A 72,089-nucleotide genomic window follows, 5' to 3' on the forward strand; every position below is an offset into this window, starting at 1 on the left:
TTTTCAGTGTAATGAAACGCATAAAAAAATCAAACCGTTATAACCTACAATCCAAACGCTATACTGATTTTTTATTTTATTTTCCTAAAATTTTCTGTCCTTTTGTTATATTGAAAATTCGAAACCAATTAGGGAAGAACAAATGCCGCCCAAGTGCCCATATTTCACCTTGTATACAATAAAACCCCAATAGCTAAGCCACCTACCTAGTGGATTTGACACTTGGCTCAGTTGGCGAAGTAGTACAAAATTCTTTATTTAAAATTTGCAAAGTATATTTTCCATCAAAATTTGAGGTTACTGACATTACAAAATTACTAGAAACTGTTAATTACATATGTTTGAATGTTTATAAACTTTATTATTTGATATAAAGTTGTTTGAATTATTTATGTTTTTTTTAATTTATGAAACTCCACCAACTGATGATTATATTGTGTTGATGTATTTTTTTCACATTTGCACCTATCTTGTTTTTCTCTGAACCATTTATTTTTTTTTTACAAACGAGAAGAGTTAACCCCCTATTCAATTATCCCTTTTTCCACACATTTGAATAATATGGGGACTAGATTACCCTATTTTAATTTGAGATGGACTGAATTGCTCGTGTCCTAACATTTTATTGACGTAAATAGTCAATTTCATCATTAATTGTCCTTTTTTGCACACTCTCTTATAGTACATGGACTAAATAGGTCTTGACTCTTTTGTACAAGGACCTCCTGTGTTATTTTTCCCTGCTAACTAAAAGAAGTAAAAGAGGAAGTATCATATACAGAAAACAAGAATAAAAGAACAAAACAAGCCGTGGGAAAGTTATGAACGAATTGGCTACTCAAATTAGGCATCCAAGGCACGAGTGGAAAGAGTACTCAAATCCCACAAAACAGAATGAGGAGGTTGAAGTAGAACAATTTCAATCTTCAACGAGGAGAGGCCTATACCAGTTCCACAATGGCCCTAGACAAAAGAGGGCGTTCGTTATCCTTAATAAAGTTTCTTTTCGCCACACATTGAAAAGGAATATTATTTTCTTCCAATAGTGTTCATTTAATTCTTATTTTTTGTTATGTTGTAATATTTGGAAAAAAAGGGTATTTCTAAGGTAACTAAATGAGTTTCGATTAATTGTATTACATTTTATTGTGTTCATCTTTATCATTAAAACATGTAGGACACTGTCTTTAAATTTGAAATTGCACTAGGCAACTTGTGACCAAAGATGTAGGGAAATGAAGTAGATGGGAAAAACAAACATTGGAAACATGCCGAATCTAATATAAAAGCGACAGTGAGTGATTTATTCCCAGTGGATATTTTTGTCCATGCAAAATATAGTAAGAAATGAATTGAGATAAAGGTAGAAAAATCGAGGGATACTAAAATCTAAAAATTCGTACATAACTAAGAACAATAGTAACAACTGGAAAAATAAGTTAGAAACTCTTATCACATTCTAAAAGTTCAAGCAGGGTTTGATGGTATTACATTTTAGATAAATTAATGATGTAATTTAAGCACAGGCAGGGGCTTGAAAGTCTCTGATGGTTACATAGACTATGGAATAAGCTGCAATAGAGATGGGCGTGGAAGCATTGACAAGCTTTGGTTCCATCGCCGGAATGTCGAATGTTTCTGTTGGAACCATTGGAACGTCATTTAGCAACAGATTTGACCTTGTATATTTCCAGCTAGCGCAGCCAAATGATACTCCTCTCTATCCTTGGAACCTCTAAACTCAAAATTAGGCTTCGCAACATCCTTGGAACCATGTTTGGATCATCACCTGCATATGCATCTATCGAATTAAGAAACTGACCCTACTAGTAATAAGTAAGCCTCTAAAAGCACTTCAACGAACACTGAATTGAGACATATTTGGATACCAGGTCCAAGATTATAGATATGGTGTGTAACTCCATCAACAACATCATGCCCTGAAACTTCTAGGAAGGAATTAAACCATTTCTCATCATAATAACCACTAGGACCTAAAACCTTTGGTTGAGTTTTGGGATCTGGGTGTAATTCTTTCACTAGATTCTTAAGTACTACTATGTCTTTTCCGTATTGTTCAGCCTCAACGCTTGCACCCATCCCAGCTCCGGAGAGTTGATTTCCTGAAATAATAAATTGATTAAAATATAATTTGAAAAGTATAATGAAAAATAATCTCATGCAGAGCTTCGGGAAAACAAATTTAGTTACCAAATTCATAAGAATCAACTTTGTATCCCCTGGAAATAGTATACTTCATGAAGTCCCTTGCATTGTGCGATTGCCAATCGCCAACCCAAAGACCCTTTTCGATTTGTGACTGATTTCTTCCGAGAAGAGCATTCAACCCGAACGTAACCTTTACTCTTAAAAATGTCATATTAATAAAGTCAATGTCTTTACTAAGAAAAAAAATGGAATGTTTAATTATTTTTTGGAATAAATAGAAATACCAACCCAGTTTGATTGAAAATTTTATTGGGTTCGTCCCATCTTTCCATTGGAAGGCATCCCTCAGAGAATCCAAATAAACTATCTTCATTTTTCATGAAATTGGGGCAATTCTTAACTCCTCCTACTCTGTACACCACTTGATCTTGCAACGACCCACCAACTTTGATTCTTAAAGGATTGAATACTGAAAGTAATTTCAAAAATTAGTCCGAAATTGTTCTTACCAGCTTTGAACCAAGTTTAGTCCAACTCGTTCACGCAACCACTCTTACGAGGTGGCTTTTAACAGTATCCGAATCGCAATATTTGCAATCTCTTTTGGACTACCATGGATGAATTAATGATAGGGACATGTAATATTATATACGTAGAACTCACCTTTTATTGCATTTATTAGACCCTTCTTTTTCAAATCCTACTGTTTAGCCTCAACGCTTGCACCCATCCCAGCTCTAGAGAGTTGATTTCCTGAAATAATAAATTGATTAAAATATAATTCGAAAAGTATAATGAAAAATAATCTCATGCAGAGCTTCGGGAAAACAAATTTAGTTACCAAATTCATAAGAATCTACTTTGTATCCCTTGGAAATAGTATACTTCATGAAATCCCTTGCATTTTGCGATTGCCAATCGCCAACCCAAAGACCCTTTTCGATTTGTGACCGATTTCTTCCAAGAACAGCATTCAACCCGAACGTAACCTTTACTATTCAAAATGTCATATCAATAAAGTCAATGTCTTTACTAAGAGAAAAAAAATGGAATGTTTAATTATTTTTCAGAATAAATAGAACTACCAACCCAGTTTGATTGAAAAATTTATTGAGTTCGTCCCATCTTTCCATGGGAAGGCATCCCTGAGAGAATCAGAATAAACTATCTTCATTTTCATGAAATTAGGGCAATTCTTAACTCCTTCTACTCCGTACACCACTTGATCTTGCAACGACCCACCAACTTTGATTCTTAAAGGATTGAATGCTGAAAGTAATTTCAAAAATTAGTTTGAAATTGTTCTTACCAGCTTTGAACCAAGTTTAGTCCAACTCGTTCACACAACCACTCTTACGAGGTAGCTTTTAACAGTATCCAAATTGCAATATTTGCAATCTCTTTTGGACTACCATGGATGAATTAATGATAGGGACATGTAATATTATATACGTAGAACTCACCTTTTATTGCATTTATCAGACCCTTTTTTTTCAAATCCAACAAAAAACATAACTACAAGAAAAGTCAAAATTTATGTAAAAGACATTGTTCATACACACACAATAAAATATTCTTACCAAATTTAATAGTCTAGCCTTTCCCCAAGGATATTGATTGTAGTTGCATTTTTCAGTAGGCCACCAATCCAATGTAGTGCATACAAAGTTATCATCTGTTTCACCAATTCATGTTGCTCCTTGAATCACAACGTTCACATTTTGCGTCGACGAAAGCGATATCTGGGAAACAAGGATTGCTAGGCTGAATATGCATTTCAAATCCATATTCACGATATCTAGATATTAGGAAAGAGCGGGAAGAATTGAGGGTAATGCAATTGTAATCATGCATGCGTTTATATATATTAGTGTATTAAAAGTTTGTTACAATTAGATACGAATTTAAAATTGGTTAGGAAATTTAATCGTGGTAAAGGCATCATCATCATTTTGTTTAAAAGTTACAGTTTTGCAGCTACAACTAATTCCTTTTCAACTACGGTCGAGATAATAATTCCAAGTCGTTAGTTGGCATGGAAATTTCAATTTAAAACCACTTTTGGGCCGTCTACCATTTAAATTCCAAATTAAAGGCTTGTATTGTTTCTTTAGCTTTTATGTCTTGTTGTCCGTATTGTCAATGGAATAGGAATGTGGGTTTTGTCATAAGGAAAATTGTATTTTGAATAATATTTTAACAAGTAAATATTGCATGTTAAGGAAGTATGCGGAGATTATATTATTGCAATAATTAAACCTGTCATTAAACTTGAAATGTTAGAAATTTCGTGTCGACAGTAGTAGCATATTTGAAAAAGTTTCCCACATTTTTTTCTTCGAAAATTTTCCGGAGAGGACCTATCTACTTTCGCTCCAAAACCCTAAACCTATTTCATGAATTTTCATAAACTCTATCGTATCTTAAAATATTTGCGTACATAAAAGAACTTTTAGAATTTTTTTAATTTACTCTATAATTGAAAGTAATATATATTTTAAATCAATTCTATCGTATATAGATTTCAGTAGAAAGTTTTTTTTCCCTTTGTTTCATAGAAATGATAGACCACTGGGTTTTTACAAGAGAGGGAATTGTTGGTTTTGAGAATTTTACTCCGGGCCTTTACAAAGCACATCTTAACGACGATGACATGAACTACCAAGACAAAGAAAGACTTGTTTTTGTTTTCACTGTAATGAAACGCATAAAAAAATCAAACCATTATAACATAAAATCCAAACCCTATAGGGATTTTTTATTTTATTTTCCTAAAATTTTTGTCCTTTTGTTATATTGAAAATTGAAACCAATTAGGGAAGAACAAATGCCATAAGTGCCCATATTTCACCTTGTATACAATAAAACCCCAATAGCTAAGCCACCTACCTAGTGGATTTGACACTTGGCTCGATTAGTAAGTAGTACAAAATTCTTTATTTAAAATTTGTAAAGTATATTTTCCATCGAAATTCGAGGTTACCGACATTGCAAAATTACTAAAACTATTAATTACATATGTTTGAATGTTTATAAACTTTATTATTTAATATAAAGTTGTTGGAATTATTTATGTTTTTTTAATTTATCAAACTCTACCAACTGAGGATTATATTGTGTATATGTATTTTTTTCACATTTGCACCTATCTTGTTTTTCTCTGAACCATTTATTTTTTTTTTTACAAACAAGGGAAGTTAACCCCCTATTCAATTATCCCTTTTTCCACACATTTGAATAATATCGGGACTAGATTACCTTATTTTAATTTGAGATGGACTGAATTGCTCGTGTCCTAACATTTTATTGACGTAAATAGTCAATTTCGTCATTAATTGTCCTTTTTTGCAAACTCTCTTATAGTACATGGACTAAATAGGTCTTGACACTTTTGTACAAGGACCTCCTGTGTTATTTTTCCCTACTAACTAAAAGAAGTAAAAGAGGAAGTATCATATATAGAAAACCAGAATAAAAGAACAAAAGAAACCATGGGAAAGTTATGAACGAATTGGCTACTCAAATTAGGCATCCAAGGCACGAGTGGAAAGAGTACTCAAATCCCACAAAATCAGAATGCGGAGGTTGAAGTAGAACAATTTCAATATTCAACGAGGATAGGTCTATACCAGTTCCACAACAGCCCCAGACAAAAGAGGGCGTTCGTTATCCTTAATAAAGTTTCTTTTCGCCCAACATTGAAAAGTAATATTATTTTCTTCCAATAGCATTCATTTAATTCTTATTTTTTGTTATGTTGCAATATTTGGAAAAAAAAGGTATTTCTAAGGTAACTAAATGAGTTTCGATTAATTGTATTACATTTTATTGTGTTCATCTTTATCATTAAAACATGTAGGATACTGTCTTTAAATTTAAAATTGCACTAGGCAACATTGGAAACATGCATAATCTAATATAAAAGCGACAGTGAGAGATTTATTCCCGGTGGATTTTTTTTTCCATGCAAAATATAGTAAGAAATGAATTGAGATAAAGGTAGAAAAATATAGGGATACTAAAATCTAAAATTTCGTACATAACTAAGAACAATAGTAACAACTGGAAAAATAAGTTAGAAACTCTTGTCTCATTCTAAAAGTTCAAGCAGGGTTTAAATGTATTACATTTTAGATAAAGTAATGATGTAATTTAAGCACAGGTAGGGGCTTGAAAGTCTCTGATGGTTACATAGACTATGGAATGAGCTGCAATAGAGATGGGCGTGGAAGCATTGACAAGCTTTGGTTCCATCGCCGGAATGTCAAATTAGGAAACTGACCCTACTAGTAATAAGTAAGCCTCTAAAAACTCTTCAATGAACACTGAATTGAGACATATTTGGATACTAGGTCCAAGATTATAGATATGGTGTGTAACTCCATCAACAACATCATATCTTGAAACTTCTAGGAAGGAATTAAACCATTTCTCATCATAATAGCCACTAGGACCTAAAACCTTTGGTTGAGTTTTGGGATCTGGGTGTAATTCTTTCACTAGATTCTTAAGTACTACTATGTCCTTTCCATATTGTTCAGCCTCAACGCTTGCACCCATCCCAGCTCCGGAGAGTTGATTTCCTGAAATAATAAATTGATTAAAATACAATTCGAAAAGTATAATGAAAAATAATCTCATGCGGAGCTTTGGGAAAACAAATTTAGTTACCAAATTCATAAGAATCAACTTTGTATCCCCTGGAAATAGTATACTTCATGAAATCCCTTGCATTTTGTGATTGCCAATTGCCAACCCAAAGACCCTTTTCGATTTGTGACTGATTTCTTCCGAGAATAGCATTCAACCCGAACGTAACCTTTACTCTTCAAAATGTCATATCAATAAAGTCAATGTCTTTACTAAGAAAAAAAAATGGAATGTTTAATTATTTTTCAGAATAAATTGAAATACCAACCCAGTTTGATTGAAAAATTTATTGAGTTCGTCCCATCTTTCCATGGGAAGGCATCTCTGAGAGAATTTGAATAAACTATCTTCGTTTTTCATGAAATTGGGGCAAGTCTTAACTCCTCCTACTCCGTACACCACTTGATCTTGCAACGACCCACCAACTTTGATTCTTAAAGGATTGAATACTGAAAGTAATTTCAAAAATGAGTGCGAAACCATCTTTGAGCCAGGTTTAGTCCAACTCGTTCACACAACCACTCTTACGAGGTGGCTTTTAACAGTATTCGAATCGAAATATTTGCAATCTCTTTTGGACTACCATGGATGAATTAATGATAGAGACATGTAATATTATATACGTAGAACTCACATTTTATTGCATTTATCTGACCCTTCTTTTTCAAATCCTACGAAAAACATAAAGTACAAGAAAAGTCAAAATTTATGTAAAAGAAATTGTTCATACACACACAATAAAATATTCTTACCAAATTTAAAAGTCCAGCCTTTCCCCAAGGACATTGATTGTAGTTGCATTTTTCAGTAGGCCACCAATATAATGTAGCGCATACAAAGTTATCATCTGTTTCACCAACTGATGTTGCTCCTTGAATCACAACGTTCACATTTTGCATCGACGAAAGAGATATCTGGGAAACAAGGATTGCTAGGCTGAATATGCATTTCAAATCCATATTCACGATATCTAGATATTCGGAAAGAGCGGGAAGAGTTGAATGTAATGCAATTGTAATCATGCATGCGTTTATATATATGCGTGCATTAAAAGTTTGTTACAATTAGGTACGAATTTAAAATTTGTTTGGAAATTTAATCATGGTAAAGGCATCATCATCATTTTGTTTATAATTTACAGTTTTACAGCTGCAACTAATTCCTTTTCAACTACGGTCAAGATAATAATTCCAACTCGTTAGTTGGCATGGAAATTTCATTTTAAAACCACTTTTGGGCGGTCTACCATTTAAATTCCAAATTAAAGGCTTGTATTGTTTCTTTAGCTTTTATGTCTTGCTGTCCGTATTGTCAATGGAATAGCGATGTGGGTTTTGTCACAAGGAAAATTGTATTTTGAATAATATTTTAACAAGGAAATATTGCATGTTAAAGAAGTATGCGGAGATTATATTATTGTAATAATTAAACCTATCATTAAACTTGAAATGTTAGAAATTCCATGTCAACAGTAGTAGCATATTAGAAAAAGTTTCCCACATTTGTGATAATACTCTAAAATGACGTGTTTTTATATATTAATCATGTGTTTATTTTGAGCTTGAGCCTACTAATTTGAGCTATTTATGTCTTTTTTATCTTTTAGGGATTAAATTGGAGGCGAAAAGTAAATTCAAGGGAAAAAGCGTCAATTTGGAGATTAAATGGGCCAATATGCAACGTGGGACAAATATGGTGCCAAAAGTGCGAACATGGAAGGCACAAGGGCTTAAAAGCAAATAGAAGAGATTTTATTTTGGAAGACTCAATTTTATTTTATTTTATTTTATTAGGATAATTAATATTAAGATAATTATTAGGATTATTCAAATTTAGGATTTTCTTTTAATTATCTTTGTTTATCTTTAATTAAATGTATTTATCTTTTTAGAATTTAAGTTCAATTAGACTATCTCCCTAGCACTATAAATAGGGGGTGAAGTGACTCTATTGCGGGAGCATCTTTTTCTGTAAACACTCTCCCCCTGAAAGTCTAGGATTTTGTTTCTTCATATTTTCTTTCAATAAAATTCCCTTTTCCATTTTTATATTTATTTTCTTCTCCACCATTATCATGAGCCACTAAAAACCCTTCTAGCCAAAAGTTGTCAATATTTCCCCAAAAAGGGTTCTTGAGGCTTAGAATCCGTACTTAGCCTTCTCGCCAAGTATTCATCGTTTCTCCGTACTATGGGCTGACGCTTCCGTCCATGGCCCTTAAGAAGTAAGCTTTTCAGCATATGCAAAGGCGGCCGCTTTGTATGTTTTGAAAGGATTGCATAGTCGGTTCGTTAACTTACTGCGTCAGAGGTTGGCGAGCCAAAGAGACAAAATGGCGTGGGATTCGCCATTTAGAAGCGTTGATCTAGCATAGATTACTGGCTAGAGTCAGGTTCCTTAAAAATCGTAAGTCTAATCTTTGGAGCTGGTGGTCGTAGGCGTCCTCTTCCACTATAACTGGCTTACTTGAGTCGAGAAGGATCATCCAAAAGCCAAGGATTGAGCCCAAGGCGGAATGAGACAACCGGAGGCTGGAACTTTCCCATAAGAATGCTGGAACTTTCCCATAAGAATTTATTTTCTCTAAAAACTCTCTTTATTATTTTTATTATATTCGTAATCATAATTCCAGTAAACTTTAAATTCTGTTTTTATTTTATTTTTTGCTTCCAAAATCAATTCTTAAATTCTGTTTTTTTTTATTTTTTTCCAAGAACGCAGGTTTTCTTGGGCACGATTCTACCAGGATTTCGAGAAACAAGCATTCGTATAATCCGGACCCTGAGGATTCGACCCTACTTCCCCTTTACTATTTCTTTTTCGTTATTTTACAGGAAATAGGATATTTTTGGTGCTCTCAACGACGTATCAATTTGTTTCTTCGACAATTTTCTGGAGAGGACCTATCTACTTTTGCTCCAAAATCCTAAACCTCTTTCATGAATTTTCATAAACTCTATTGTATCTTAAAATATTTGCGTACATAAAAGAACTTTTAGAGTTATTTTAATTTACTCGATAATTGAAAGTAATATATATTTTAAATCAATTCTTTCGTATATAGATTTCAGTAGAAAGTTTTTTTTTTCCTTTTGTTTTATAGAAATGATAGACCACTGGGTTTTTATAAGATAAGGAATTGTTGGTTTTGAGAATTTTACTCCGAGCCTTTACAAAGCACATCTTAACGACGATGGCATGAACTACCAAGACTAAGCAAGACTTGCTTTTGTTTTCGATGTAATCAAACGCATAAAAAATCAAACCGTTATAACATAAAATCCAAACCCTATAGGATTGTTTATTTTATTTTCCAAAAATTTTCTATCCTTTTTTTTATATTGCAAATTCGAAACCAATTAGGGAAGAACAAATGCCGCCCAAGTGCCCATATTTCACCTTGTATACAATAAAACCCCAATAACTAAGCCACCTACCTAGTGGATTTGACACTTGGCTCAGTTGGCGAAGTAGTACAAAATTCTTTATTTAAAATTTGCAAAGTATATTTTCCATCGAAATTCAGGGTTATTGACATTGCAAAATTACTAAAAACTATTAATTAGTTATGTTTGAATGTTTATAAACTTTATTATTTGATATAAAGTTGTTTGAATTATTTATGTTTTTTTAATTTATGAAACTCCACCAACTGATGATTATATTGTGTAGATGTATTTTTTTCACATTTGCACCTATCTTGTTTTTCTCTGAAACATTTAATTTTTCTTTTTACAAACGAGAGGAGTTAACCCCCTATTCAATTATTCCTTTTTCCACACATTTGAATAATATGGGGACTAGATTACCCTATTTTAATTTGAGATGGACTGAATTGCTCGTGTCCTAACATTTTATTGACGTAAATAGTCAATTTCATCATTAATTGTCCTTTTTTGCACACTCTCTTATAGTACATGGACTAAATAGGTCTTGACTCTTTTGTAGAAGGACCTCCTGTGTTATTTTTCCCTACTAACTAAAAGACGTAAAAGAGGAAGTATCATAAAAAGAAAACAAGAATAAAAGAACAAAACAAGTAGTGGGAAAGTTATGAACGAATTGGCTACTCAAATTAGGCATCCAAGGCACGAGTGGAAAGAGTACTCAAATCCCACAAAATCAGAATGAGGAGGCTGAAGTAGAACAATTTCAATCTTCAACGAGGAGAGGCCTATACCAGTTCCACAATGGCCCCCAGACAAAAGAGGGCGTTCATTATCCTTAATAAAGTTTCTTTTCGCCAAACATTAAAAAGGAATATTATTTTCTTCCAATAGCGTTCATTTAATTCTTATTTTTTGTTATGCTGTAATATTTGGAAAAACAAGGTATTTCTAAGGTAACTAAATGAGTTTCGATTAATTGTATTACATTTTATTGTGTTCATCTTTATCATTAAAACATGTAGGACACTGCCTTTAAATTTGAAATTGCACTAGGCAACTTGTGACTGAAGATGTAGGGAAATGAAGTAGATGGAAAAAACAAACATTGGAAACATGTCGAATCTAATATAAAAGCGACAGTGAGTGATTTTGTAACACCCCAAATCCTTATCCGTCGCTGAAATAGGGTTACAAAGTGTTACCAGTACATACGGAACATTTACAGATTAATCGAAACATTATTATTCACTTTCTAAGATCATATATATATAACGACCTTTATTTGGGCCCTCGAAGCCCAACATGAACGTTAAAATCAAGTCGGAACTTAACCGATTTCTAATAAAATTTTTCGCTTAATTTTTTAAAAAATTTTACTTGTGAACAGTACCCACATGCCCGTGTGATTAGGCCGTGTGGATTCCATACGCCCGTGTGGCTTGGGACACGCCCGTGTCCCTTGTCCATGGAGCTTTCTGTTTATGACATCATCATCAATTTAGGGGCACACGGCCACATCGCACACCTGTGTCCTAAAGTCATGTTCCATACACGGCTGAGACACACGGCCATGTCTCTGCCTGTGTGGTCAATACCTAAGCTATTTTCCAAGCCTTGGTCAACTTTAATCTCTTACACACTCATACAAAATCAAAAACATATAACATGGTATTCATTTAATAATTAAACATTCTCAATTAAACTACAAACATAGTATTTGTATGTCATCATACATGTATCTCTCATACTCATTTTACCTTGTCTATTATGGTACCACTTATACTTTTATACCGTGATTATCATCTTACCAAATATTTTTAGCTTAATCATCAAGCATTCATATTTAAAGCTAGATCATATCTTCATAAAATACCACATTTCAGATGCGCAGAATAAAATACTTACCTGAGACATTTCAATCCAACTTCATACCCAACAAGCATCATATTGAAACTAGTTATATAGATACATGTCATGATATGTATCATTCTCATACTGTTTTCTTATAAAAATATATAATTTATTTTCCTCCTCCTCCTCTCCATTCCACATCCTTAATGTATATAACATTCTTGTAAGTACTATTTCACAATTTACTTATTAATGCTCACATCAAGCTGTTCAGACGAGTCATAGTCACTCAATTATTTATAATTCGAGCTACAGAGCCCTAAATTAAGATCTGTAAATTTTCCCTAAAGATATACTCACATATAATTCCACCATAAAATTTTCAGAATTTTTTGTTTAGCAAATTAGTATAGTTTATTCATTTAAGTTTCCTCTATTTCACTATCCGACAGTTCTGACCTCTCTTAACTAAAAATTAATTATATCACAGAACAGAACTCGGATAATGTTCCCATTGATTTCTATTGAAAATAGACTCATTAAGGATTCAAAGAATATAAATTTGAGCCTCAAATAAATTTTCTCCATTTTTTTGTGATTTTCCAAAGTCAAAATAGTGGAACATGAATTCATTCTGACCTTGTCTTACAAAATTCATTATATCTCATAATTTACAATTCAACTGCTTACACCGTTTCTTCTATGAGAAACTAGACTCAATAAGATTTAATTAAATATTTTTTTAAAATTACTTTATAAAATCATCAAACAACAAAATCAAAGATTCAAATTCATTTTATTTCATCATAAAAAGCCAACACTTATCAATGGTAGCTTTCAATTTTGTCCATAAAATCAAAAAACTAATGAATTAAACACTTGGACCTAATTGTAAAAGTCACAAAAACATAAAAATCTCAAAGAAAAGGGCAAGAATTGAACTTACATATGTCAAAGTATGAAAAACCAGCAACTTTCAGACCTCCCATGGCGTTTTTGCTGAAGAAAAATGATGATATATCTAGATTTTTCAATTTTGTCTTGTTTTATATGATTAATTTGCAAAATTTCCCATTCTGCCCTTGTTTCTCCTTGTCTTTTTGCTGATTTTCTTGCCCAACAGTCCAGCCCATACAATTTGGGTCCAAATTCCTTTTAAATCCCTTATTTTTAATCACTTAAACTATTTAATCACAATTTAACAAATTTCGCGTAATTTTCAATTTAGTCCTTTTTAATTAATTGACTAACCAAACGTTAAAATTTTCTAACGAAACTTTAATACTAACTTAATAACACTCCATAAATATTTATAAAAATATTTATGGCTTGGTTTATGAATCCGAGGTCTCGATACCTCGTTTTCAACCCAATTTACCTGATTAATTCTTTTAAAATCGCAAAATTCACTAATTAAAAAAAATTCTTTTAAGTTAGCGCTTGGCCCATAATTATTATTTATTAAAATTTCTAAACTTACTCGTCGGATTTAGTGATCTTGAATCACTGTTTCTGACACCACTAAAAATTTGGCTGTTACAGATTTATTCCCGGTGGATTTTTTTTGTCCATGCAAAATATAGTAAGAAATGAATTGACATAAAGGTAGAAAAATCGAAGGATACTAAAATCTAAAAATTCGTACATAACTAAGAACAATAGTAACAACTGGAAAAATAAGTTAGAAACTCTTCTCACATTCTAAAAGTTCAAGCAGAGTTTAAAGGTATTACATTTTAGATAAAGTAATGATGTAATTTAAGCACAGGCAGGGGCTTGAAAGTCTCTGATGGTTACATAGACTATGGAATGAGCTGCAATAGAGATGGTCGTGGAAGCATTGATAAGCTTTGGTTCCATCGCCGGAATGTTGAATGTTTCTGTTGGAACCATTGGAACGTCATTTAGCAACATGATTTGACCTGGTATATTTCCAGCTAGCGCAGCCAAATGATACTCCTCTCTATCCTTGGAACCTCTAAATTAAAAATTAGGCTTCGTAACATTCGTGGATCTCAAATTACGACTCTGATGCTCGTAATTTGAAAGGGTGACGTTGAGCGAGCTATCTTTCGACAAGTTAATAAAAATGATAGAAATCCCAGGCTACAAGACAGAAAATGATGCTGATAACATTTAATAAAAATAAATAATTTGAAAAACGAAAAGTTCGCTCTATCAAAGTTGGCTTACCTTTTTCTTTGTACAGTGAGCATATACACGCAAATTTGGGTTAGGCTCTTGAGTTACGGAAAGTACAGTACTTCCCATAAGCCGGTGCCATAGAAGTGCACTAGAAACGAAATAAATTAATAAGATGAATTATGTTGGTTGCTATAGGGAAAAAAAAGAAAGGACAAGGCTCACACTATCTGTGTGAAGATACGGACCCGTAGTAATCTGGATTGGGAATAGATGTTGTAGTATTAAGTAAAGCATAATTTCCACCGATTAGAGTTTGCCTACAGAAGACCTTGTGATTGTAGTTTGAAGCCATTCCCAATGGATCAAGATACCTGTTAAGCGAGAAAAGTTCAACCGCGTGTTTTATTTTACACAAAGAAAAGGTAGAGGTAGAAGAAAAGGAGAGAAAAATATTACCAAAATCCATCAGAAAGGTTGGGGACAAATCTTTAGCACCGTAGTGAAGAACTCATGATTCGAAACCCAAGCTCCATTGCAGTTTAAACTTGTTGACAATATTCAAAACACCTTTATAGGTTTGGGCAACCTGATTTAAGTAAGATGGATCTTGAATCTTGGTAATCATGTTTGGATCATCACCTGCATATGCATCCATCGAATTAAGAAACTGACCCTACTAGTAATAAGTAAGCCTCTAAAAGTTTTTCAATAAACACTAAATTGAGACATATTTGGATACCAGGTCCAAAATTATAGATATGGTGTGTAACTCCATCAACAACATCATGTCCTGAAACTTCTAGGAAGGAATTAAACCATTTCTCATCATAATAGCCACTAGGACCTAAAACCTTTGGTTGAGTTTTGGGATCTGGGTGTAATTCTTTCACTAGATTCTTAAGTACTACTATGTCTTTTCCATATTGTTCAGCCTCAACGCTTGCACCCATCCCAGCTCAAGAGAGTTGATATCTTGAAATAATAAATTGATTAAAATACAATTGGAAAAGTATAATGAAAAATAATCTCATGCAGAGCTTCGGGAAAACAAATTTAGTTACCAAATTCATAAGAATCAACTTTGTATCCCTTGGAAATAGTATACTTCATGAAATCCCTTGCATTTTGTGATTGCCAATCGCCATCCCAAAGGCCTTTTTCGATTTGTGACCGATTTCTTCCAAGAAGAGCATTCAACCCGAACGTAACATTTACTCTTGAAAATGTCATATCAATAAAGTCAATGTCTTTACTAAGAAAAAAATGGAATGTTTAATTATTTTTCGGAATATTTCTAGTTTGATTGAAAAATTTATTGAGTTCGTCCCATCTTTCCATGGGAAGGCAGCCCTGAGAGAATCCGAATAAACTATCTTCATTTTTCATGAAATTGGGGCAATTCTTAACTCCTTCTACTCCGTACACCACTTGATCTTGCAACGACCCACCAACTTTGATTCTTAAAGGATTGAATGCTGAAAGTAATTTCAAAAATTAGTCTGAAATTGTTCTTACTAGGTTTGAACAAGGTTTAGTCCAACTCGTTCACACAACCACTATTACGAGGTGGCTTTTAACAGTATTCGAATCGCAATATTTGCAATCTCTTTTGGACTACCATGCATGAATTAATGATAGAGACATGTAATATTATATACGTAGAACTAACCTTTTATTGCATTTATCAGACCCTTCTTTTTCAAATCCTACGAAAAACATAAAGTACAAGAAAAGTCAAAATTTATGTAAAAGATATTGTTCATACACACACAATAAAATATTCTTACCAAATTTAATAGTCCATCCTTTCCCCAAGGACATTGGTTGTAGTTGCATTTTTCAGTGGGCCACCAATCCAATGTAGCGCATACAAAGTTATCATCTGTTTCACCAATTGTTGCTGCTCCTTGAATCACAACGTTCACATTTTGCGTCGACGAAAGCGATATCTGGGAAACAAGGATTGCTAGGCTGAATATGCATTTCAAATCCATATTCACGATATCTAGATATTAGGAAAGAGCGGGAAGAATTGAGCGTAATGCAATTGCAATCATGCCTGCGTTTATATATATGTGTGTTAGAATTAAGTGACCAAAATTCTTATTTAAATAAAATACGATGGAAAATAAAATAAAAGTAAAATCCATATAGAACTAGACTTCTTTTATTTTATTTTAGAATAAGGTTTTTAAACCTTATTAAACTCCATCTATTTTATATTGATTAGGATAAGGTGTTTCAATCCTACTATAATATGGCTTTGCAAGCCTATAAATAGACATAGTCTATTCCTCTTATATTTGAGTAAAAATTTTTCGACATAGTGAATTTTCTTCTCCTCCGCCTCGTGGTTTTTTTCCGAAAGGGTTTCACGTAAAATTTATGTGTTCTTTATTTTTATTTATTTTATTCTATTTTATTTTTCACAAAGTGGTATCAAAGCTTCCGAGTTATTCATCTCGATCACGGTAATGGCGTCTTTGAAGTATCAAATTCATTGTTGGATCGCAACACCGATTTGCGTTGTGGCAAATTAAGATGCAAGCGTTCTTGCAGATGGATCTAGAGGATGCCCTGCTAGGATAGATAAGATGCCTTCGACATTAACAGATGAAGAGAAGAAGCGTAAGGATCGAAGGCATTAACACAATTACATCGCATTTGTCCAACGAAATTTTGCAAGATGTGATGAAAGAGAAAAGCGCATTGCATTATGGAAGAGGCTAGAACAAATATGTATGTCGAAAACTCTAACAAGCAAGTTGCATATGAAGCGGCGTCTTTATGCTTATCGTTTGGAGGAAGGTGCGTCAGTACGAACACTTAACAAGTGTTTAAAGAAATTCTCTCAAACTTGGAGGCCATGGAGGTTCAAGATGATAAGGAAGATCTAGGGTTGATTCTACTTTGTTCGTTGCCCCTGTCTTATTCAACCTTTAGAGACACGATTTTATATAGCCGCGAGTCTCTCACGGTTGATGAGGTTTATGATTCTTTAACCTCGTATGATAAGATGAAGCATCTTGTGGTTAAACCCAACTCTCGGGAGAGGGTCTCATTGTTCGTGGGAGACAAGACCGGAATGTTGATGATGATCGTGGTAGAACACAGAGCGGAATCCTCGTGGTAAATCTAAGGGTAGATCGAAATCTTCAAGCAGAGGTAAAACTTGCAACTTCGCAAGAAGAAAGGGCACATTAAATCTGAAAGTGCTATAAGCTACAAAATAAGATTAAAAGGGAGGCTGCGAATCAAAAGGAAAACAGCCGAGAAAATTCGGTGAAGGCGATGTTGTAGAAGACTACAGCGATGGTGAACTTCTAGTTGCTTCATCAATGATTCTAAAGTGGCGAGGAGTGGATACTTGATTCAGTGCACCTTCCACATGAGTCCCAATCGGGATTGGTTTACAACTTATGAAGCGATTCTGAAGGTGTTGTTTTGATGGGAAATAATGCTTCATGTAAAATCGCGGTGTTGGAACAATTAAAGTTAAGATGTTTGATGGAGTTGTCGAACACTTAGTGACGTGCGGCATGTTCCGAATTGAAAAGAAATTTAATTTCGTTGAGTACTCTTGATTCAAAAGGTGCAGATACACATTTGAAAGTGGGGTTTTAAAGATTTCAAAGGGTCCTTGTTGTGATGAAAGGGCAAAGAAAGATTGCCAAGTTATATGTTTCTGTGGTTCTATCATTATTGGTGATGCATTGTCGCTTCCTCTTCCTTGTCGATGATGATATTACTAAACTTTGGCATATCGCCTAGGGCATATGAGTGAGAATGGCATGGCGTAATTAAGCAAAGAGGACTTCTTAATGGGCAAGGAATTTGCAAACCGAATTTCGTGAGCAACCGTGTGTTTTGGGAAGTAAAGAGAGTTCGATTCACTAGAGGAATCCATAACACGAAGGAAGCGTTGGAGTATATCCATTTCGATCGTGGGGGCCGTCGAGTGCCTTCGAGAGGTGGAGCTAATTATATGCTAACCTTTATTGATGAGTTTTCCGAGAAAAGTTTGGGCGTTCTTCCCGAAGCGAAAAGCGATGTGTTTTCCACATTTAAGTCTTGGAAAATTATGATTGAAAAGCAGACGGAAAAGCAGATAAAATACCTCCGTCATGCACAATGGCTTAGAGTTCGCTCGATGAGTTTAATAGATTGTGCAAGTCGAAGGGATCATGAGACACTTGACGATTCGTCATACTCCACAAAAAAGCGGCGTTGCGTAGCGAATGAACGAACGATCATGGAGAAGGTTCGATGTATGTTGTCAAATGCCAACTTATCAAGTCATTTTGGGCGAAGCGACCTCTCATTGCATGTTTTTGATCAACCGATCTCCATCCGTTGCCATTGAGAAAAGACTCCACAAGAGGTATGGTCCGTAATCCCGCTAATTATTTCGATTTAAAGATTTTTGGGTGTCCTGCGTATGCTCATGTTGATAATGGAAAATTGGAACCGAGATCCATTAAATGCGTTTTTCTTGGTTATAAAGTGGTGTAAAAGGCTATAAGTTATGGTGTCCTCGAAAATAGAAAAGTTGTGATTAGTAGAGATGTTGTTTTGATGAAAGCGCTATGCTACCTAACTTATCTCTTAAAGACTCTTCCAATAAAGAAAACCAAAAGCGGTGGAGCATCGATTAATCTGTAATCAACTCCTCAAGCCAAGACAAAATTGAGAATAGAGTTGCTTCTTCACCGCAATACTCTATCGCCAAAAACAGGACAAGAAGAGAAATTAAACCTCCAAAGAAGTATGCCGAGGTTGATCTAGTTGCTTATGCTTTAAATGTGGTGAAGATATAGATGCGAATCAAGAGCCATTTAATTATTATGAGGCGATTAGCTGTGAAGACTCAGAAAAGTGGATGTTTGCTATGCAAGAGGAGATGGAATCACTCCACAAAAACAGAACATGGGATCTTGTAAAACTTCCTAAAGGTAAAAAGGCTGTTCGTTGTAAATGGGTGTTTAAAAGAAAGAAGGGACTCAGGAGTTGAAGAACCCGGATATAAAACAAGGCTTGTTGCAAAGGGTTACTGATCAAATTCGAGTGGACTTCACAGATGTGTTCTCTCCGGTTGTTAAGCATAGTTCGATTCGAGCTTTGCTTGGTATTGTTGCCATGCATGATTTGGAGCTTGAGCGGTTAGATGTAAAACTGTATTTTGCATGGGGAACTTGAGGAAGATATTTACATGCAACAACCAGAGGGTTTTATAGTCTCAGAAAAAGAGGACTATGTTTGCTTGCTGAAAAAGTCCCTTTACGGTTTGAAACAGTCACCAAGACAGTGGTACAAGAGGTTTGATTCCTTTATGACTTCTCATGATTTCAAAAGAAGTAGTTTTGACAGTTGTGTCTACTTTAAGAAAAATGTTGATGGTTCTTTTGTGTATCTACTTCTTTATGTTGATGACATGTTGATAGCGAGAAAAGATAAAAGAGAGATAAGAAAGGTTAAAGCCCAACTAAGTGAAGAATTTGAGATGAAAGATTTAGGACCAACAAAGAAGATACTTGGTATGGAGATTCTCGAGATAGAAAAGCAAGTAAATTGTACCTAAGTCGAGAAGGGTTCATTGAGAAAGTTCTTTGCGGAGTTCAATATGCAGAGTGCTAAGCTGTTAGTACTCCTTTAGCAAAACCATTTCGGACTTTCATCGGCCTTATCTCCTCAATCGATAATGAGATTGAGTACATGTCACATGTTCCATACTCTAGTGCAGAGGATCTCTCATGTATGCTATGGTTTGTTCACGTCCGATTTATCATATGCAATCAGTGCAGTTAGCAGATACATGGCGAATCCTGGTAAAGAACACTGGAAAGCAGTTCGGTGGATTTTAAGATACTTACGAGGCACTACTAATGTTTGCTTACAGTTTGGAAGAACTAAAGATGGAGTTATAGGGTATGTTGATGCTGATTTTGCTGGAGACCTTGATAGAAGAAGATCTCTCACAGTTACGTCTTTACAATCGGAGGTTGTGCAATTAGTTGGAAAGCCACTTTGCAAACTACATCGCTTTGTCTACCACTGAAGGTGAGTACATGGCGATTCTTGAGGCTTGTAAAGAAGCTATTTGGTTGAAGGACTATTTAGTGAACTCAATGAAGACCTTCAAATCAGCACGATATTTTGTGACGGTCAGTGCCATCTTTCTTACAAAAGATCAAATGTTTCATGAGAGAACAAAACACATTGATATTCGGTATCATTTTGTTCGTGATATTATTGTTCGTGGTGATATTGTTGTGAGCAAAATTAGCACTCATGAAAATCCTGCAGATATGATGACTAAGTCACTTCCTATAACCAAGTTTGAGCATTGCTTAGACTTGGTTGGTGTTCATTGTTGAAGTTAAACCCTTAAGGGGTTTTTGGAAGAGGTGAAGAACTTGTTTATTGAAAGTTCGCGATGAAGAACTTGTTCATTGAGAATTTGTGTCAAGGTGGAGATTGTTAGAATTAAGTGACCCAAATTCTTATTTAAATAAAATACGATGGAAAATAAAATAAAAGTAAAATCCATATAGAACTAGACTTCTTTTATTTTATTTTAGAATAAGGTTTTAAACCTTATTAAACTCCATCTATTTTATATTGATTAGGATAAGGTGTTTCAATCCTACTAGAATATGGCTTTGCAAGCCTATAAATAGACATAGTCTATTCCTCTTGTATTTGAGTAAAAAATTTTTCGACATAGTGAATTTTCTTCTCCTCTGCCCGTGGTTTTTTTCCCGAAAGGGTTTCCACGTAAAATTTATGTGTTCTTTATTTTTATTTATTTTATTCTATTTTATTTTTCACAATGTGTGTATTAAAAGTTTGTTACAATTAGATACAAATTTAAAATTGGTTAGGAAATTTAATCGTGGTAAAGGCATCATCATCATTTTGTTTAAAAGTTATAGTTTTGCAGCTGCAACTAAATCCTTTTCAACTACGGTCGAGATAATAATTCCAACTTGTTAGTTGGCATGGAAATTTCATTTTAAAACCACTTTTTGGCCGTCTACCATTTAAATTCCAAATTAAAGGCTTGTATTGTTTCTTTAGCTTTTATGTCTTGTTGTCCGTATTGTCAATGGAATAGAAATGTGGGTTTTATCACAAGGAAAATTGTATTTTGAATAATATTTTAACAAGTAAATATTGCATGTTAAGGAAGTATGCGGAGATTATATTATTGCAATAATTAAACCTATCATTAAACTTGAAACTTTAGAAATTTCGTGTCGACAGTAGTAGCATATTTGAAAAAGTTTCCCACATTTTTTTCTTCGAAAATTTTCCGGAGAGGACCAATCTCCTTTCGCTCCAAAACCCTTAACCTCTTTCATGAATTTTCATAAACTCTGTCGTATCATAAAATATTTGCGTACGTAAAAGAACTTTCAGAATTATTTTAATTTACTCGATAATTGAAAGTAATATATATTTTAAATCAATTCTATCGTATATAGATTTCAGTAGAAAGTTTTTTTTCCCTTTATTTTATAGAAATGATAGACCACTAGGTTTTTATAAGAGAAGGAATTGTTGGTTTTGAGAATTTTACACCGGGCCTTTACAAAGCACATCTTAACGACGATGACATGAACTACCAAGACAAAGAAAGACTTGCTTTTGTTTTCAGTGTAATGAAACGCATAAAAAATCAAACCGTTATAACCTAAAATCCAAACCCTATAAGGATTTTTTATTTTATTTTCCTAAAATTTTCTGTCCTTTTGTTATATTGAAAATACGAAACCAATTAGGGAAGAACAAATGCCGCCCAAGTGCCCATATTTCACCTTTTATACAATAAAACCCCAATAGCTAAGCCACCTACCTAGTGGATTTGACACTTGGCTCAGTTGGCGAAGTAGTACAAAATTCTTTATTTAAAATTTGCAAAGTATATTTTCCATCGAAATTCGAGGTTACTGACATTGCAAAATTACTAAAAACTATTAATTACATATGTTTGAATGTTTATAAACTTTATTATTTGATATAAAGTTGTTTGAATTATTTAAGTTTTTTTAATTTATGAAACTCTACCAACTGATGATTAAATTGTGTAGATGTATTTTTTTCACATTTGCACCTATCTTGTTTTTCTCTGAACCATTTTTTTTTTACAAACGAGAGGAGTTAACCCCCTATTCAGTTATCACTTTTTCCACACATTTGAATAATATGGGGACTAGGTTACCCTATTTTAATTTGAGATGGACTGAATTGCTCATGTCCTAACATTTTATTGACGTAAATAGTCAATTTCGTCATTAATTGCCCTTTTTTGCACACTCTCTTATAGTACATGGACTAAATAGGTCTTGACTCTTTTGTACAAGGACCTCTGTGTTATTTTTCCCTACAAACTAAAAGAAGTAAAGAGGAAGTATCATATACAGAAAACAAGAATAAAAGAACAAAACAAGCCGTGGGAAAGTTATGAACGAATTGGCTACTCAAATTATGCATCCAAGGCATGAGTTGAAAGAGTACTCAAATCCTACAAAATCAGAATGAAGAGGTTGAAGTAGAACAATTTCAATCTTCAACAAGGATAGGCCTATACCAGTTCCACAACGGCCCTAGACAAAAGAGGGCATTTGTTACCCTTAATAAAGTTTCTTTTCTCCAAACATTGAAAAGGAATATTATTTTCTTCAAATAGCTTTCATTTAATTCTTATTTTTTGTTATGTTGTAATATTTGGAAAAAAAAAAGGTATCGATTAATTGTATTACATTTTATTGTGTTCATCTTTATCATTAACACATGTAAGACACTGTCTTTAGCAACACGATTTGACCTTGTATATTTCCAGCTAACGCAGCCAAATGATACTCCTCTCTATCCTTGGAACCTCTAAATTCAGGCTTCACAACATCTGTGGATCTCGAATTACGACTCTGGTGCTCGTAATTTGAAAGGGTGACGTTGAACGAGCTATCTTTCGACAAGTTAATAGAAAAGATAGAAATCCCAGGCTACAAGAGAGAAAATGATGCTAATAACATTTAATAAAAGTAAATAATTTGATGAACGAAAAGTTCATTCTATCAAAGTTGGCTTACCTTTTTCTTCGCACAGTGAGCATATACACGCAAATTTGGGTTAGACTCTTGAGTTACGGCAAGTACAGTAGTTCCCGTAAGCCGGTGCCATAGAAGTGCACTAGAAACGACACAAATTAATAAGATGAATTATGTTGGTTGCTGTAGGGGAAAAAAGAAATGATAAGGCTCACACTATCTGTGTAAAGATACGGACCCGTAGTAATCTGGATTGGGAATAGATGTTGTAGTATTAAGTAAAGCATAATTTCCACCGATTAGAGTTTGCCTGCAGAAGACCTTGTGATTGTAGGTTGAAGCCATTCCCAATTGATCAAGATACCTGTTAAGGGAGAAAAGTTCAACCTCGTGTTTTATTATACACAAAGAAAAGGTAGAGGTAGAAGAAAAGGAGAGAAAAATATTACCAAAATCCATCAGCAAAGGTTGGGGACAAATCTTTAGCACCGCCGTGAAGAGCTCCGCCAAATTCAGAAACCCAAGCTCCCGACTACGGTTTAAACTTGTTGACAATATTCAAAACACCTTTATAGGTTTGGGCAACCTGATTTAAGTAAGATGGATCTTGAATCTTGGTAATCATGTTTGGATCATCACCTGCATATGCATCCATCGAATTAAGAAACTGACCCTACTACTAATAAGTAAGCCTCTAAAAACTCTTCAATGAACATTGAATTGAGACATATTTGGATACCGGGTCCAAGATTATAGATATGGTGTGTAACTCCATCAACAACATCATGTCCTGAAACTTCTAGGAAGGAATTAAACCATTTCTCATCATAATAGCCACTAGGACCTAAAACCTTTGGTTGAGTTTTGGGATCTGGGTGTAATTCTTTCACTAGATTCTTAAGTACTACTATGTCTTTTCCATATTGTCCAGTCTCAACGCTTGCACCCATCCCAGCTCCGGAGAGTTGATTTCCCGAAATAATAAATTGATTAAAATACAATTCGAAAAGTATAATGAAAAATAATCTCATGCAGAGCTTCGGGAAAACAAATTTAGTTACCAAATTCATAAGAATCAACTTTGTATCCCTTGGAAATAGTATACTCCATGAAATCCCTTGCATTTTGCGATTTCCAATCGCCAACCCAAAGACCCTTTTCGATTTGTGACCGATTTCTTCCGAGAAGAGCATTCAACCCGAACGTAACCTTTACTCTTCAAAATGTCATATCAATAATGTCAATGTCTTTACTAATAAAAAAAATGGAATGTTTAATTATTTTTCAGAATAAATAGAAATACCAACCCAGTTTGATTGAAAATTTTATTGAGTTCGTCCCATCTTTTCATGGGAAGGCGTACGAGAGAATCCGAATAAACTATCTTCATTTTTCATGAAATTGGGGCAATTCTTAACTCCTCCTACTCCAGTACACCACTTGATCTTGCAACGACCCACCAACTTTGATTCTTAAAGGATTGAATGCTGAAAGTAATTTCAAAAATTAGTCTGAAATTGTTCTTACCAGCTTTGAACCAAGTTTAGTCCAAATCGTTCACACAACCACTCTTACGAGGTGGCTTTTAACAGTATTCGAATCGCAATATTTGCAATCTCAGTTGGATTACCATGCATGAATTAATGATAGAGACATGTAATATTATTGACGTAGAACTCACCTTTTATTGCATTTATCAGACCCTTCTTTTTCAAATCCTACGAAAAACATAAAGTACAAGAAAAGTCAAAATTTATGTAAAAGACATTGTTCATACACGCACAATAAAATATTCTTACCAAATTTAATAGTCTAGCCTTTCCCCAAGGACATTGATTGTAGTTGCATTTTTCAGTAGGCCACCAATCCAATGTAGCGCATAAAGTTATCATCTGTTTCACCAATTGATGTTGCTCCTTGAATCACAACGTTCACATTTTGCGTCGACGAAAGCGATATCTGGGAAACAAGGATTGCTAGGCTGAATATGCATTTCAAATCCATATTCACGATATCTAGATATTAGGAAAGAGCGGGAAGAATTGAGGGTAATGCAATTGTAATCATGCATGCGTTTATATATATGCGTGTATTAAAAGTTTGTTACAATTAGATACGAATTTAAAATTTGTTAGGAAATTTAATCGTGGTAAAGGCATCATCATCATTTTGTTTAAAAGTTACAGTTTTGCAGCTGCAACTAAATCCTTTTCAACTACGGTCGAGATAATAATTCCAACTTGTTAGTTGGCATGGAAATTTCATTTTAAAACCACTTTTTGGCCGTCTACCATTTAAATTCCAAATTAAAGGCTTGTATTGTTTCTTTAGCTTTTATGTCTTGTTGTCCGTATTGTCAATGGAATAGGAATGTGGGTTTTGTCACAAGGAAAATTGTATTTTGAATAATATTTTAACAAGTAAATAATGCATGTTAAGGAAGTATGCAGAGATTATATTATTGCAATAATTAAACCTATCATTAAACTTGAGACTTTAGAAATTCCGTGTCGACAGTAGTAGCATATTTGAAAAAGTTTCCCACATTTTTTTCTTCGAAAATTTTCCGGAGAGGACCTATCTCCTTTCGCTCCAAAACCCTAAACCTCTTTCATGAATTTTCATAAACTCTATCGTATCTTAAAATATTTGCATACGTAAAAGAACTTTCAGAGTTATTTTAATTTACTCGATAATTGAAAGTAGTATATATTTTAAATCAATTCTATCGTATATAGATTTCAGTAGAAAGTTTTTTTTTCCCTTTATTTTATAGAAATGATAGACCACTGGGTTTTTATAAGAGAAGGAATTGTTGGCTTTGAGAATTTTACACCGGGCCTTTACAAAGCACATCTTAACGACGATGACATGAACTACCAAGACAAAGAAAGACTTGCTTTTGTTTTCGATGTAATGAAACGCATAAAAATCAAATGTTATAACCTAAAATCCAAACCCTATAGGGATTTTTATTTTATTTTCCTAAACTTTTCTGTCCTTTTGTTATATTGAAAATACAAAACCAATTAGGGAAGAACAAATGCCGCCCAAGTGCCCATATTTCACCTTTTATACAATAAAACCCCAATAGCTAAGCCACCTACCTAGTGGATTTGACACTTGGCTCAGTTGGCGAAGTAGTACAAAATTCTTTATTTAAAATTTGCAAAGTATATTTTCCATCGAAATTCGAGGTTACTGACATTGCAAAATTACTAAAAACTATTAATTACATATGTTTGAATGTTTATAATCTTTATTATTTGATATAAAGTTGTTTGAATTATTTAAGTTTTTTTAATTTATGAAACTCTACCAACTGATGATTATATTGTGTAGATGTATTTTTTTCACATTTGCACCTATCTTGTTTTTCTCTGAACCATTTTTTTTACAAACGAGAGGAGTTAACCCCCTATTCAATTATCCATTTTTCCACACATTTGAATAATATGGGGACTAGGTTACCCTATTTTAATTTGAGATGGACTGAATTGCTCGCGTCCTAACATTTTATTGACGTAAATAGTCAATTTCGTCATTAATTGCCCTTTTTTGCACGCTCTCTTATAATACATGGACTAAATAGGTCTTGACTCTTTTGTACAAGGACCTCCTGTGTTATTTTTCCCTACTAACAAAAAGAGGTAAAAGAGGAAGTATCATATACAGAAAACAAGAATAAAAGAACAAAACAAGCCGTGGGAAAGTTATGAAAGAATTGGCTACTCAAATTAGGCATCCAAGGCACGAGTTGAAAGAGTACTCAAATCCCACAAAATCAGAATGAGGAGGTTGAAGTAGAACAATTTCAATCTTCAACAAGGATAGGCCTATACTAGTTCCACAACGGCCCCAGACAAAAGAGGGCGTTTGTTATCCTTAATAAAGTTTCTTTTCGCCAAACATTGAAAAGGAATATTATTTTCTTCAAATAGCTTTCATTTAATTCTTATTTTTTGTTATGTTGTAATATTTGGAAAAAAAAGGTATTTCTAAGGTAACTAAATGAGTTTCGATTAATTGTATTACATTTTATTGCGTTCATCTTTATCATTAACACATGTAAGACACTATCTTTAAATTTGAAATTGCACTAGGAAACTTGTGACAGAAGATGTAGGGAAATGATGTAGATGGAAAAAACAAACATTGGAAACATGCCGAATCTAATATAAAGGCGACAGTGAGTGATTTATTCCCGGTGGATTTTTTTGTCCATGCAAAATATAGTAAGAAATGAATTGAGATAAAGGTAGAAAAATCGAGGGATACTAAAATCTAAAAATTCGTACATAACTAAGAACAATAGTAACAACTGGAAAAATAAGTTAGAAACTCTTGTCACATTCTAAAAGTTCAAGCGGGGTTTAACGGTATTACATTTTAGATAAAGTAATGATGTAATTTAAGCACAGGCAGGGCTTGAAAGTCTCGATGGTTACATAGACTATGGAATGAGCTGCAATAGAGATGGGCGTGGAAGCATTGACAAGCTTTGGTTCCATCGTCGGAATGTCGAATGTTTGTTGGGACCATTGAACGTCATTTAGCAACACGATTTGACCTTGTATATTTCCATCTAGCGCAGCCAAATGATACTCCTCTCTATCCTTGGAACCTCTAAATTGGGCTTCGCAACATCCGTGGATCTCGAATTACGACTCGGTGCTCGTAATTTGAAAGGGTGACGTTGAACGAGCTATCTTCGACAAGTTAAAAAAATGATAGAAATCCTGTGCTACAAGAGAGAAAATGATGCTAATAACATTTAATAAAGTAAATAATTTGATAAACGAAAAGTTCGTTCTATCAAAGTTGGCTTACCTTTTCTTCGCGAGTGAGCATATACACGCAAATTTGGGTTAGACTCTTGAGTTACGGCAAGTCAAGATTACTTCCCATAAGCGGTGCCATAGAAGTACACTAGAAACGAAACAAATTAATAAGATGAATTATGTTGGTTCTTGTAGGGAAAAAAAAGCGATAAGGCTTACACTATCTGTGTGAAGATACGGACCCATAGTAATCTGGATTGGGAATAGATGTTGTAGTATTAAGTAAAGCATAATTTCCACCGATTAGAGTTTGCTGCAGAAGACCTTGTGATTGTAGGTTGAAGCCATTCCCAATTGATCAAGATACCGTTAAGGAGAAAAGTTCAACCTCGTGTTTTATTATACACAAAGAAAAGGTAGAGGTAGAAGAAAAGGAGAGAAAAATATTACCAAAATCCATCGGCAAAGGTTGGGGACAAATCTTTAGCACCGTCGTGAAGAGCTCGCCTTGATTCGTAAACCCAAGCTCCCATTGCGGTTTAAACTTGTTGACAATATTCAAAACACCTTTATAGGTTTGGGCAACCTGATTTAAGTAAGATGGATCTTGAATCTTGGTAATCATGTTTGGATCATCACCTGCATATGCATCCATCGAATTAAGAAACTGACCCTACTAGTAATAAGTAAGCCTCTAAAACTCTTCAATGAACACTGAATTGAGACATATTTGGATACCAGGTCCAAGATTATAGATATGGTGTGTAACTCCATCAACAACATCATGTCCTGAAACTTCTAGGAAGGAATTAAACCATTTCTCATCATAATAGCCACTAGGACCTAAAACCTTTGGTTGAGTTTTGGGATCTGGGTGTAATTCTTTCACTAGATTCTTAAGTACTACTATGTCTTTTCCATATTGTTCAGCCTCAACGCTTGCACCCATCCCAGCTCCGGAGAGTTGATTTCCTGAAATAATAAATTGATTAAAATACAATTCGAAAAGTATAATGAAAAATAATCTCATGCAGAGCTTCGGGAAAACAAATTTAGTTACCAAATTCATAAGAATCAACTTTGTATCCCTTGGAAATAGTATACTTCATGAAATCCCTTGCATTTTGCGATTTCCAATCGCCAACCCAAAGACCCTTTTCGATTTGTGACCGATTTCTTCCGAGAAGAGCATTCAACCCGAACGTAACCTTTACTCTTCAAAATGTCATATCAATAAAGTCAATGTCTTTACTAAGAAAAAAAATGGAATGTTTAATTATTTTTCGGAATAAATAGAAATACCAACCCAGTTTGATTGAAAATTTTATTGAGTTCGTCCCATCTTTCCATGGGAAGGCAGCCCTGAGAGAATCCGAATAAACTATCTTCATTTTTCATGAAATTGGGGCAATTCTTAACTCCTCCTACTCCGTACACCACTTGATCTTGCAACGACCCACCAACTTTGATTCTTAAAGGATTGAATGCTGAAAGTAATTTCAAAAATTAGTCTGAAATTGTTCTTACCAGCTTTGAACCAAGTTTAGTCCAACTCGTTCACACAACCACTCTTACGAGGTGGCTTTTAACAGTATTCAAATCGCAATATTTGCAATCTCATTTAGACTACCATGCATGAATTAATGATAGAGACATGTAATATTATTTACGTAGAACTCACCTTTTATTGCATTTATCAGACCCTTCTTTTTCAAATCCTACGAAAAACATAAAGTACAAGAAAAGTCAAAATTTATGTAAAAGACATTGTTCATACACGCACAATAAAATATTCTTACCAAATTTAATAGTCCAGCCTTTCCCCAAGGACATTGATTGTAGTTGCATTTTTCAGTAGGCCACCAATCTAATGTAGCGCATACAAAGTTATCATCTGTTTCACCAATTGATGTTGCTCCTTGAATCACAACGTTCACATTTTGCGTCGACGAAAGCGATATCCGGGAAACAAGGATTGCTAGGTGAATATGCATTTCAAATCCATATTCACGATATCTAGATATTAGGAAAGAGCGGGAAGAATTGAGGGTAATGCAATTGTAATCATGCATGCGTTTATATATATGCGTGTATTAAAAGTTTGTTACAATTAGATACGAATTTAAAATTGGTTAGGAAATTTAATCGTGGTAAAGGCATCATCATCATTTTGTTTAAAAGTTACAGTTTTGCAACTGCAACTAATTCCTTTTCAACTACGGTTGAGATAATAATTCCAACTTGTTAGTTGGCAAGGAAATTTCATTTTAAAACCACTTTTGGGCCGTCTACCATTTAAATTCCAAATTAAAGGCTTGTATTGTTTCTTTAGCTTTTATGTCTTGTTGTCCGTATTGTCAATGGAATAGGAATGTGGGTTTTGTCACAAGGAAAATTGTATTTTGAATAATATTTTAACAAGTAAATATTGCATGTTAAGGAAGTATCGGAGATTATATTATTGCAATAATTAAACCTATCATTAAACTTGAAACTTTAGAAATTCCGTGTCGATGTAGTAGCATATTTGAAAAAGTTTCCCACATTTTTTTCTTCGAAAATTTTCCGGAGAGGACCTATCTCCTTTCGCTCCAAAACCCTAAACCTCTTTCATGAATTTTCATAAACTCTATCGTATCTTAAAATATTTGCGTACGTAAAAGAACTTTCAGAGTTATTTTAATATACTCGATAATTGAAAGTAATATATATTTTAAATCAATTCTATTGTATATAGATTTCAAGAGAAAGTTTTTTCCTTTATTTTATAGAAATGATAGACCACTGGGTTTTTATAAGAGAAGGAATTGTTGGCTTTGAGAATTTTACACCGGGCCTTTACAAAGCACATCTTAACGACGATGACATGAACTACCAAGACAAAGAAAGACTTGCTTTTGTTTTCAGTGTAATGAAACGCATAAAAAATCAAACCGTTATAACCTAAAATCCAAACCCTATAGGGATTTTTATTTTATTTTCCTAAACTTTTTCGTCCTTTTGTTATATTGAAAATCTGAAACCAATTAGGGAAGAACAAATGCCGCCCAAGTGCCCATATTTCACCTTTTATACAATAAAACCCCAATAGCTAAGCCACCTACCTAGTGGATTTGACACTTGGCTCAGTTGGCGAAGTAGTACAAAATTCTTTATTTAAAATTTGAAAAGTATATTTTCCATCGAAATTCGAGGTTACTGACATTCCAAAATTACTAAAAACTATTAATTACATATGTTTGAATGTTTATAAACTTTATTATTTGATATAAATTTGTTTGAATTATTTAAGTTTTTTTAATTTATGAAACTCTACCAACTGATGATTATATTGTGTAGATGTATTTTTTACACATTTGCACCTATCTTGTTTTTCTATGAACCATTTTTTTTTACAAATGAGAGGAGTTAACCCCCTATTCAATTATCCGTTTTTCCACACATTTGAATAATATGGGGACTAGGTTACCCTATTTTAATTTGAGATGGACTGAATTGCTTGTGGCCTAACATTTTATTGACGTAAATAGTCAATTTCGTCATTAATTGCCCTTTTTTGCACACTCTCTTACAGTACATGGACTAAATAGGTCTTGACTCTTTTGTACAAGGACCTCCTGTGTTATTTTTCCCTACTAACTAAAAGAAGTAAAAGAGGAAGTATCATATACAGAAAACAAGAATAAAAGAACAAAACAAGCCGTGGGAAAGTTATGAACGAATTGGCTACTCAAATTAGGCATCCAAGGCGCGAGTGGAAAGAGTACTCAAATCCCACAAAATCAGAATGAGGAGGTTGAAGTAGAACAATTTCAATCTTCAACAAGGATAGGCCTATACCAGTTCCACAACGGCCCCAGACAAAAGAGGGCGTTTGTTATCCTTAATAAAGTTTCTTTTCGCCAAACATTGAAAAGGAATATTATTTTCTTCAAATAGCTTTCATTTAATTCTTATTTTTTGTTATGTTGTAATATTTGGAAAAAAAAAAGGTATTTCTAAGGTAACTAAATGAGTTTCGATTAATTGTATTACATTTTATTGTGTTCATCTTTATCATTAACACATGTAGGACACTGTCTTTAAATTTGAAATTGCACTAGGCAACTTGTGACAGAATATGTAGGGAAATGATGTAGATGGAAAAAACAAACATTGGAAACATGCCGAATCTAATATAAAAGCGACAGTGAGTGATTTATTCCCGGTGGATTTTTTTGTCCATGCAAAATATAGTAAGAAATGAATTGAGATACAGGTAGAAAAATCGAGGGATACTAAAATCTAAAAATTCGTACATAACTAAGAACAATAGTAACAACTGGAAAAATAAGTTAGAAACTCTTGTCACATTCTAAAAGTTCAAGCAGGGTTTAAAGGTATTACATTTTAGATAAAGTAATGATGTAATTTAAGCACGTGTGAGGGCTTGAAAGTCTCGATGGTTACATAGACTATGGAATGAGCTGCAATAGAGATGGGCGTGGAAGCATTGACAAGCTTTGGTTCCATCGTCGGAATGTCGAATGTTTCTGTTGGGACCATTGGAACGTCATTTAGCAACACGATTTGACCTTGTATATTTCCAGCTAGCGCAGCCAAATGATACTCCTCTCTATCCTTAGAACCTCTAAATTCAGGCTTCGCAACATCCGTGGATCTCGAATTATGACTCTGGTGCTCGTAATTTGAAAGGGTGACGTTGAACGAGCTATCTTTCGACAAGTTAATAAAAATGATAGAAATCCCAGGCTACAAGAGAGAAAATGATGCTAATAACATTTAATAAAGGTAAATAATTTGATAAACGAAAAGTTCGTTCTATCAAAGTTGGCTTACCTTTTTCTTCGCACAGTGAGCATATACACGCAAATTTGGGTTAGACTCTTGAGTTACGGCAAGTACAGTACTTCCCATAAGCTGGTGCCATAGAAGTGCACTAGAAACGAAACAAATTAATAAGATGAATTATGTTGGTTGCTGTAGGGAAAAAAAGAAACGATAAGGCTCACACTATCTGTGTGAAGATACGGACCCGTAGTAATCTGGATTGGGAATAGATGTTGTAGTATTAAGTAAAGCATAATTTCCACCGATTAGAGTTTGCCTGCAGAAGACCTTGTGATTGTAGGTTGAAGCCATTCCCAATTGATCAAGATACCTGTTAAGGGAGAAAAGTTCAACCTCGTGTTTTATTATACACAAAGAAAAGGTAGAGGTAGAAGAAAAGGAGAGAAAAATATTACCAAAATCCATCAGCAAAGGTTGGGGACAAATCTTTAGCACCACCGTGAAGAGCTCGCTTGATTCGAAACCCAAGCTCCCGACTGCGGTTTAAACTTGTTGACAATATTCAAAACACCTTTATAGGTTTGGGCAACCTGATTTAAGTAAGATGGATCTTGAATCTTGGTAATCATGTTTGGATCATCACCTGCATATGCATCCATCGAATTAAGAAACTGACCCTACTAGTAATAAGTAAGCCTCTAAAAACTCTTCAATGAACATCGAATTGAGACATATTTGGATACCAAGTCCAAGATTATAGATATGGTGTGTAACTCCATCAATAACATCATATCCTGAAACTTCTAGGAAGGAATTAAACCATTTCTCATCATAATAGCCACTAGGACCTAAAACCTTTGGTTGAGTTTTGGGATCCGGTGTAATTCTTTCACTAGATTCTTAAGTACTACTATGTCTTTTCCATATTGTTCAGCCTCAACGCTTGCACCCATCCCACTCAGGAGAGTTGATTTCTGAAATAATAAATTGATTAAAATACAATTGAAAAGTATAATGAAAAATAATCTCATGCGAGCTTCGAAAACAAATTTAGTTACCAAATTCATAAGAATCAACTTTGTATCCCTTGGAAATAGTATACTTCATGAAATCCCTTGCATTTTGCGGTTTCCAATCGCCAACCCAAAGACCCTTTTCGATTTGTGACCGATTTCTTCTGAGAAGAGCATTCAACCCGAACGTAACCTTTACTCTTCAAAATGTCATATCAATAAAGTCAATGTCTTTACTAAGAAAAAAAAATGGAATGTTTAATTATTTTTCGGAATAAATAGAAATACCAACCCAGTTTGATTGAAAATTTTATTGAGTTCGTCCCATCTTTCCATGGGAAGGCAGCCCTAAGAGAATCCGAATAAACTATCTTCATTTTTCATGAAATTGGGGCAATTCTTAACTCCTCCTACTCCGTACACCACTTGATCTTGCAACGACCCACCAAATTTGATTCTTAAAGGATTGAATGCTGAAAGTAATTTCAAAAATTAGTCTGAAATTGTTCTTACCAGCTTTGAACCAAGTTTAGTCCAACTCGTTCACACAACCACTCTTACGAGGTGGCTTTTAACAGTATTCGAATCGCAATATCTGCAATCTCATTTGGACTACCATGCATGAATTAATGATAGAGACATGTAATATTATTTACGTAGAACTCACCTTTTATTGCATTTATCAGACCCTTCTTTTTCAAATCCTACGAAAAACATAAAGTACAAGAAAAGTCAAAATTTATGTAAAAGACATTGTTCATACACGCACAATAAAATATTCTTACCAAATTTAATAGTCCAGCCTTTCCCCAAGGACATTGATTGTAGTTGCATTTTTCAGTAGGCCACCAATCCAATGTAGCGCATACAAAGTTATCATCTGTTTCACCAATTGATGTTGCTCCTTGAATCACAACATTCAGATTTTGCGTCGACGAAAGCGATATCTGGGAAACAAGGATTGCTAGGCTGAATATGCATTTCAAATCCATATTCACGATATCTAGATATTAGGAAAGAGGGGGAAGAATTGAGGGTAATGCAATTGTAATCATGCATGCGTTTATATATATGCGTGTATTAAAAGTTTGTTACAATTAGATACGAATTTAAAATTGGTTAGGAAATTTAATCGTGGTAAAGGCATCATCATCATTTTGTTTAAAAGTTACAGTTTTGCAGCTGCAACTAATTCCTTTTCAACTACGGTCGAGATAATAATTCCAACTTGTTAGTTGGCAAGGACATTTCATTTTATAACCACTTTTGGGCCGTCTACCATTTAAATTCCAAATTAAAGGCTTGTATTGTTTCTTTAGCTTTTATGTCTTGTTGTCCGTATTGTCAATGGAATAGGAATGTGGGTTTTGTCACAAGGAAAATTGTATTTTGAATAATATTTTAACAAGTAAATATTGCATGTTAAGGAAGTATGCGGAGATTATATTATTGCAATAATTAAACCTATCATTAAACTTGAAACTTTAGAAATTCCGTGTCGATAGTAGTAGCATATTTGAAAAAGTTTCCCACATTTTTTGCTTCTAAAATTTTCCGGAGAGGACCTATCTCCTTTCGCTCCAAAACCCTAAACCTCTTTTGTAACACCCAGAACCCGAGACCATCGCCGGTGTCGGACACGAGGGGTTAACGAGCCAAGTCCTCTTAAAGCGCCGACCAATTTGGCATTTCCAGACAGGCTGGAAAACTGCGTTACTGTCGTCTTAAAAATCATATCTCGAGTTTCAAAACTCAGAAACTGATTCTGTAAATTTTCCCTGAATTTAGACCCATATATCCTTCCATGGATTTATTTCTATAATTTTTGGTCAGGCCAATTGGTACAGTTTATTAGTTAAAGTCACCCATTTTACAGAGGTCGATGACACTGACCTTCGCGCGTTACAACTTGAATATCTATCTGTACAGGGCTTTAATACTGGTTCCGTTTCTTTCTAATGAAACTAGACTCAAAAAGGAATCTGCACATATAGGGCATGACTCCTAATTCATTCTGGATAATTTATAGTAAATTTTCAAAGTCGCGACAGGGGACCCAGAAACCGTTCTAGCCCTGTCTCACGAGAACTTTAATATCTCTCGGTATACTATTCATATGATCGTTTCGTTACTTTTACATGAAAATAGACTCGTAAAGGTTCGATCGCATAATTTATTCACTATTTAACACCATTCCTACAAATTTTGGTGATTTTTCACATCCACGTCACTGCAGCTGCCAGCCTCTGTTTTTAAGGTAGGCCTTACCTATATTGTAGTTCCCATGGACCAACTATAGTCTAGTCATACTTAGGTCCACATATGATCATATTTAGCCATTCCAATGGCTGATCATGTGACCAACTCTCTCATTCCAAACCATAATCACATCATGAAACCAAATATAATTACAAACCATATATGGTCAAATTCCATACTCCACTTTTACGAACCATTTTCGCATGGCCGCACACATATACATCACAAAGTACTTAAAAACAACCGAGGGTAGTCCTCTACATGCCATATCCAAAACTCAACTAAAGGAGTACCAAAAAGGGCTTTGATAGTGTGGTTGACTTCAACTTCTATGATCCCGAATCCGATTGCTAACGAGCAAAATCTATAAACAGAGAAACAAAGAAACGGAGTAAGCAATTTATGCTTAGTAAGTTTCGAGCCATAATATACACACAACCAAAGCATAGCATTCAAGTAGCTAAACAATAATTCATACACATCTTTGTTTCAATTTCATAACAAACTTTTGTGCACAATTCACTTAATAAGAAATATCATTTCGGCTCAATGGCCACATACAAGGGCACAATTTCAATTGCTTATTACTTCATCCAATCGAATAAAAATCTAAGTTCCGATACTCGAAAACTTACCTCGGATGTTGTCGAATGATTCCGATGGCTATTCGACTACTTTTTCCTTCCCTTTATCGGATTTGGTCCCTCTTTGCTCTTGAGCTTAATTTAACAATTAAATTGATTCAATCATTTGAGTATCAAAAAGAGGAACTCAAGGCACTTAGCCCACATATATTCACTAGACATTAAAGTCACATAAGTACAGAATTCATGAATCGACTCAACACACAAAGCCTTCAACATGCTTACTCATGGCCGAACAACACAACCTCTTAGGTACTCATTCATGGTCGATTATGCATGTTGATGTTGAGGCCAATTATGTGTTTAATACCACACATGAATGGCACACATTTTACTAGCTAATGCTTTACATATTGTAGCTCAATACACATCTATCATTTACTTCATAATCAAAACATAATCACATGAAAATACATACTTTGAGGTAGTATATATGTCATACCAATACATCATGTGCAAACATGTATACACATATAGGTGCAAGGCCGAATCTCAAGGGGTTCATACCCATCCAAACACAAATTTTTACCATTCGAGTAACAAGCATAAATCATGCTCATGAATGCACCATGGCGAATACATCACAACCATACCCTTTCAACTTCGGTCATGGTTAAACAAAGAATTCAATGTCCTACTCAAGAATACTAAAAGAAATTTCAAGAGTAGTCAATCCATCATTACATGCATCATCAACAAGCTTCACATTTAGCATGCAATGGCTTTAACACAATATCACCCTTGGCCAAATACCATTTTCATGGCATAACAAGGATTTGAACCATGGCTAACATGCACATCAAGTTAGCAACCAAAACAAGCATGAATCTCATGACACAACCTCAAACATACCTTAATCTTGATGCAAGTATAGCCAAATCTCCTTCTAGTTCTCTTCTAAACCAAGCATGAAGCAAAAATCCTTCCTTTTTCCTTAGTATTTTCGGCCAAAGAAGAGAAAAATGGATGAACAAATTTTTTTTCTTTCTTTCTCTACAACTCACGGCAATGGGGAGAAGATACCACACTCACACACAATTTTTTTTCATTCTTTTATCACCCATACACCATTGTTTATTATTTCTCCCTAATACACCAACAAAACATGTTTCATGACATGTTTAGCCCATACACCCTTGTCATGGCGGCCACTTCATGTTGGGGAAATTTGACATGCAAATCCTTATTTTTGCATGCATTATCAACTAGTCATCACACATTTCCCCATCATACTTTCAAAGTTTACTACTAGATCCTTTCTAGTGAAATTCACATTTATAACTCCAAATCGAAATATCAAAAATGTCACACATGAATTAACACATATTATAGGCATCAAAATAAATTTTAAATTATTTTTATGCCTTCGTTTTGTGGTCCTGAAACCACATCCCGACTAGGGTCAATTTTGGGCTGTCACATCTTTCATGAATTTTCATAAACTCTATCGTATCTTAAAATATTTGCGTACGTAAAAGAACTTTCAGAGTTATTTTAATTTACTCGATAATTGAAAGTAATATATATTTTAAATCAATTCTATCGTATATAGATTTCAGTAGAAAGTTTTTTTTTCCCTTTATTTTATAGAAATGATAGACCACTGGGTTTTTATAAGAGAAGGAATTGTTGGCTTTGAGAATTTTACACCGGGCCTTTACAAAGCACATCTTAACGACGATGACATGAACTACCAAGACAAAGAAAGACTTGCTTTTGTTTTCAGTGTAATGAAACGCATAAAAAATCAAACCGTTATAACCTAAAATCCAAACCCTATAGGGATTTTTTATTTTATTTTCCTAAACTTTTCTGTCCTTTTGTTATATTGAAAATACGAAACCAATTAGGGAAGAACAAATGCCGCCCAAGTGCCCATATTTCACCTTTTATACAATAAAACCCCAATAGCTAAGCCACCTACCTAGTGGATTTGACACTTGGCTCAGTTGGCGAAGTAGTACAAAATTCTTTATTTAAAATTTGAAAAGTATATTTTCCATCGAAATTCGAGGTTACTGACATTGCAAAATTACTAAAAACTATTAATTACATATGTTTGAATGTTTATAAACTTTATTATTTGATATAAATTTGTTTGAATTATTTAAGTTTTTTTAATTTATGAAACTCTACCAACTGATGATTATATTGTGTAGATGTATTTTTTTCACATTTGCACCTATCTTGTTTTTCTATGAACCATTTTTTTTTACAAACGAGAGGAGTTAACCCCCTATTCAATTATCCCTTCTTCCACACATTTGAATAATATGGGGACTAGGTTACCCTATTTTAATTTGAGATGGACTGAATTGCTTGTGTCCTAACATTTTATTGATGTAAATAGTCAATTTCGTCATTAATTGCCTTTTTTTGCACACTCTCTTATAGTACATGGACTAAATAGGTCTTGACTCTTTTGTACAAGGACCTCCTGTGTTATTTTTCCCTACTAACTAAAAGAAGTAAAAAAGGAAGTATCATATACAGAAAACAAGAATAAAAGAACAAAACAAGCCGTGGGAAAGTTATGAACAATTGGCTACTCAAATTAGGCATCCAAGGCGAGTGGAAAGAGTACTCAAATCCCACAAAATCGAATGAGGAGGTTGAAGTAGAACAATTTCAATCTTCAACAAGGATAGGCCTATACCAGTTCCACAACGGCCCCGGACAAAAGAGGGCATTTGTTATCCTTAATAAAGTTTCTTTTCGCCAAACATTGAAAAGGAATATTATTTTCTTCAAATAGCGTTCATTTAATTCTTATTTTTGTTATGTTGTAATATTTGGAAAAAAAAAGGTATTTCTAAGGTAACTAAATGAGTTTGATTAATTGTATTACATTTTATTGTGTTCATCTTTATCATTAACACATGTAGGACATTGTCTTTAAATTTGAAATTGCACTAGGCAACTTGTGATGAATATGTAGGAAATGATGTAGATGGAAAAACAAACATTGGAAACATGCGAATCTAATATAAAAGCGACGAGTGAGTGATTTATTCCGGTGGATTTTTTGTCCATGCAAAATATAGTAAGAAATGAATTGAGATACTGGTAGAAAAATCGGGGATACTAAAATCTAAAAATTCGTACATAACTAAGAACAATAGTAACAACTGGAAAAATAAGTTAGAAACTCTTGTCACATTCTAAAAGTTCAAGCAGGGTTTAAAGGTATTACATTTTAGATAAAGTAATGATGTAATTTAAGCACAGTGAGGGCTTGAAAGTCTCGATGGTTACATAGACTATGGAATGAGCTGCAATAGAGATGGGCGTGGAAGCATTGACAAGCTTTGGTTCCATCGTCGGAATGTCGAATGTTTCTGTTGGGACCATTGGAACGTCATTTAGCAACACGATTTGACCTTGTATATTTCCAGCTAGCGCAGCCAAATGATACTCCTCTCTATCCTTGGAACCTCTAAATTCGGGCTTCGCAACATCCGTGGATCTCGAATTACGACTCTGGTGCTCGTAATTTGAAAGGGTGACGTTGAACGAGCTATCTTTCGACAAGTTAATAAAAATGATAGAAATCCCAGGCTACAAGAGAGAAAATGATGCTAATAACATTTAATAAAAGTAAATAATTTGATAAGCGAAAAGTTTGTTCTATCAAAGTTGGCTTACCTTTTCTTCATACAGTGAGCATATACACGCAAATTTGGGTTAGGCTCTTGAGTTACAGCAAGTCTGATTACTTCCCATAAGTGGTGCCATAGAAGTGCACTAGAAACGAAACAAATTAATAAGATGAATTATGTTGGTTGCTGTAGGGAAAAAAAGAAACGATAAGGCTCACACTATCTGTGTGAAGATACGGACCCGTAGTAATCTGGATTGGGAATAGATGTTGTAGTATTAAGTAAAGCATAATTTCCACCGATTAGAGTTTGCTGCAGAAGACCTTGTGATTGTAGGTTGAAGCCATTCCCAATTGATCAAGATACTGTTAAGGAGAAAAGTTCAACCTCGTGTTTTATTATACACAAAGAAAAGGTAGAGGTAGAAGAAAAGGAGAGAAAATATTACCAAAATCCATCGGCAAAGGTTGGGGACAAATCTTTAGCACCACCGTGAAGAACTCATGATTCGAAACCCAAGCTCCCGATTGCGGTTTAACCTTGTTGACAATATTCAAAACACCTTTATAGGTTTGGGCAACCTGATTTAAGTAAGATGGATCTTGAATCTTGGTAATCATGTTTGGATCATCACCTGCATATGCATCCATCGAATTAAGAAACTGACCCTACTAGTAATAAGTAAGCCTCTAAAAACTCTTCAATGATCACTGAATTGAGACATATTTGGATACCAAGTCCAAGATTATAGATATGGTGTGTAACTCCATCAACAACATCATATCCTGAAACTTCTAGGAAGGAATTAAACCATTTCTCATCATAATAGCCACTAGGACCTAAAACCTTTGGTTGAGTTTTGGGATCTGGGTGTAATTCTTTCACTAGATTCTTAAGTACTACTATGTCTTTTCCATATTGTTCAGCCTCAATGCTTGCACCCATCCCAGCTCCGGAGAGTTGATTTCCTGAAATAATAAATTGATTAAAATACAATTCGAAAAGTATAATGAAAAATAATCTCATGCAGAGCTTCGGGAAAACAAATTTAGTTACCAAATTCATAAGAATCAACTTTGTATCCCTTGGAAATAGTATACTTCATGAAATCCCTTGCATTTTGCGATTTCCAATCGCCAACCCAAAGACCCTTTTCGATTTGTGACCGATTTCTTCCGAGAAGAGCATTCAACCCGAACTTAACCTTTACTCTTCAAAATGTCATATCAATAAAGTCAATGTCTTTACTAAGAAAAAAAAATGGAATGTTTAATTATTTTTCAGAATAAATAGAAATACCAACCCAGTTTGATTGAAAATTTTATTGAGTTCGTCCCATCTTTCCATGGGAAGGCAGCCCTAAGAGAATCCGAATAAACTATCTTCATTTTTCATGAAATTGGGGCAATTCTTAACTCCTCCTACTCCGTACACCACTTGATCTTGCAACGACCCACCAAATTTGATTCTTAAAGGATTGAATGCTGAAAGTAATTTCAAAAATTAGTCTAAAATTGTTCTTACCAGCTTTGAACCAAGTTTAGTCCAACTCGTTCGCATAACCACTCTTACGAGGTGGCTTTTAACAGTATTCGAATCGCAATATTTGCAATCTCATTTGGACTACCATGCATGAATTAATGATAGAGACATGTAATATTATTTACGTAGAACTCACCTTTTATTGCATTTATCAGACCCTTCTTTTTCAAATCCTACGAAAAACATAAAGTACAAGAAAAGTCAAAATTTATGTAAAAGACATTGTTCATACACGCACAATAAAATATTCTTACCAAATTTAATAGTCCAGCCTTTCCCCAAGGACATTGATTGTAGTTGCATTTTTCAGTAGGCCACTAATCCAATGTAGCGCATACAAAGTTATCATCTGTTTCACCAATTGATGTTGCTCCTTGAATCACAACGTTCACATTTTGCGTCGACGAAAGCGATATCTGGGAAACAAGGATTGCTAGGCTGAATATGCATTTCAAATCCATATTCACGATATCTAGATATTAGGAAAGAGGGGGAAGAATTGAGGGTAATGCAATTGTAATCATGCATGCGTTTATATATATGCGTGTATTAAAAGTTTGTTACAATTAGATACGAATTTAAAATTGGTTAGGAAATTTAATCGTGGGAAAGGCATCATCATCATTTTGTTTAAAAGTTACAGTTTTGCAGCTGCAACTAATTCCTTTTCAACTACGGTCAAGATAATAATTCCAACTTGTTAGTTGGCAAGGACATTTCATTTTATAACCACTTTTGGGCCGTCTACCATTTAAATTCCAAATTAAAGGCTTGTATTGTTTCTTTAGCTTTTATGTCTTGTTGTCCGTATTGTCAATGGAATAGGAATGTGGGTTTTGTCACAAGGAAAATTGTATTTTGAATAATATTTTAACAAGTAAATATTGCATGTTAAGGAAGTATGCGGAGATTATATTATTGCAATAATTAAACCTATCATTAAACTTGAAACTTTAGAAATTCCGTGTCGACAGTAGTAGCATATTTGAAAAAGTTTCCCACATTTTTTGCTTCTAAAATTTTCCGGAGAGGACCTATCTCCTTTCGCTCCAAAACCCTAAACCTCTTTTGTAACACCCAGAACCCGAGACCATCGCCGGTGTCGGACACGAGGGGTTAACGAGCCAAGTCCTCTTAAAGCGCCGACCAATTTGGCATTTCCAGACAGGCTGGAAAACTGCGTCACTGTCGCCTTAAAAATCATATCTCGAGTTTCAAAACTCAGAAACTGATTCTGTAAATTTTCCCTGAATTTAGACTCATATATCCTTCCATGGATTTATTTCTATAATTTTTGGTCAGGCCAATTGGTACAGTTTATTAGTTAAAGTCACCCATGTTACAGAGGTCGATGACACTAACCTTCGCGCGTTACAACTTGAATATCTATCTGTACAGGGCTTTAATACTGGTTCTGTTTGTTTCTAATGAAACTAGACTCAAAAAGGAATCTGCACATATAGGTCATGACTCATAATTCATTCTGGATAATTTATAGTAAATTTTCAAAGTCGCGACAGGGGACCCAGAAACTGTTCTGGCCCTGTCTCACGAGAACTTTAATATCTCTCGGTATACTATTCATATGATCGTTTCGTTACTTTTACATGAAAACAGACTCGTAAAGCTTCGATCGCATAATTTATTCACTATTTAACACCATTCCTACAAATTTTGGTGATTTTTCAAATCCACGTCACTGCAGCTGGCAGCCTCTGTTTTTAAGGTAGGCCTTACCTATATTGTAGTTCCCATGGACCAACTATAGTCTAGTCATACTTAGGTCCACATATGGTCATATTTAGCCATTCCAATGGCTGATCATGTGACCAACTCTCTCATTCAAACCATAATCACATCATGAAACCAAATATAATTACAAACCACATATGGTCAAATTCCATACTCCACTTTTACGAACCATTTTCGCATGGCGCACACATATACATCACAAAGTACTTAAAAACAACCGAGGTAGTCCTATACATGCCATATCCAAAACTCAACTAAAGGAGTACCAAAAAGGGCTTTGATAGTGTGGTTGACTTCAACTTCTATGATCCCGAATCCGATTGCTAACGAGCAAAATCTATAAACAGAGAAACAAAGAAACGGAGTAAGCAATTTATGCTTAGTAAGTTTCGAGCCATAATATACACACAACCAAAGCATAGCATTCAAGTAGCTAAACAATAATTCATACACATCTTTGTTTCAATTTCATAACAAACTTTTGTGCACAATTCACTTAATAAGAAATATCATTTCGGCTCAATGGCCACATACAAGGGCACAATTTCGATTGCTTATTACTTCATCCAATCGAATAAAAATCTAAGTTCTGATACTCGAAAACTTACCTCGGATGTTGTCGAATGATTCCGATGGCTATTCGACTACTTTTTCCTTCCCTTTATCGGATTTGGTCCCTCTTTGCTCTTGAGCTTAATTTAACAATTAAATTGATTCAATCATTTGAGTATCAAAAAGAGGAACTCAAGGCACTTAGCCCACATATATTCACTAGACATTAAAGTCACATAAGTACGGAATTCATGAATCGACTCAACACACAAAGCCTTCAACATGCTTACTCATGGCCGAACAACACAACCTCTTAGGTACTCATTCATGGTCGATTATGCATGTTGATGTTGAGGCCAATTATGTGTTTAATACCACACATGAATGGCACACATTTTACTAGCTAATGCTTTAAATATTGTAGCTCAATACACATCTATCATTTACTTCATAATCAAAACATAATCACATGAAAATACATACTTTGAGGTAGTATATATGTCATACCAATACATCATGTGCAAACATGTATACACATATAGGTGCAAGGCCGAATCTCAAGGGGTTCATACCCATCCAAACACAAATTTTTACCAATCAAGTAACAAGCATAAATCATGCTCATGAATGCACCATGGCCGAATACATCACAACCATACCCCTTTCAACTTCGGTCATGGTTAAACAAAGAATTCAATGTCCTACTCAAGAATACTAAAAAGAAATTTCAAGAGTAGTCAATCCATCATTACATGCATCATCAACAAGCTTCACATTTAGCATGCAATGGCTTTAACACAATATCACCCTTGGCCAAATACCATTTTCATGGCATAACAAGGATTTGAACCATGGCTAACATGCACATCAAGTTAGCAACCAAAACAAGCATAAATCTCATGACACAACCTCAAACATACCTTAATCTTGATGCAAGTATAGCCAAATCTCCTTCTAGTTCTCTTCTAAACCAAGCATGAAGCAAAAATCCTTCCTTTTCCTTAGTATTTTCGGCCAAAGAAGAGAAAAATGGATGAACAAAATTTTTTCTTTCTTTCTCTACAACTCACGGCAATGGGAGAAGATACCACACTCACACACATTTTTTTCATTCTTTTATCACCCATACACCATTGTTTATTATTTCTCCTAATACACCAACAAAACATGTTTCATGACATGTTTAGCCCATACACCCTTGTCATGGCTGGCCACTTCATGTTGGGGAATTTGACATGCAAATCCCTTATTTTTGCATGCATTATCAACTAGTCATCACACATTTCCCCATCATACTTTCAAAGTTTACTACTAGATCCTTTCTAGTGAAATTCACATTTATAACTCTAAATCGAAACATCAAAATGTCACACATGAATTAACACATATTATAGGCATCAAAATAAATTTTAAATTATTTTTATGCCTTGGTTTTGTGGTCCCGAAACCACATCCCGACTAGGGTTAATTTTGGGCTGTCACAACTCTCCCCACTTAAGAAATTTTCGTCCCGAAAATCTTACCGTAAATAGGGTTGGGTATCGCTCTTTCATAGAGTTCTCGGTTTCCCAAGTAGCTTCTTCTATCCCGTGTTTGAGCCATAACACTTTCACTAGCGGAACCCGCATGTTTCGCAACTCTTTCACTTCACGTGATAGGATACGAATCGGTTCTTCCTCATAACTCATATTGGCTTGAATTTCAACCTCGATGGACTAATCACGTGCGATGGATCGGATCTATAGCGTCGAAGCATCGAAACATGAAAGACATCGTGAATCTTTTCGAGTTCGGGGCAAAATCAAACGATATGCAATCGGACCGACTTCGCTTCGGATATCTCATATGGCCCAATGAACCTCGGGCTTAACTTGCCCTTACTACCGAATCGAGTATCTTTTTCCAAGGCGAAACCTTGAGAAACACTTTATCTCCCACCTGATACTCGATGTCTTTTCGTTTCAGATCCGCGTACGACTTCTGACGATCGGAGGCTATCTTTAGACTTTCACGGATCACTTTCTATTCAGCATCTTTAATCAAATCCACCCCGAAAATTTTGCTTTCACCGAGCTCAGTCCAAAACAATGGTGTACGGCATTTACGACCGTACAAAGCCTCGTGAGGAGCCATCTTAATACTTGATTGAAAACTATTGTTGTGGCGAATTCAATCAAAGGAAAATACCGTTCCCATGAACCATCGAACTCGAGGATGCAACATCTCAACATATCCTCAAGTATTTGAATTATCCGCTCGGATTGACCATCGGTTTGGGGGTGAAAGGCGGTCTTTGAAATGCAACTTGGTACCCAAAGCTTCTTACAACTTCTTCCAAAATCGCGAGGTAAATCTCGGATCTCTATCCAAACACGATGGAAATAGGCACCCGTGTAATCTCACAATCGAGAAGCGTACAATTGGCTAGTTTGTCCATTGAAAAATCCGTACGTACGGGGACAAAGTGAGCCGACTTAGTCAATCTATCTACAACGACCCAAATCGCATCTTTCTTACTTGCTGACAATGGCAGTCCGGATACAAAGTCCATTGTGACTCGATCCCATTTCCACTCGGGTATCGTGATCGGCTGAAGTAATCCTGAAGGCACTTGATGTTCCGCTTTCACTTGTTGACATATTAAACATCTCGAAACAAAGTCGGAGATGTCTCGTTTCATACCATGTCACCAAAACCGACGTTTCAAATCGTTGTGCATCTTCGTACTCCCCGGGTGGATTGCCATTCGGCTTCAATGGGCTTCGTTCAGAATTATCGAAATAAGTTTCGAATTCTTTGGAACACACAGATGACTTTTGAACCTCAAACAATCGTCATCATCGATTTGAAACTCCGATTCCTTGTTGAACACACTTTCCCGTTTTGCAACCAACTCATCGTCGACTTTCGAGCTTCACAAATTTGATGTATCAATAATGGTTTGGCTTTCAATTCAGCTACTAACACATTGTCGGATCGAACGGACAAGTGCACGTTCATCGCTCGTAAAGCGAATAATGATTTACGACTCAAGGCATCCGCAACCACATTCGCCTTACCCGGGTGATAGTCAATGACCAGCTCATAATCCTTTAACAGCTCGAGCCAACGTCTTTGTCGCAAATTTAAGTCTCTTTGAGTCATCAAATATTTGAGACTTTTGTGATCCGAATACACATGGCACTTCTCACCAAATAAGTAATGTCGCCATATCTTTAAGGCGAATACAATGGCGACCAATTCGAGATCATGGGTGGGATAATTTTCTCGTGTGGTTTTAATTGCCTCGACGCGCAGGCCACAACTCGACCTTCTTGCATCAATACGCAACCTAACCCGAGTAGGAGGCGTCACTATAGATGACAAACTCTTTGCGATTCGGGTTGCACTAGAATTGGGGCTTCGATCAAATAAGTTTTAGTTGATCGAAACTTTTTCGACATTTCTCCGTCCATTCGAACTTAACATCCTTTTGGAGTAACCGTCATTGGCGTGGCTATGGTTGAGAAACCTTTACAAATCGTCGGCAATAACAAGCAAGCCCCAAAAGCTCGAACCTCGATAATATTTCTCGGAGGCTTCCAATTAAGTATGGCTGAAATTTTATTGGTCGACTCGAATACCGATCTGAGATACCACATGACCCAAGAAGCTAACCTCCTCAACCGAACTCACACTTGTGAACTTAGCATATAGTTGCTTATCCGTAAAATTCGCAACACTATCCTCAGGTGTTCAGCGTGTTCGGTCTCATTTTGCGAGTAGACCAAAATGTCATCAATGAAGACAACTACGAACCGATCCAAATATGGTCTGAAGATCCGATTCATCAAATCCATAAATACCGCAGGGGCATTAGTAAGCCCAAACGGCATCACTAGGAACTCGTAGTGACCATATCTCGTTCTGAAGGCAGTTTTGGGTACGTCCGAATCTCGAATTCGCAAATGATAATAGCCCGATCTCAAATCTATTTTTGAGAACACTGAGGCTCCCTTCAATTGATCGAACAATTAGTCGATACGCGGTAACGGATATTTGTTCTTTATCGTCGCTTTATTAAGCTGACGATAGTCGATGCACAGCCTCATGGTTCCATCCTTCTTTTTCACAAACAACACTGGTGCACCCCAAGGTGAAAAACTCGGGCGAGCAAAACCTCTATCCACCAATTCTTGCAACTGAGCTTTCAACTCCTTTAATTCCGTTGGTGCCATACGATCACGGAGCTATCGAAATTGGAGTGGTACCGGTACCAATTCGATGCCAAACTCTATTTCCCAAACAGGTGGTAAACCCGGCAATTCTTCAGGGAAAACATCCGGGTATTCACAAACCACGGGCACAGATTCGGGTTTCTTTTCTGACTCCTTGTCATCGAGCACATACGCAAGGTATGCTTCACACCCTTTCTTACGTATTTACGAGCCAACATTGCGATATTACGGTGGCAATCCCTTTAAGTCCGTAGACTCAACCCAAATTATCTCGTTATTCGTGCACCTCAGATCGGTAGTCTTGCTTTTGCAATTTACAACCGCATCGTGCATGGTCAACCAATACAAACCAAGAATAACGTCGAATTCGTCGAACGACAAAAGCATCAAGTCCGCCGGAAAACAAGAACCTCGGAATACTAGGGGACTTTTCTTACACACTTTGTTGACAAGCACGTAATGACCCAAGGGGTTTGACACCCGAATTACAAACTCGATGAGACTCAATAGGCAAAGTCTTCTTTGGGCGCTAAGGTTTCACATATATAAGAATGAGTAGAACCGGGGTCAATCAAAGCAATCACATTAGTATCGAAAAGAGTGAAAGTACGGTAATAACATCCGGTGAGGCAGCATCCTCGGCGTCGGCGTATGGCATAAGTCCTAGCAGAGCACGAGCCTCGGATCGATGGTAGCATCTCTAGATCCTCTCGACCGCCACTAGCATTGCCCGTATTTCTAGGTGGCCTACCTCGGGTTGTGGTAGCACCACGGTTCCCACTTTGATTTACGTTTTGTTCGGATAAGCTCGGGCAATCTTTAATGAAATGATCGGTGATCCGCACTTGTAACGAGAGCGGTCACAGAATCTACAACTCCGAATGTCATTTGCCACCATATTGGCACCGTTTCATCTTGACGATCATTGCCAACACTTGGCGATTGAAGTGACTCGCGTGCCCATAGGGGTCGATCGCGGTCTCGTCTAGAAAAGCCCAAAGTGTCTCTAGACCGCCTAAGCCATCTCTAAATTTCTTTGATGACTGTGGGGAGGATTCCCGAAGACCTCTTCTGAAACTCCCTTGCTCCCACTTCACTTTTCTTTTCTCCATCTTGAGCTCCTCGGCTTTACACTTTCGCTCGACAAGAGCCACAAACTCTCGATTTCAAAATGCCAACATACACTTTATATCATCATTCAGTCCATCCTCGAAGCGTTTACACATAATAGCTTCGGACGAAATACATTCCCGGGCGTACCTACTAAGTCTAACAAATTTTCGCTCATAGTCGATGGCTGACATAGAGCCTTGCTTGAGATCAAGAAATTCCTTTCGTTTTTGGTCGATGAATCTCTGACTGATATACTTCTTTCGGAACTCGGTTAGAAAGAACTCCCAAGTTACTTGCTCTCTAGGCACAATAGAAGTCAGAGTACTCCACCAATAGTAGGCGGAATCGCGTAGCAAGGAGATAGTACACTTTAAACATTCATCGGGTGTACAAGATAGCTCATCGAGCACCCGGATAGTGTTGTCCAACCAAAATTCAGCTTGCTCGGCATCGTTGCTATCCGTAGCTTTAAATTCAGTAGCCCCATGTTTACGAATTCTGTCGACTGGGGGCTTACTTGACCTTATTTGGTCAGTTACCGGAGGTATTGTAGGTGCGGGGGTTGCGTTAGTCGGGAATGGAGGTTGTGGAACAGCCGTGTTAGTTCGAATGTATTGGTTGAACCTATCATTCATCACACTATAAAAGGCTTGCTTAGCCTCATCATTCGGATTGCTAGCAATAGGTTGAGAGTCCGCCGGTGCTGTCCATTGCACGGGAGCAGGGGCCACACTCTCCACATCATCAGCTATTGCTCGGTTGGGATCGGGATCCATTGCTATAAACAATCACAAATTCAGAATGTCAGAAATCACCACACTATCAATTTATCACTTAATGGCATGTATAGCTAGACCCCAAACATATCACGGTAGTCCTAGAATCGACTAAACCGTAGCTCTGATACCAATAAAATTGTAACACCCAGAACCCGAGACCATCGCCGGTGTCGGACACGAGGGGTTAACGAGCCAAGTCCTCTTAAAGCACCGACCAATTTGGCATTTCCAGACACGCTGGAAAACTGCGTCACTGTCGCCTTAAAAATCATATCTCGAGTTTCAAAACTCGGAAACTGATTCCGTAAATTTTCCCTGAATTTAGACTCATATATCCTTCCATGGATTTATTTCTATAATTTTTGGTCAGGCCAATTGGTACAGTTTATTAGTTAAAGTCACCCATGTTACAGAGGTCGACGACACTGACCTTCACGCGTTACAACTTGAATATCTCTCTGTACAGGGCTTTAATACTGGTTCCGTTTGTTTCTAATGAAACTAGACTCAAAAAGGAATCTTCACATATAGGGAATGACTCCTAAAACATTCTGGATAATTTATAGTAAATTTTCAAAGTCGCGACAGGGGACCCAGAAACCGTTCTGGCCCTGTCTCACGAGAACTTTAATATCTCTCGGTATACTATTCATATGATCGTTTCGTTACTTTCACATGAAAATATACTCGTCAAGGTTCGATCGCATAATTTATTCACTATTTAACACCATTCCTACAAATTTTGGTGATTTTTCACATCCACGTCACTGCAGCTGGCAGCCTCTGTTTTTAAGGTAGGCCTTACCTATATTGTAGTTCCCATGGACCAACTATAGTCTAGTCATACTTAGGTCCACATATGATCATATTTAGCCATTCCAATGGCTGATCATGTGACCAACTCTCTCATTCCAAACCATAATCACATCATGAAACCAAATATAATTACAAACCACATATGGTCAAATTCCATACTCCACTTTTACGAACCATTTTCGCATGGCCGCACACATATACATCACAAAGTACTTAAAACAACCGAGGGTAGTCCTATACATGCCATATCCAAAACTCAACTAAAGGAGTACCAAAAGGGCTTTGATAGTGTGGTTGACTTCAACTTCTATGATCCCGAATCCGATTGCTAACGAGCAAAATCTATAAACAGAGAAACAAAGAAACGGAGTAAGCAATTTATGCTTAGTAAGTTTGAGCCATAATATACACACAACCAAAGCATAGCATTCAAGTAGCTAAACAATAGTTCATACACATCTTTGTTTCAATTTCATAACAAACTTTTGTGCACAATTCACTTAATAAGAAATATCATTTCGGCTCAATGGCCACATACAAGGGCACAATTTCGATTGCTTATTACTTCATCCAATCGAATAAAATCTAAGTTCGATACTCGAAAACTTACCTCGGATGTTGTCGAATGATTCGATGGCTATTCGACTACTTTTTCCTTCCCTTTATCGGATTTGGTCCTCTTTGCTCTTGAGCTTAATTTAACAATTAAATTGATTCAATCATTTGAGTATCAAAAGAGGAACTCAAGGCACTTAGCCCACATATATTCACTAGACATTAAAGTCACATAAGTATGGAATTCATGAATCGACTCAACACACAAAGCCTTCAACATGCTTACTCATGGCGAACAACACAACCTCTTAGGTACTCATTCATGGTCGATTATGCATGTTGATGTTGAGGCCAATTATGTGTTTAATACCACACATGAATGGCACACATTTTACTAGCTAATGCTTTACATATTGTAGCTCAATACACATCTATCATTTACTTCATAATCAAAACATAATCACATGAAAATACATACTTTGAGGTAGTATATATGTCATACCAATACATCATGTGCAAACATGTATACACATATAGGTGCAAGGTCAATCTCAAGGGGTTCATACCCATCCAAACACAAATTTTACCAATCAAGTAACAAGCATAAATCATGCTCATGAATGCACCATGGCGAATACATCACAACCATACCCCTTTCAACTTCGGTCATGGTTAAACAAAGAATTCAATGTCCTACTCAAGAATACTAAAAGAAATTTCAAAAGTAGTCAATCCATCATTACATGCATCATCAACAAGCTTCACATTTAGCATGCAATGGCTTTAACACAATATCACCCTTGGCCAAATACCATTTTCATGGCATAACAAGGATTTGAACCATGGCTAACATGCACGTCAAGTTAGCAACCAAAACAAGCATGAATCTCATGACACAACCTCAAACATACCTTAATCTTGATGCAAGTACAGCCAAATCTCCTTCTAGTTCTCTTCTAAACCAAGCATGAAGCAAAAATCCTTCCTTTTTCCTTAGTATTTTCGCCAAAGAAGAAAAATGGATGAACAAAATTTTTTCTTTCTTTCTCTACAACTCACGGCAATGGGAGAAGATACCACACTCACACACATTTTTTTTCATTCTTTTATCACCCATACACCATTGTTTATTATTTCTCCCTAATACACCAACAAAACATGTTTCATGACATGTTTAGCCCATACACCCTTGTCATGGCCGGCCACTTCATGTTGGGGGGGAAATTTAACATGCAAATCCCTTATTTTTGCATGCATTATCAACTAGTCATCACACATTTCCCCATCATACTTTCAAAGTTTACTACTAGATCCTTTCTAGTGAAATTCACATTTATAACTCTAAATCGAAACATCAAAAATGTCACATGAATTAACACATATTATAGGCATCAAAATAAATTTTAAATTATTTTTATGCCTTGGTTTTGTGGTCCCGAAACCACATCCCGACTAGGGTCAATTTTGGGCTGTCACATCTTTCATGAATTTTCATAAACTCTATCGTATCTTAAAATATTTGCGTACGTAAAAGAACTTTCAAAGTTATTTTAATTTACTCGATAATTGAAAGTAATATATATTTTAAATCAATTCTATCGTATATAGATTTCAGTAGAAAGTTTTTTTTTCCCTTTATTTTATAGAAATGATAGACCACTGGGTTTTTATAAGAGAAGGAATTGTTGGTTTTGAGAATTTTACACTGGGCCTTTACAAAGCACATCTTAACGACGATGACATGAACTACCAAGACAAAGAAAGACCTGCTTTTGTTTTCAGTGTAATGAAACGCATAAAAAATCAAACCGTTATAACCTAAAATCCAAACCCTACAGGGATTTTTTATTTTATTTTCCTAAACTTTTCTGTCCTTTTGTTATATTGAAAAATTCGAAACCAATTAGGGAAGAACAAATGCCGCCCAAGTGCCCATATTTCACCTTTTATACAATAAAACCCCAATAGCTAAGCCACCTACCTAGTGGATTTGACACTTGGCTCAGTTGGCGAAGTAGTACAAAATTCATTATTTAAAATTTGCAAAGTATATTTTCCATCGAAATCCGAGGTTACTGACATTGCAAAATTACTAAAAACTACTAATTACATATGTTTGAATGTTTATAAACTTTATTATTTGATATAAAGTTGTTTGAATTATTTAAGTTTTTTTAATTTATGAAACTCTACCAACTGATGATTATATTGTGTAGATGTATTTTTTTCACATTTGCACCTATCTTGTTTTTCTCTGAACCATTTTTTTTTACAAACGAGAGGAGTTAACCCCCTATTCAATTATCCCTTTTTCCACACATTTGAATAATATGGGGACTAGGTTACCCTATTTTAATTTGAGATGGACTGAATTGCTCGTGTCCTAACATTTTATTGACGTAAATAGTCAATTTCGTCATTAATTGCCCTTTTTTGCACACTCTCTTATAGTACATGGACTAAATAGGTCTTGACTCTGTTGTACAAGGACCTCCTGTGTTAGAATTAAGTGACCCAAATTCTTATTTAAATAAAATACGATGGAAAATAAAATAAAAGTAAAATCCATATAGAACTAGACTTCTTTTATTTTATTTTAGAATAAGGTTTTTAAACCTTATTAAACTCCATCTATTTTATATTGATTAGGATAAGGTGTTTCAATCCTACTAGAATATGGCTTTGCAAGCCTATAAATAGACATAGTCTATTCCTCTTGTATTTGAGTAAAAATTTTTCGACATAGTGAATTTTCTTCTCCTCCCTCGTGGTTTTTTTTCGAAAGGGTTTCACGTAAAATTTATGTGTTCTTTATTTTTATTTATTTTATTCTATTTTATTTTTCACAAATTGGTATCGAGCTTAGGGTTATTCATCTCGATCACGGTAATGGCGTCTTTGAAGTATGAAATTCATTGTTGGATCACAACACCGATTTGCGTTGTGGCAAATTAAGATGCAAGCGATTCTTGCAGATGGATCTAGAGGATGCCCCGCTAGGATAGATAAGATGCCTTCGATATTAACAGATGAAGAGAAGAAGCGTAAGGATCGAAAGGCATTAACACAATTACATCGCATTTGTCAAACGAAATTTTGCGGGATGTGATGAAAGAGAAAACCGCCATTGCATTATGGAAGAGGCTAGAACAAATATGTATGTCGAAAACTCTAACAAGCAAGTTGCATATGAAGCGGCGTCTTTATGCTCATCGTTTGGAGGAAGGTGCGTCGTACACGAACACTTAAATGTGTTTAAAGAAATTCTCTCAAACTTGGAGGCCATGGAGGTTCAAGTATGATAAGGAAGATCTAGGGTTGATTCTACTTTGTTCGTTGCCCGTCTTATTCAACCTTTAGAGACACGATTTTATATAGCCATGAGTCTCTCACGGTTGATGAGGTTTATGATTCTTTAACCTCGTATGATAAGATGAAGCATCTTGTGGTTAAACCCAACTCTCAGGGAGAGGGTCTCATTGTTCGTGGGAGACAAGACCGGAATGTTGATGATGATCGTGGTAGAACACAGGAACGGAATCCTCGTGGTAAATCTAAGGGTAGATCGAAATCTTCAAACAGAGGTAAAACTTGTAACTTCTGCAAGAAGAAAGGGCACATTAAATCTGAGTGCTATAAGCTACAAAATAAGATTAAAAGGAGGTGCGAATCAAAAGGAAAACAGACCGTAAAATTTCGGTGAAGGCGATGTTGTAGAAGACTACAAGAATGGTGAACTTCTAGTTGCTTCATCAATGATTCTAAAGTAAGCGAGAGTGGATACTTGATTCAGTCTGTACCTTCCACATGAGTCCCAATCGGGATTGGTTTACAACTTATGAAACGAAGATCTCAAGGTGTTGTTTTGATGGGAAATAATGCTTCATGTAAAATCGCAGTGTTGGAACAATTAAAGTTAAGATGTTTGATGGAGTTGTCGAACACCGAGTGACGTGCGGCATGTTCCGAATTGAAAAGAAATTTAATTTCGTTGAGTACTCTTGATTCAAAAGGTATGAGATACGGTGAAAGTGGGGTTTTAAAGATTTCAAAGGGTCCCTTGTTGTGATGAAAGGGCAAAGAAAGATTGCCAAGTTATATGTTTTCTGTGGTTCTCATTATTATCGGTGATGCAATTGCCGCTTCCTCTTCCTTGTCGATGATGATATTACTAAACTTTGGCATATGCGCCTAGGGCATATGAGTGAGAATGGCATGGCGTAATTAAGCAAAGAGGACTTCTTAATGGACAAGGAATTTGCAAACTGAATTTCGTGAGCACCGTGTTTTGGGAAGCAAAGAGAGTTCGATTCACTAGAGGAATCCATAACACGAAGGAAACGTTGGAGTATATCCATTCGATCTGGGGCCGTCGAGTGCCTTGAGAGGTGGAGCTAATTATATGCTAACCTTTATTGATGATTTTTCCGAAAAGTTTGGGCGTTCTTCCGAAGCGAAAAGCGATGTGTTTTCCACATTTAAGTCTTGGAAAATTATGATTGAAAAAGCAGACGGAAAAGCAGATAAAATACCTCTGCATGCAGACAATGGCTTAGAGTTCGCTACGATGAGTTTAATAGATTGTGCAAGTCGAAGGATCATGAGACACTTGACGATTCGTCATACTCCACAAAAAAGCGGCGTTGCGAGCGAATGAACGAGCGATCATGGAGAAGGTTCGATGTATGTTGTCAAATGCCAACTTATCAAGTCATTTTGGGCGTAGCGTTTCATTGCATGTTTTTGATCAACCGATCTCCATCCGCTGCCATTGAGAAAAAGACTCCACAAGAGGTATGGTCCGTAATCCCGCTAATTATTCCGATTTAAAGATTTTTGGGTGTCTGCGTATGCTCATGTTGATAATGGAAAATTGGAACCGAGATCCATTAAATGCGTTTTCTTGGTTATAAAGCGGTGTAAAAGGCTATAAGTTATGGTGTCTGAAAATAGAAAAGTTGTGATTAGCAGAGATGTTGTTTTTGATGAAACCGCTATGCTACCTAACTTATCTCTTAAAGACTCTTCCAATAAAGAAAACCAAAAGCGGTGGAGCATCGAGTTATCTGTAATCAACTCCTCAAGCCAAGACAAAATTGAGAATAGAGTTGCTTCTTCACCGCAATACTCTATCGCCAAAAACAGGACAAGAAGAGAAATTAAACCTCTAAAGAAGTATGCCGAGGTTGATCTAGTTGCTTATGCTTTAAATGTGGGTGAAGATATAGATGCGAATCAAGAGCCATTTAATTATTTCGAGGCGATTAGTGTGAAGACTCGAGAAAAGTGGATGTTTGCTATGCAAGAGGAGATGGAATCACTCCACAAAAAGCAGAACATGGGATCTTGTAAAACTTCCTAAAGGTAAAAAGGCATTCGTTGTAAATGGGTGTTTAAAAGAAAGAAGGGACTCGGAGTTGAAGAACCCGGATATAAAGCAAGGCTTGTTGCAAAGGGTTACTGATCAAATTCCAGAGTGGACTTCACATGATGTGTTCTCTCCGGTTGTTAAGCATAGTTCGATTCGAGCTTTGCTTGGTATTGTGGCTATGCATGATTTGGAGCTTGAGCGTTAGATGTAAAACTGCATTTTGCATGGAGAACTTGAGGAAGATATTTACATGCAACAACGAGAGGGTTTTATAGTCTCGAAAAAGAGGACTATGTTTGCTTGTGAAAAAGTCCCTTTACGGTTTGAAACAAATCACCAAGACAATTGGTACAAGAGGTTTGATTCCTTTATGACTTCTCATGATTTCAAAAGAAGTAGTTTTGACAGTTGTGTCTACTTTAAGAAAAAAAAGTGATGGTTCATTTGTGTATCTACTTCTTTATGTTGATGACATGTTGATAGCAAAGAAAAGATAAAGAGAGATAAGAAAGGTTAAAGCCCAACTAAGTGAAGAATTTGAGATGAAAGATTTAGGACCAAAAAGAAGATACTTGGTATGGAGATTCTCGAGATAGAAAAGCAAGTAAATTGTACCTAAGTCGGAAGGGTACATTGAGAAAGTTCTTTGCGGTGTTCAATATGCAGAGTGCTAAGCTCGTTAGTACTCCTTTAGCGCCCATTTCAGACTTTCATCGGCCTTATCTCCTCAATCGATAATGAGATTGAGTACATGTCACATGTTCCATACTCTAGTGCGAGAGGATCTCTCATGTATGCTATGGTTTGTTCACGCCCGATTTATCATATGCAATCGGTGCGCTTAGCGATACATGGCGAATCTCGTAAAGAACACCGGAAAGTAGTTCGATGGATTTTAAGATACTTACGAGGCACTACTAATGTTTGCTTACGGTTTGGAAGAACTAAAGATGGAGTTATAGGGTATGTTGATGCTGATTTTCTTTGGAGACCTTGATAGAAGAAGATCTCTCACAAAGTTACGTCTTTACAATCGGAGGTTGTGCAATTAGTTGGAAAGCCACTTTGCAAACTACGATCGCTTTGTCTACCACCGAAAGCCGAGTACATGGCGATTCATGAGGCTTGTAAAGAAGCTATTTGGTTGAAGGACTATTTAGTGAACTCAATGAAGACCTTCAAATCAGCACAAGATTTTGTGACAATCAGTGCCATCTTTCTTACAAAAGATCAAATGTTTCATGAGAGAACAAAACACATTGATATTCGGTATCATTTTGTTCGTGATATTATTGCTCGTGGTGATATTGTTGTGAGCAAAATTAGCACTCATGAAAATCCTGCAGATATGATGACTAAGTCACTTCCTATAACCAAGTTTGAGCATTGCTTAGACTTGGTTGGTGTTCATTGTTGAAGTTAAACCCTTAAGGGGTTTTTGGAAGAGGTGAAGAACTTGTTTATTGAAAGTTCGCGATGAAGAACTTGTTCATTGAGAATTTGTGTCAAGGTGGAGATTGTTAGAATTAAGTGACCCAAATTCTTATTTAAATAAAATACGATGGAAAATAAAATAAAAGTAAAATCCATATAGAACTAGACTTCTTTTATTTTATTTTAGAATAAGGTTTTAAACCTTATTAAACTCCATCTATTTTATATTGATTAGGATAAGGTGTTTCAATCCTACTAGAATATGGCTTTGCAAGCCTATAAATAGACATAGTCTATTCCTCTTGTATTTGAGAAAAAATTTTTCGACATAGTGAATTTTCTTCTCCTCTGCCCGTGGTTTTTTTCCCGAAAGGGTTTCCACGTAAAATTTATGTGTTCTTTATTTTTATTTATTTTATTCTATTTTATTTTTCACATCCTGTGTTATTTTTCCCTACTAACTAAAAGAAGTAAAAGAGGAAGTATCATATACAGAAAACAAGAATAAATGAACAAAACAAGCCGTGGGAAAGTTATGAACGAATTGGCTACTCAAATTAGGCATCCAAGGCACGAGTGGAAAGAGTACTCAAATCCCACAAAATCAGAATGAAGAGGTTGAAGTAGAACAATTTCAATCTTCAACAAGGATAGGCCTATACCGGTTCCACAACCCCTGCATAAAAGAGGCGTTTGTTATCCTTAATAAAGTTTCTTTTCGCCAAACATTGAAAAGGAATATTATTTTCTTCAAATAGCTTTCATTTAATTCTTATTTTTTGTTATGTTGTAATATTTGGAAAAAAAAAAAAGGTATTTCTAAGGTAACTAAATGAGTTTCGATTAATTGTATTACATTTTATTGTGTTCATCTTTATCTTTAACACATGTAAGACACTGTCTTTAAATTTGAAATTGCACTAGGAAACTTGTGACAGAAGATGTAGGGAAATGATGTAGATGGAAAAAACAAACTTTGGAAACACGCCGAATCTAATATAAAAGCGACAGTGAGTGATTTATTCCCAGTGGATTTTTTTGTCCATGCAAAATATAGTAAGAAATGAATTGAGATAAAGGTAGAAAAATCGAGGGATACTAAAATCTAAAAATTCGTACATAACTAAGAACAATAGTAACAACTGGAAAAATAAGTTAGAAATTATTGTCACATTCTAAAAGTTCAAGCAGGGTTTAAAGGTATTACATTTTAGATAAAGTAATGATGTAATTTAAGCACAGGCAGGGGCTTGAAAGTCTCTGATGGTTACATAGACTATGGAATGAGCTGCAATAGAGATGGGCGTGGAAGCATTGACAAGCTTTGGTTCCATCGTCGGAATGTCGAATGTTTCTGTTGGGACCATTGGAACGTCATTTAGCAACACGATTTGACCTTGTATATTTCCAGCTAACGCAGCCAAATGATACTCCTCTCTATCCTTGGAACCTCTAAATTCAGGCTTCGCAACATCCGTGGATCTCGAATTACGACTCTGGTGCTCATAATTTGAAAGGGTGACGTTGAACGAGCTATCTTTCGACAAGTTAATAAAAATTATAGAAATCCCAGGCTACAAGAGAGAAAATGATGCTAATAACATTTAATAAAAGTAAATAATTTTATAAACGAAAAGTTCGTTCTATCAAAGTTGGCTTACCTTTTTCTTCGCACAGTGAGCATATACACGCAAATTTGGGTTAGACTCTTGAGTTACGGCAAGTACAGTACTTCCCATAAGCCGGTGCCATAGAAGTGCACTAGAAACGAAACAAATTAATAAAATGAATTATGTTGGTTGCTGTAGGGAAAAAAAGAAACGATAAGGCTTACACTATCTGTGTGAAGATACGGACCCATAGTAATCTGGATTGGGAATAGATGTTGTAGTATTAAGTAAAGCATAATTTCCACCGATTAGAGTTTGCCTGCAGAAGACCTTGTGATTGTAGGTTGAAGCCATTCCCAATTGATCAAGATACCTGTTAAGGGAGAAAAGTTCAACCTCGTGTTTTATTCTACACAAAGAAAAGGTAGAGGTAGAAGAAAAGGAGAAAAATATTACCAAAATCCATCAGCAAAGGTTGGGGACAAATCTTTAGCACCGCCGTGAAGAGCTCACTTGATTCGAAACCCAAGCTCCCCATTGCGGTTTAAACTTGTTGACAATATTCAAAACATCTTTATAGGTTTGGGCAACCTGATTTAAGTAAGATGGATCTTGAATCTTGGTAATCATGTTTGGATCATCACCGCATATGCATCCATGGAATTAAGAAACCCGACCCTACTAGTAATAAGTAAGCCTCTAAAAACTCTTCAATGAACACTGAATTGAGACATATTTGGATACCAGGTCCAAGATTATAGATATGGTGTGTAACTCCATCAACAACATCATGTCCTGAAACTTCTAGGAAGGAATTAAACCATTTCTCATCATAATAGCCACTAGGACCTAAAACCTTTGGTTGAGTTTTGGGATCTGGGTGTAATTCTTTCACTAGATTCTTAAGTACTACTATGTCTTTTCCATATTGTTCAGCCTCAACGCTTGCACCCATCCCAGCTCCGGAGAGTTGATTTCCTGAAATAATAAATTGATTAAAATACAATTTGAAAAGTATAATGAAAAATAATCTCATGCAGAGCTTCGGGAAAACAAATTTAGTTACCAAATTCATAAGAATCAACTTTGTATCCCTTAGAAATAGTATACTTCATGAAATCCCTTGCATTTTGCGATTTCCAATCGCCAACCCAAAGACCCTTTTCGATTTGTGACTGATTTCTTCCGAGAAGAGCATTCAACCCGAACGTAACCTTTACTCTTCAAAATGTCATATCAATAAAGTCAATGTCTTTACTAAGAAAAAAAATGGAATGTTTAATTATTTTTCGGAATAAATAGAAATACCAACCCAGTTTGATTGAAAATTTTATTGAGTTCGTCCCATCTTTCCATGGGAAGGCAGCCCTGAGTGAATCCGAATAAACTATCTTCATTTTTCATGAAATTGGGGCAATTCTTAACTCCTCCTATTCCGTACACCACTTGATCTTGCAACGACCCACCAACTTTGATTCTTAAAGGATTGAATGCTGAAAGTAATTTCAAAAATTAGTCTGAAATTGTGCTTACCAGCTTTGAACCAAGTTTAGTCCAACTCGTTCACACAACCACTCTTACGAGGTGGCTTTTAACAGTATTCGAATCGCAATATTTGCAATCTCATTTGGACTACCATGCATGAATTAATGATAGAGACATGTAATATTATTTACGTAGAACTCACCTTTTATTGCATTTATCCGACCCTTCTTTTTCAAATCCTACGAAAAACATAAAGTACAAGAAAAGTCAAAATTTATGTAAAAGACATTGTTCATACACGCACAATAAAATATTCTTACCAAATATAATAGTCCAGCCTTTCCCCAAGGACATTGATTGTAGTTGCATTTTTAAGTAGGCCACCAATCCAATGTAGCGCATACAAAGTTATCATCTGTTTCACCAATTGATGTTGCTCCTTGAATCACAACGTTCACATTTTGCGTCGACGAAAGCGATATATCGGGAAACAAGGATTGCTAGGTGAATATGCATTTCAAATCCATATCCACGATATCTAGATATTAGGAAAGAGCGGAAGAATTGAGGGTAATGCAATTGTAATCATGCATGCGTTTATATATATGCGTGTATTAAAAGTTTGTTACAATTAGATACGAATTTAAAATTGGTTAGGAAATTTAATCGTGGTAAAGGCATCATCATCATTTTGTTTAAAAGTTACAGTTTTGCAACTGCAACTAATTCCTTTTCAACTACGGTCGAGATAATAATTCCAACTTGTTAGTTGGCAAGGAAATTTCATTTTAAAACCACTTTTGGGCCGTCTACCATTTAAATTCCAAATTAAAGGCTTGTATTGTTTCTTTAGCTTTTATGTCTTGTTGTCCGTATTGTCAATGGAATAGGAATGTGGGTTTTGTCACAAGGAAAATTGTATTTTGAATAATATTTTAACAAGTAAATATTGCATGTTAAGGAAGTATGCGGAGATTATATTATTGCAATAATTAAACCTATCATTAAACTTGAAACTTGAAATTCCGTGTCGACAGTAGTAGCATATTTGAAAAAGTTTCCCACATTTTTTTCTTCGAAAATTTTCCGGAGAGGACCTATCTCCTTTCGCTCCAAAACCCTAAACCTCTTTCATGAATTTTCATAAACTCTATCGTATCTTAAAATATTTGCGTACGTAAAAAAACTTTCAGAGTTATTTTAATTTACTCGATAATTGAAAGTAATATATATTTTAAATCAATACTATCGTATATAGATTTCAGAGAAAGTTTTTTTTCCTTTATTTTATAGAAATGATAGACCACCTTTGGGTTTTTATAAGAGAAGGAATTGTTGGCTTTGAGAATTTTACAGGGCCTTTACAAAGCACATCTTAACGACGATGACATGAACTACCAAGACAAAGAAAGACTTGCTTTTGTTTTCGAGTAATGAAACGCATAAAAAATCAAACCGTTATAACCTAAAATCCAAACCCTATAGGGATTTTTTATTTTATTTTCCTAAACTTTTACGTCCTTTTGTTATATTGAAAATCTGAAACCAATTAGGGAAGAAAAAATGCCGCCTAAGTGCCCATATTTCACCTTTTATACAATAAAACCCCAATAGCTAAGCCACCTACCTAGTGGATTTGACACTTGGCTCGATTAGTTGGCGAAGTAGTACAAAATTCTTTATTTAAAATTTGCAAAGTATATTTTCCATCGAAATTCGAGGTTACTGACATTGCAAAATTACTAAAAACTATTAATTACATATGTTTGAATGTTTATAAACTTTATTATTTGATATAAAGTTGTTTGAATTATTTAAGTTTTTTTAATTTATGAAACTCTACCAACTGATGATTATATTGTGTAGATGTATTTTTTTCACATTTGCACCTATCTTGTTTTTCTCTGAACCATTTTTTTTTACAAACGAGAGGAGTTAACCCCCTATTCAATTATCCCTTTTTCCACACATTTGAATAATATGGGGACTAGGTTACCCTATTTTAATTTGAGATGGACCGAATTGCTCGTGTCCTAACATTTTATTGACGTAAATAGTCAATTTCGTCATTAATTGCCCTTTTTTGCACGCTCTCTTATAGTACATGGACTAAATAGGTCTTGACTCTTTTGTACAAGGACCTCCTGTGTTATTTTTCCCTACTAACAAAAAGAAGTAAAAGAGGAAGTATCATATACAGAAAACAAGAATAAAAGAACAAAACAAGCCGTGGGAAAGTTATGAACGAATTGGCTACTCAAATTAGGCATCCAAGGCACGAGTTAAAAGAGTACTCAAATCCCACAAAATCAGAATGAGGAGGTTGAAGTAGAACAATTTCAATCTTCAACAAGGATAGGCCTATACCAGTTCCACAACGGCTCCAGAAAAAAGAGGGCGTTTGTTATCCTTAATAAAGTTTCTTTTCGCCAAACATTGAAAAGGAATATTATTTTCTTCAAATAGCTTTCATTTAATTCTTATTTTTTGTTATGTTGTAATATTTGGAAAAAAAAAGGTATTTCTAAGGTAACTAAATGAGTTTTGATTAATTGTATTACATTTTATTGTGTTCATCTTTATCATTAACACATGTAAGACACTGTCTTTAAATTTGAAATTGCACTAGGAAACTTGTGACAGAAGATGTAGGGAAATGATGTAGATGGAAAAAACAAACATTGGAAACATGCCGAATCTAATATAAAAGCGACAGTGAGTGATTTATTCCCGGTGGATTTTTTTGTCCATGCAAAATATAGTAAGAAATGAATTGAGATAAAGGTAGAAAAATCGAGGTATACTAAAAACTAAAAATTCGTACATAACTAAGAACAATAGTAACAACTGGAAAAATAAGTTAGAAACTCTTGTCACATTCTAAAAGTTCAAGCAGGGTTTAAAGGTATTACATTTTAGATAAAGTAATGATGTAATTTAAGCACAGGCAGGGGCTTGAAAGTCTCTGATGGTTACATAGACTATGGAATGAGCTGCAATAGAGATGGGCGTGGAAGCATTGACAAGCTTTGGTTCCATCGTCGGAATGTCGAATGTTTCTGTTGGGACCATTGGAACGTCATTTAGCAACACGATTTGACCTTGTATATTTCCAGCTAGCGCAGCCAAATGATACTCCTCTCTATCCTTGGAACCTCTAAATTCAGGCTTCGCAACATCCGTGGATCTCGAATTACGACTCTGGTGCTCGTAATTTGAAAGGGTGACGTTGAACGAGCTATCTTTCGACAAGTTAATAAAAATGATAGAAATCCCAGGCTACAAGAGAGAAAATGATGCTAATAACATTTAATAAAAGTAAATAATTTGATAAACGAAAAGTTCGTTCTATCAAAGTTGGCTTACCTTTTTCTTCGCACAGTGAGCATATACACGCAAATTTGGGTTAGACTCTTGAGTTACGGCAAGTACAGTACTTCCCATAAGCCGGTGCCATAGAAGTGCACTAGAAACGAAACAAATTAATAAGATGAATTATGTTGGTTGCTGTAGGGAAAAAAAGAAACGATAAGGCTTACAATATCTGTGTGAAGATACGGACCCATAGTAATCTGGATTGGGAATAGATGTTGTAGTATTAAGTAAAGCATAATTTCCACCGATTAGAGTTTGCCTGCAGAAGACCTTGTGATTGTAGGTTGAAGCCATTCCCAATTGATCAAGATACCTGTTAAGGGAGAAAAGTTCAACCTCGTGTTTTATTCTACACAAAGAAAAGGTAGAGGTAGAAGAAAAGGAGAGAAAAATATTACCAAAATCCATCAGAAAGGTTGGGGACAAATCTTTAGCACGCCGTGTGAAGAGCTCGCCTTGATTCGAAACCCAAGCTCCCGACTGCGGTTTAAACTTGTTGACAATATTCAAAACACCTTTATAGGTTTGGGCAACCTGATTTAAGTAAGATGGATCTTGAATCTTGGTAATCATGTTTGGATCATCACCTGCATATGCATCCATGGAATTAAGAAACTGACCCTACTAGTAATAAGTAAGCCTCTAAAAACTCTTCAATGAACACTGAATTGAGACATATTTGGATACCAGGTCCAAGATTATAGATATGGTGTGTAACTCCATCAACAACATCATGTCCTGAAACTTCTAGGAAGGAATTAAACCATTTCTCATCATAATAGCCACTAGGACCTAAAACCTTTGGTTGAGTTTTGGGATCTGGGTGTAATTCTTTCACTAGATTCTTAAGTACTACTATGTCTTTTCCATATTGTTCAGCCTCAACGCTTGCACCCATCCCAGCTCCGGAGAGTTGATTTCCTGAAATAATAAATTGATTAAAATACAATTCGAAAAGTATAATGAAAAATAATCTCATGCAGAGCTTCGGGAAAACAAATTTAGTTACCAAATTCATAAGAATCAACTTTGTATCCCTTAGAAATAGTATACTTCATGAAATCCTTGCATTTTGCGATTTCCAATCGCCAACCCAAAGACCCTTTTCGATTTGTGACTGATTTCTTCCGAGAAGAGCATTCAACCTTAACGTAACCTTTACTCTTCAAAATGTCATATCAATAAAGTCAATGTCTTTACTAAGAAAAAAATGGAATGTTTAATTATTTTTGAATAAATAGAAATACCAACCAGTTTGATTGAAAATTTTATTGAGTTCGTCCCATCTTTCCATGGGAAAGCGCACCGAGTGAATCCGAATAAACTATCTTCATTTTTCATGAAATTGGGGCAATTCTTAACTCCTCCTATTCCGTACACCACTTGATCTTGCAACGACCCACCAACTTTGATTCTTAAAGGATTGAATGCTGAAAGTAATTTCAAAAATTAGTCTGAAATTGTGCTTACCGACTTTTGAACCAAGTTTAGTCCAACTCGTTCACACAACCACTCTTACGAGGTGGCTTTTAACGAAGATTCGAATCGCAATATTTGCAATCTCATTTGGACTACCATGCATGAATTAATGATAGAGACATGTAATATTATTTACGTAGAACTCACCTTTTATTGCATTTATCGGACCCTTCTTTTTCAAATCCCTGAAAAACATAAAGTACAAGAAAAGTCAAAATTTATGTAAAAGACATTGTTCATACACGCACAATAAAATATTCTTACCAAATTTAATAGTCCAAACCTTTCCCCAAGGACATTGATTGTAGTTGCATTTTTAAGTAGGCCACCAATCCAATGTAGCGCATACAAAGTTATCATCTGTTTCACCAATTGATGTTGCTCCTTGAATCACAACGTTCACATTTTGCGCCGATTTAAAGCGATATCTCGGGAAACAAGGATTGCTAGGCTGAATATGCATTTCAAATCCATATTCACGATATCTAGATATTAGGAAAGAGCGGGAAGAATTGAGGTAATGTGAAAATAAAATAGAATAAAATAAATAAAATAAAGAACACATAAATTTTACGTGAAACCCTTTGGGAAAAAAACCACCAGGCAGAGGAGAAGAAAATTCACTATGTCGAAAAATTTTTACTCAAATACAAGAGGAATAGACTATGTCTATTTATAGGCTTGCAAAGCCATATTCTAGTAGGATTGAAACACCTTATCTAATCAATATAAAATAGATGGAGTTTAATAAGGTTTAAAACCTTATTCTAAAATAAAATAAAAGAAGTCTAGTTCTATATGGATTTTACTTTTATTTTATTTTCCATCGTATTTTATTTAAATAAGAATTTGGGTCACTTAATTCTAACAATCTCCACCTTGACACAAATTCTCAATGAACAAGTTCTTCATCGCGAACTTTCAATAAACAAGTTCTTCACCTCTTCCAAAAACCCCTTAAGGGTTTAACTTCAACAATGAACACCAACCAAGTCTAAGCAATGCTCAAACTTGGTTATAGGAAGTGACTTAGTCATCATATCTGCAGGATTTTCATGAGTGCTAATTTTGCTCACAACAATATCACCACGAGCAATAATATCACGAACAAAATGATACCGAATATCAATGTGTTTTGTTCTCTCATGAAACATTTGATCTTTTGTAAGAAAGATGGCACTCGATTGTCACAAAATATCGTGTCTTGATTTGAAGGTCTTCATTGAGTTCACTAAATAGTCCCTTCAACCAAATAGCTTCTTTACAAGCCTCAAGAATCGCCATGTACTCAACTTGATTGGTAGACAAAGCGATCGTAGTTTGCAAAGTGGCTTTCCAACTAATTGCACAACCTCCGATTGTAAAGACGTAACTCGTGAGAGATCTTCTTCTATCAAGGTCTCCAACAAAATCAGCATCAACATACCCTATAACTCCATCTTTAGTTCTTCCAAACTGTAAGCAAACATTAGTAGTGCCTCGTAAGTATCTTAAAATCCATTGAATCGCTTTCCGGTGTTCTTTACGAGGATTCGCCATGTATCTCGCTAAGCACGCACCGATCGCATATGATAAACGGACGTGAACAAACCATAGCATACATGAGAGATCCCTCTGCACTAGAGTATGGAACATGTGACATGTACTCAATCTCATTATCCGATTGAGGAGATAAGGCCGATGAAAGTCCGAAATGGGTTGCTAAAGGAGTACTAACGAGCTTAGCACTCTGCATATTGAACTCGCAAAGAACTTTCTCAATGTACCCTTCCGACTTAGGTACAATTTACTTGCTTTTCTATCTCCGAGAATCTCCATACCAAGTATCTTCTTTGCTGGTCCTAAATCTTTCATCTCAAATTCTTCACTTAGTTGGGCTTTAACCTTTCTTATCTCTCTTTTATCTTTTCGCTATCAACATGTCATCAACATAAAGAAGTAGATACACAAAAGAACCATCACTGTTTTTCTTAAAGTAGACACAAATTGTCAAAACTACTTCTTTTGAAATCATGAGAAGTCATAAAGGAATCAAACCTCTTGTACCCTTGTCTTGGTGACTGTTTCAAACCGTAAAGGGACTTTTTCACAAGCAAACATAGTCCTCTTTTTCTCGAGACTATAAAACCCTCTCGTTGTTGCATGTAAATATCTTCCTCAAGTTCTCCATGCAAAAATGCGGTTTTACATCTAACCGCTCAAGCTCCAAATCATGCATGGCAACAATACCAAGCAAAGCTCGAATCGAACTATGCTTAACAACCTGGAGAGAACACATCTGTGAAGTCCACTCGAATTTGATGTAACCCTTTGCAACAAGCTTTGCTTTATATCTGGGTTCTTCAACTCTCAGAGTCCTTCTTTCTTTTAAACACCTATTTACAACGAACGACCTTTTTACCTTTAGGAAGTTTTACAAGATCCCATGTTACGCTTTTTGTGGAGTGATTCCATCTCCTCTTGCATAGCAAACATCCACTTTTCTCGAGTCTTCACAGCTAATCGCCTCGAATAATTAAATGGCTCTTGATTAGCATCTATATCTTCACCACATTTAAAGCATAAGCAACTAGATCAACCTCGGCATACTTCTTTGGAGGTTTAATTTCTCTTCTTGTCCTGTTTTTGGCGATAGAGTATTGCGGTGAAGAAGCAACTTTATTCTCAATTTTGTCTTGGCTTGAGGAGTTGATTCGTATTAACTGATGCTCCACCGCTTTTGGTTTTCTTTATTGGAAGAGTCTTTAAGAGATAAGTTAGGTAGCATAGCGAGTTTCATCAAAAACAACATCTCTGCTAATCACAACTTTTCTATTTTCGGACACCATAACTTATAGCCTTTTACACCGACTTTATAACCAAGAAAACGCATTTAATGGATCTCGGTTCCAATTTTCCATTATCAACATGAGCATACGCAGGACACCCAAAAATCTTTAAATCGAATAATTAGAAAGATTACCGGACCATACCTCTTGTGGAGTCTTTTCTCAATGGCAGCGGATGGAGATCGGTTGATCAAAAACATGCGATGAGAGGTCGCTTCGCCCAAAATGACTTCGTAAGTTGGCATTTGACAACATACATTGAACCTTCTCCATGATCGTTTCGTTTATTCGTTCGCAACGCCGTTTTTTGTTGTGGAGTATGACGAACGTCAAGTGTCTCATGATCCTTCCGACTTGCACAATCTATTAAACTCATCGTAATGTAACTCTAAGCCATTGTCTCATGCGGAGGTATTTTATCTGCTTTTCCGTCTGTTTTCAATCATAATTTTCCAAGACTTAAATGTGGAAAACACATCGCTTTTTCGCTTCGTGAAGAACGCCCAAACTTTTCTCGGAAAAATCATCAATAAAGGTTAGCATATAATTAGCTCCACCTCTCGAAGGCACTCTGGGCCCCCACAAATCGAATGGATATACTCCAATGTTTCCTTCGTGTTATGGATTCCTCTAGTGAATCGAACTCTCTTTGCTTCCCAAAACACAAGTGCTCACAGAAATTCGGGTTTGCAAATTCCTTGCCCATTAAGAAGTCCTCTTTGCTTAATTCGCCATGCCATTCTCACTCATATGCCCTAGGCGCATATGCCAAATTTTAGTAATATCATCATCGACAAGGAAGAGGAAGCGACAAATGCATCACCGAATATGAGAGAACCTCAGAAACATATAACTTGGCAATCTTTCTTTGCCCTTTCATCACAACAAGGGACCCTTTGAAATCTTTAAAACCCCACTTTCATTTGTGTGTATCTGCCCTTTTGAATCAAGAGTACTCAACTAAATTAAATTTCTTTTCAATTACGGAACATGCCGCACGTCACTAAGTGTTTCGACAACTCCATCAAACATCTTAACTTTAATTGTTCCAACACCTGCGATTTTACATGAAGCATTATTTCCCATCAAAACAACACCTTCAGATACTGTTTCATAAGTTGTAAACCAATCCCGATTGGGACTCATGTGGAAGGTGCACTGAATCAAGTATCCACTCGCCACTTTAGAATCATTGAAGCAACTAGAAGTTCACCATCATTTGAGTCTTCTACAACATCGCCTTCACCGAATTTTTCGGGTGTTTTCCTTTTGATTCGCAGCCTCCTTTTAATCTTATTTTGTAGCTTATAGCACTCAGATTTAATGTGCCCTTTCTTCTTGCAGAAGTTGCAAGTTTTACCTCTGTTTGAAGATTTCGATCTACCCTTAGATTTACCACGAGGATTCCGTTCCTGTGTTCTACCACGATCATCATCAACATTCCGGTCTTGTCTCCCACGAACAATGAGACCTCTCCCGAGAGTTGGGTTTAACCACAAGATGCTTCATCTTATCATACGAGGTTAAAGAATCATAAACCTCATCAACTGTGAGAGACTCATGACTATATAAAATCGTGTCTCTAAAGGTTGAATAAGACGGGGCAACGAACAAAGTAGAATCAACCCTAGATCTTCCTTATCATCTTGAACCTCCATGGCCTCCCGCTTGAGAGAATTTCTTTAAACACATTAAGTGTTCGTGTACGACGCACCTTCCTCCAAACGATGAGCATAAAGACGCCGCTTCATATGCAACTTGCTTGTTAGAGTTTTCGACATACATATTTGTTCTAGCCTCTTCCATAATCGTGGCGTTTTTTCTTTCATCACATCCCGCAAAATTTCGTTGGACAAATGCGAGATGTAATTGTGTTAATGCCTTTCGATCCTTACGCTTCTTCTCTTCATCGTTAATGTCAAGGCATCTTATCTATCCTAGCAGGGCATCCTCTAGATCCATCTGCAAGAACTGCTTGCATCTTAATTTGCCACAACGCAAATCGGTGTTGCGATCCAACAATGAATTTCATACTTCAAAGACGCCATTACCGTGATCGAGATGAATAACCCTAAGCTCGATACCAATTTGTGAAAAATAAAATAGAATAAAATAAATAAAAATAAAGAACACATAAATTTTACGTGAAACCCTTTCGGAAAAAACCACCAGGCAAGAGGAGAAGAAAATTCACTATGTCGAAAAATTTTTACTCAAATACAAGAGGAATAGACTATGTCTATTTATAGGCTTGCAAAGCCATATTCTAGTAGGATTGAAACACCTTATCCTAATCAATATAAAATAGATGGAGTTTAATAAGGTTTAAAAACCTTATTCTAAAATAAAATAAAAGAAGTCTAGTTCTATATAGATTTTACTTTTATTTTATTTTCCATCGTATTTTATTTAAATAAGAATTTGGGTCACTTAATTCTAACAGGTAATGCAATTGTAATCATGCATGCGTTTATATATATGCGTGTATTAAAAGTTTGTTACAATTAGATACGAATTTAAAATTGGTTAGGAAATTTAATCGTGGTAAAGGCATCATCATCATTTTGTTTAAAAGTTACAGTTTTGCAGCTGCAACTAATTCCTTTTCAACTACGGTCGAGATAATAATTCCAACTTGTTAGTTGGCAAGGAAATTTCATTTTAAAACCACTTTTGGGCCGTCTACCATTTAAATTCCAAATTAAAGGCTTGTATTGTTTCTTTAGCTTTTATGTCTTGTTGTCCGTATTGTCAATGGAATAGGAATGTGGGTTTTGTCACAAGGAAAATTGTATTTTGAATAATATTTTAACAAGTAAATATTGCATGTTAAGGAAGTA

At 35.4% G+C, this 72,089-nt stretch overlaps 3 protein-coding genes, 1 long non-coding RNA gene and 2 pseudogenes across 4 annotated transcripts; all 6 read right to left on the reverse strand.

Annotated features, from left to right (window-relative positions):
• Positions 1-13,817: 13,817 nt before the first annotated feature.
• On the reverse strand, positions 13,818-15,154 carry LOC108455032 (heparanase-like protein 2). The gene is made up of 4 exons (XM_053024844.1): positions 14,944-15,154; positions 14,750-14,843; positions 14,450-14,575; positions 13,818-14,037 (listed from the first exon to the last, which is right to left on the reverse strand). The coding sequence occupies exons 1-4, from the start codon at positions 15,152-15,154 to the stop codon at positions 13,818-13,820; spliced, it is 651 nt and encodes a 216-aa protein (XP_052880804.1).
• Positions 15,155-22,990: 7,836 nt separating this feature from the next.
• LOC108455033 (heparanase-like protein 2) lies at positions 22,991-25,298 on the reverse strand (annotated as a pseudogene).
• A 2,853-nt stretch (positions 25,299-28,151) lies between these two features.
• On the reverse strand, positions 28,152-30,107 carry LOC128279331 (heparanase-like protein 2). Its single transcript, XM_053024845.1, has 7 exons — positions 29,835-30,107; positions 29,717-29,753; positions 29,342-29,522; positions 29,096-29,250; positions 28,774-29,007; positions 28,486-28,674; positions 28,152-28,183 (listed from the first exon to the last, which is right to left on the reverse strand). Exons 1-7 carry the CDS (start codon positions 30,105-30,107, stop codon positions 28,152-28,154), a joined length of 1,101 nt encoding a protein of 366 aa, XP_052880805.1.
• A 2,317-nt stretch (positions 30,108-32,424) lies between these two features.
• On the reverse strand, positions 32,425-34,874 carry LOC108455146 (heparanase-like protein 2; annotated as a pseudogene).
• Positions 34,875-39,931: 5,057 nt separating this feature from the next.
• LOC128288344 (heparanase-like protein 1) lies at positions 39,932-41,286 on the reverse strand. Its single transcript, XM_053024846.1, has 3 exons — positions 41,076-41,286; positions 40,790-40,975; positions 39,932-40,263 (listed from the first exon to the last, which is right to left on the reverse strand). Exons 1-3 carry the CDS (start codon positions 41,284-41,286, stop codon positions 39,932-39,934), a joined length of 729 nt encoding a protein of 242 aa, XP_052880806.1.
• A 364-nt stretch (positions 41,287-41,650) lies between these two features.
• Positions 41,651-42,389, reverse strand: LOC128288342 (uncharacterized). The gene is made up of 3 exons (XR_008278738.1): positions 42,138-42,389; positions 42,020-42,056; positions 41,651-41,825 (listed from the first exon to the last, which is right to left on the reverse strand). It is a non-coding gene; the product is annotated as an uncharacterized LOC128288342 (long non-coding RNA).
• Between the last annotated feature and the right edge of the window lie 29,700 nt (positions 42,390-72,089).

This window comes from Gossypium arboreum, unplaced genomic scaffold, assembly GCF_025698485.1.
Source record: "Gossypium arboreum isolate Shixiya-1 unplaced genomic scaffold, ASM2569848v2 Contig00206, whole genome shotgun sequence".
In the NCBI taxonomy this organism is placed as follows: domain Eukaryota; kingdom Viridiplantae; phylum Streptophyta; class Magnoliopsida; order Malvales; family Malvaceae; genus Gossypium; species Gossypium arboreum.

Coding starts and splice junctions, on each gene's coding strand:
- LOC108455032 (XM_053024844.1), bottom strand. CDS start 15,154: ATGGGTGCAAGCGTTGAGGCTGAACAATATGGAAAAGACATAGTAGTA. Junction 14,576..14,749: donor GTTTTGAATATTGTCAACAA/GTTTAAACTGCA, acceptor CTCGCTTAACAG/GTATCTTGATCCATTGGGAA. Junction 14,038..14,449: donor CCCAATCCAGATTACTACGG/GTCCGTATCTTC, acceptor TTTTTAATTTAG/AGGTTCCAAGGATAGAGAGG.
- LOC128279331 (XM_053024845.1), bottom strand. CDS start 30,107: ATGCATGATTACAATTGCATTACCCTCAATTCTTCCCGCTCTTTCCTA. Junction 29,754..29,834: donor AGGCTGGACTATTAAATTTG/GTAAGAATATTT, acceptor TGTTTTTCGTAG/GATTTGAAAAAGAAGGGTCT. Junction 28,675..28,773: donor TATCTATAATCTTGGACCTG/GTATCCAAATAT, acceptor ATGCATATGCAG/GTGATGATCCAAACATGATT.
- LOC128288344 (XM_053024846.1), bottom strand. CDS start 41,286: ATGGGTGCAAGCATTGAGGCTGAACAATATGGAAAAGACATAGTAGTA. Junction 40,976..41,075: donor TATCTATAATCTTGGACTTG/GTATCCAAATAT, acceptor ATGCATATGCAG/GTGATGATCCAAACATGATT. Junction 40,264..40,789: donor ACCTTTGCCGATGGATTTTG/GTAATATTTTCT, acceptor ACTTGTCGAAAG/ATAGCTCGTTCAACGTCACC.